Below are 72,089 nucleotides of genomic sequence, written 5' to 3' on the forward strand. Positions count from 1 at the left end.
ACTGTTCCCACAAACTGCCAGGACCTGTCTTAAGGCTATTGTTCCCTCTCGGCATGAGAGGGATGATGGGTTGAAGGTCATCTTTCACCCGAATCCTGTCTTAACAACATTGTAAACGCAGTAGGAAAAATCCCACTGGCCTCTTGTATCTTAACAACATCGTAAACATGACCTAAAGAATCCCCTGGTCTCCCCTGAGTGTTTCTAATATTGTAAACACAGTGGGCATATTTCCTCCAGCCTCTGAGAGGTAAAACTATGACACTAGAGCACCGCCATTGGCAGGAGGGTGTAACTACAGTGTGACATGTTTACATGGGAATGTTACATTACAAATGAAGGTATACGATTGTAAATAATGAAAAGGGCATGTGATAATAGGAAATAGTGCCTTGGAGAATGGAGTTATTCACCAGAGTATGGTATTTCATTTGAAAAAAAATTACAGAAATGTCTGAGCATTTTAATTGCTTGTTTTTTTATATTCATTTATGGGATGTGGGTGGCACTGTTTAGGCCAGAATTATTGCCCATCCCTAATTGCCCTTGAGAATGTGGTAGTGAGCTGCCTTCTTGAACTGTTGCAGTCCATGTGGGGCAGGTACACCCACAGTGCTGTTAGGGAGGGAGTTGCAGGATTTGGACCCAGTGACAGTGAAGGAACGGCCGATATATTTCCAAGTCAGGATGGTGAGTGACTTGGAGGGTAACTTCCAGGTGGTGGTGTTACCATCTATCTTCTGCCCTGTACTTCTAGATGGTACTGGTCGTGTGTTTGAAGGTGCTGCCTAAGGAGTCTTGGTGAGTTCCTGCAGTGCACCTTGTAGATGGTACACACTGCTCCTACTGTTCATCGGTTGTGCAGAGAGTGGATCTAGTGGGGCTGCTTTGTCCTGAGTGGTGTTGCGTTTATTGAATCTTGTTGGAGCTGCACTCATCCAGGCAAGTGGAGAGTCTTCCATCACGCTCCTGACATGTGCCTTGAAGGCGGTGGACAGGCTTTGGGGCGTCTGGAGTGAGTTACTCACTGCATGATTCCCAGCCTCTGACCTGCTCTTGTAGGCACAGTGTTTTTGTGGCTAGTCCAGTTCAGTTTCTGGTCAATGGTAACCCCCAGGATGTTGATAGTGAGGGATTCAGCAATGGTGATGCCATTGAACATCAAGGGGCGATGGTTAGATTCTCTCTTATTGGAGATGGTCATTGCCTGACACTTGTCAGCGCAAGCCTGGATATTGTCCAGGTCTTGCTGCATTTGGACAAGGACTGCTTCAGTATCTGAGGAACTGTGAATGGTGCTGAACATTGTGCAATCATCAGTGAACATCCACACTTCTGTCCTTATGATGGAAGGAAGGTCATTGATGAAGCAGCTGAAGATGGTTGGGCCGAGGACACTACTCTGAGTAACTCCTGCAGTGATGTCCTGGAACTGAGATATTTGACCTCCAACATCCACAACTATCTTGCTTTGTGCTGGGTATGGCTCCAACCAGTGGAGAGTTTTCCCTCTGTTATGATGTGGTAGATGATGTGTGCCAGGGGGACCAAATCCACAAGGGAAACTTGGTCACACTATCACAACGGTTTTGCAATTTGTATTTATTATGAGATGTGTGACCTGAATTCAGGAGTAATGTGTCAACCAAGACATTTAGAGATCTTAAAAATTAAATTTCAATATTTATTAACAAAATACAAGATTTCAAGCACACACATAAGGCTACGGTTACTATTATAACAAATCCTAAACTTCCTAATTAACCTTGAAGATGGTGGACAGGCGTTGGGGAGTCGGGAGGTGAGCAGTACAACCCCGTTTAAGGCAACAGTCCAAAATAGATTTCAGATTTAAAAACATAACCAGCAAGTTAACACAGTACACACTTGAGAGTGGAATTCCAAATGGCTTTCTCGATCTATAGTCACTGAACATAACAGACCTATGGACAAATGCCTGGAGGCTTCTTCAAGGCTGATTCACACACTTTTGTTAGATTTTACATGGTCCCCAAAATAGCCTTTCATTCTCCTTTGTTTATGTTTCTCTCTCTTTGATATGTAAATTTCATTGTTCCATATGTCTTTGGAATTATACATTTCCCATAATATAAAAATTTTAATGCTGCCAATGTTGTCAATAACCTTTGGGGAAAAATAAAAACACTGCTTAACCTTACTTATCGGCCTCGTTGTAAACAGACCAACAGCCCTTTGAAATTCAAACAATCCCGTCACTTATCTAAAAATGCAAATTCCCTTCACACATTACAGCCTCCATGTTCACTCATTAGCATTTCATGTACATTTCTACACCTAGCTTCTTTTGATAATCTCAAACTTGCAGTCTACCTGACTCCAGATATAATTAAGCCACACAGACAGACCCATCTACACTCACACCCATAAACCTAGTTTACAACACACCAGGAAAATATTATGTAAATTATTATACTTTCGTCGCACCCCTGATTCCCATTGACTCCAGTTTTGCTCGGGATCCTAGATGCCACACTCGGTCAAATGCAGCCTTGATGTCAAAGGCAGTCACTCTCACCTCACCCTGTATTAACAGATGTAACATTACACATAATTCATAAGCTTCTCACAATCTTTGACAGCATGGAAAAATGTGCAGCATTCAGAAAGCTCACTCAGAACAGATAAAAAAAAAGTTCAGCAACATCATATTTCTGTTCATTACTATTTGGCCATGTTGGCTGCACACACCCCACAGCCTCGGTCCCTGTTTCACACTCAGTTTTTCTGGAACCTGATCTGTGCGTATTCCGTGTCCTCGCTCCTGTGCACAGTCCTGTCACCGCTGGGCAGCTTTGAAAAGTTGATGTTGGCGTAGAGAAGCTCGTCTGGTTTGTCGGAGTTCCCATGTCCAGCATCGCCTCCGACTGGACCTTCAGAGAGATCCCGGGGAGCTGGGGTCTCCCCCTCACTAGTTGTGTCTCTGGTTGTGTCCTGGGGCTCAGTAATCAGCACGTTCTGTTTACGCTACAGAGAAATGGAAACAGAAGATATCCTCACATCATTTACAGGCACTGATAGGGTTAAATTATTGTGCAGACTCGTTTAATTCTCTCTCTCATATCGTATAAAAGAAACCACCTAGGGCAGTGCAGCACTCCCTCAGTACTGACCCTCCAGCAGTGCAGCACTCCCTCAGTACTGACCCTCCGACAGTGGAGCACTCCCTCAGTACTGACCCTCCGACAGTGCAGCACTCCCTCAGTACTGACCCTCCAACAGTGCAGCGCTCCCTCAGTACTGACCCTCCAACAGTGCAGCACTCCCTCAGTACTGACCCTCTGTCAGCGCAGCACTCCCTCAGTCCTGATCCTCCGACAGTGCAGCACTCCCTCAGTACTGACCCTCTGTCAGTCTCACACTCAATCGGTAATGGCTCTGGCGAGTTACGGCTTGGATTCTGCACTCAGGTGCCTGGTGTGAGGCTCAATAACATGAACCTTATAATCAGAGAGAGGATGAGAGAGAGGGATAGAGGAGGGATAGAGACAGAGTGTTATTAATCTATTAATGTTTGTATTGTAATTGCAAACTGTCTTTTTAAACAGAGATTTAGTCTGTGTGTTTGTCTGTGTGTATTTTAATTGGATTAAAGCCAGCCAGTCTGTGTGCTTTGATGTATAGTAGTTTTGAGATGTAAACAAAGAGGTAAAGTGGTAATTTGCATTTTTAAATAAAGCATTCAAAGCCTGAGAGTGAAATCTTAAACCAATCAACGTTTATATTACTAATAAAATTGATACGATGAAAGGGGATTTATTGTTATATGGAGTTCAAAGGTCCTGATGATACATTGCGAATTTACCTTCAAAGAGAAGCCATAAGACTAAGACATAGGAGGAGAAATTAGACCATTCGGTCCATCGAGTCTGCTCCACCATTCATACATGGCTGATATGTTTCAAAAACCCCATTCTTCCACCTTCTCTCCTAACCTTTGATCCCCTTACCAATCAAGAGCCTATCAATCTCCATCTTCTTTACACTCAAGCGCTGGGTATAACTTGAGCAGTTTTGTGTGTGCAGAGCAGAGGCTTGTAACATCAAAGCAGCTGTAAGACTACACCTGTCTGCAAAGGAACCAAAGTGAAAGGAACCTCATTTGGAATTTGTGAGGGGAAAATGCTTTGCCTGGAATCTGCTTAAAGTCTTTGGGTTGTCTTAGAGGAGATTAGTTTGGGAATTTGTTAAAAAGTTATGATAGTACTAGCTTGTAGACATGTGCATATGTTTAACTTGTGTAAATTAATAAATGTCTCATGTAGTTTGATATAAACCCATCTCGAGAACTGGTAGTCTTATTCCTGAATTTAGAGCTGCATCTCAAACATTCCACTGGGAAATATAGGTTATGACAGTTGTTTAAAGTTTCCCTCTGGGATTTTAAACAACAGCCTTTACCAGTTGCTGTGTCATAATAGAGAGACAGCACGATACTGAACCATTGCTGACTCCACAGGTACAAATCAGTGGGTAACTGGGCAGGGAATCTGGGACACGTGTTGTCTACACACTGAGATTGAAGCTTTGGAGTGAGTGTAAACAGCTCCTGTACCTGGTGCTTCACAGAGAGTGAACTGGGGGTCAATGCAATGTCACTGGTCCCTGAAACTCTCTCCTCCATCGCTGTCTTTCTCCTGAAATAACACAATATCACACTGTGGTTATCATATAGCAGAGAGTCAGTGCAGCACAGACACAGAGCCCACTGTAACCTTACACCAACGACTGGACTGTCTCTTTGAATCAGTTCTGCACAAAGCACAGAATCAAGAAGCTTGACACCATCCAGGACAAAGCAGCCCAATTGATCGACACCCCATCCACCACATTAAACATTCACTCCCTCCACCCATGAACACACAGTGGCAGCAGTGTGTGTACCATCTACAAGATGCACTGCAGCAACTCAGCAAGGCTCCTTCAACAGCACCTTCCAAACCCGCGACCTCTACCATCTAGAAGGACAAGGGCAGCAGACACATGGGAACACCACCACCTGGAAGTTCCCCTCCAAGTCACTCACCATCCTGACTTGGAAATATATCACTGTTCCTTCACTGTCGCTGGGTCAAAATCCTGTAACTCCCTCCCTAACAGCACTGTGGGTGTACCTACACCACATGGACTGCAGCGGATCAATAAGGCAGCTCACCACACCTTCTCAAGGGCAATTAGGGATGGGATTAATGCTGACATCACCAGTGACAGACACATTCGATGAAAGAATTAAAAATCACACAGCTCAATGTATTTATTGTGAGACTGCTGCACACACGCCGTGTTGAAGGAGCCTTTGTGGTTCCATTCTTAATCGAAGCAGATCAGAGTTACTACAACAACTTGCATTTATATAGCACCTTCAATGTAGCAAAATGTCCCAAGGCTCATCCGGGGATTGTTAGTCACATCTTTACCTGACTCTGAGGCACATGAGGAGATATTAGTGCCAGGAGACCAACAGCTGAGTCAACAAAGTCAGTTATTAATGGGCATCTTAAAGGAGGAGCTGGAGATAGAGAATGAGAGACAGACACAGAAAAAAGGACAGAGACAGGGAGGGAGAGAGAGAGAGAGAGACAGAGAGAGAGACAGTGAATCTCTGTCCCCAATGCCTCAGCATCCAGTCCTCTCTGGAGAAGCATTTCATTCCAAACCACACCAACCGCAGCCCAATTCCATCCCTTCCTCCCTCTCCACCCTCTCCCCCAGTGGGTTGTTTCCTGTTCCCAGGAATCTCAATCCCTACCCCCACCCCCACACCTCCTCACTCACTCTCCCCATTTCTCATTCAGTTATGCTCGAACCTGATCTGTGCGTATTCTGTCTCCTCTTCCCTGTGGACAGACCCATCACCACTGGACATCCTCAAGACTTGGGGATTGGCGTATAGAAACTCTTCAGTTTTGTTGGGGTTCCCATGTACAACATCGCCTCCCACTGCACCTTCAGAGATACCCCGGGGAGCTGGGGTCTGCCCCTCGCCAGTTGTGTCTCTGTTTGTGTTCTGGGGCTCAGTAATCAGCACGTTCTGTTTACCCTACAGAGAAATGGAAACAGAAGATACCGTCACATCATTTACTGGCACAGATAGGGTTAAATTATTGTGCAGCCTCGTTAGTGTCAGTCATGTCTCAGTGGGTCTAAGCCTCTCTCTCATGTCACATGAAAGATATCACCTATGGCAGTGCAGCACTCCCTCTGTACTGACCCTCCGACAGTGCAGCACTCCCTCAGTACGGACCCTCCGACAGTGCAGCTCTCCCTCAATACTGACCCTCCGACAGTGCAGCGCTCCCTCAGTACTGACCCTCCGACAGTGCAGCTCTCCCTCAGTACTGACCCTCCGACAGTGTAGCACTCCCTCAGTACTGACCCTCTGTTAGTCTCGCACTCCCTCGGTAATGGCTCTGGTGAGTGACGGCTTGGATTCTGCACTTAAGTGTCTGGTGTGAAGCTCATTAACATGAACCTTGTAATCAGAGAGAGGATGAGAGTGAGAGAAAGAGAGAGAGGGAGAGAAAGGGACGTAGGGATAGAGAGAGAGACTGTCAAAATGCGATTAATGGGTATCATGTTATTGGAAATTATTTTATTCACATAGGGGTTTAGTCTGTGGGTGTGTCTGTGTGTATTTTAACTGGATTAAAGCCAGCCAGTCAGGGTATTTTGATGTATAGTAGTTTTGAGATGTAAACTGAGGGATAAAAATTTGTATTTCTAAACAGAGCATTCAAAGCCTGAGAGTGAAATCTTAAACCAATCAACATTTATTTTATTGATAAAATTGATACTATGACAGAGGATTTATTGTTAGAAGAGATGGAGTTCGAAGGTCCTGATGATACAATGAGAATTTACATCCAAAGAGAAGCGCTGGATATAACTTGAGCAGTTTTGTTTGTGCAGAGCAGAGGCTTCTAACATCAAAGCATCTGTAAGCCTACACCTGTCTGCAAAGGAACCAAAGTGAAAGGAACCTCATTTGGAATTTGTGAGGTGAAAATGCTTTGCCTGGAATCTGCTTAAATTCTATGGGTTATCTTAGAGGAGATTAGTTTGGGAATTTGTTAAAAAGTTATGATAGTACTAGTTTGTAGCGATGTGCATATGTTTAACTTGTGTAAATTAATAAATGTCTCATGTAGTTTGATATAAAACCATCTCGAGAACTGGTAGTCTTATTCCTGAATTTAGAGCTGCATCTCAAACAATCCACTGGGAAATATAGGTTATGACATTTGTTTATAGTTTCCCTCTGGGATTTTAAACAACAGCCTTTACCAGTTGCTGTGTCATAACAGAGAGACAGCACGATACTGAACCATTGCTGACTCCATAGGTACAAATCAGTGGGTAACTGGGCTGGGAATCTGGGACACGTGTTGCCCACACACTGAGATTGAAGCTTTGGAGTGAGTGTAAACAGTTCCTGTACCTGGTGCTTCACAGAGAGTGGACTGGGGGTCAATGCAATGTCACTGGTCCCTGAAACCCTCTCCTCCATCGCTGTCTTTCTCCTGCAATAACACAATATCACACTGTGGTTATCATATAGCAGAGAGTCAGTGCAGCACAGACACAGAGCCCACTGTAACCTTACACTAATGACTGGACTCTCTCTTTAAATCACATCTGCACAAAGCACAGAATCAAGAATCTCGACACCATCCAGGACAAAGCAGCCCAATTGATCGACACCCCATCCACCACTTTAAACATTCACTCCCTCCACCCATGAACACACAGTGGCAGCAGTGTGTGTACCATCTACAAGATGCACTGCAGCAACTCAGCAAGGCTCCTTCAACAGCACCTTCCAAACCCACGACCTCTACCATCTAGAAGGACAAGGGCAGCAGACACATGGGAACACCACCACCTGGAAGTTCCCCTCCAAGTCACTCACCATCCTGACTTGGAAATATATCAGCGTTCCTTCACTGTCGCTGGGTCAAACTCCTGGAACTCCCTCCCTAACAGCACTGTGGGTGTACCTACACCACATGGACTGCAGTGGGTCAAGAAGGCAGCTCACCACCCCCTTCTCAAGGGGCAATTAGAGATGGGTAATTAATGGCGGCCTCACCAGTGACAGCCACATTCAATGAAAGAATTTAAAATCTCACAGCTCAGGAGGACGCCACTCAGCCCATCTTGCCTGTGCTGGCCCTTTGTAAAAACTGTTCAATTAGTCCTAAGCAAATGTTTATATTAAAATCAAGTTAAATCTTCAGACGTACTTTCTCACACAGATGAAGATGAAGATTTCAGCCAGTAAAACACTCAACATGATCCCAGCCGTGAGCAATCCTACTTTCCATTTACTGGAGTCTCTACCTGTAAAAACAGCCATTAATTACTGCACTACAGGTTTAGAATGATGCTCCGATGTATCTCGAGAAGCGATACACTCACTCAATGTTTAAATACTCATTCTCGGGCAATGCTGACATTTATTGTCCATCCCTCGTTTCCTCTTGAGAAGGTGGTGGGGAGTCTTCCTCCTGAACCAGTGGTTTGACCCAAACTGGGAGAGCAGTTCAGAGGGCAGGTAAGAGTTAACCATGTTGGTGTTTGAGTCTGGAGTTACATACACACCCAGACCTGTTCAAATGGACAGGTTTCCCTCTCTAAATGTGTAATTATATCTTTAATTTCTATATATATGTATCAAATAACCTCAGTAAAATAATCAATTATCACCTCATTTTCACGCTATTGTTTGTGGGATCTTGCTCTGCACAAATCAGCTGTTGCGTTTCTCGACGTAATCTATGTAACATTTATATATAATTTTTCTCGATGTAATCTATGTAATATTTATATATAATATTTAGTCGTTTGGGAGGAGAACCTGAGTATTGCTGATAAAGGACATTTTGTCAAAGCTTTGTGTGTTGCACCCAATGAAGCAGCTTATCTGGGGGAGAGAGTTCCAGATTTCCACTCCCCTTTGTGTGAAGAAGTGCTTCCTGACATCACCCCCTGAACGGCCTGGCTCCAATTTGACCAAGTGTTGCCATTGTCACATGAGGTCAGGTGATTCAAAGCTTGGTCAAAGGGGTAAGTAGTAAAGAGCATCTTAGAGGAGGTAGAGAGAGAGGTGGAGAGGTTGAGGGAGGGAATTCTCGAGTTTAGGGATCAATCCAGCTGAGTGGAGATCGATCCTGAGCGAGTCTCTCACCTTTGACCCACAGATACATCTTGAACTTGGTTTCCCCATGTGGGTTTTGAACCGAGCAGGATGCCATCACACCTCCCTCATCCTGGGGTCTCATCAGGGTGAGGGAACCAGTCACCAGATGCCCATCTCTGACCTGCCACGACACAAAACCTCCGTGTGTTTGGTTACCACTGATGTTGGCACTGGGCAGTTGCCAGGTGAGGTCTCCGGGTGGGTTGGAGTCGGCCACACAGACGCAGGTGACCCTCTCTGACCTCCGAGTGCACTCCGACTGCTGGGAAATCTCCGGCTTATCTGAGGAGGGAAGGACAACAATGAGACAACGTCAGAGCAAAGTTAGAGCGTAAGATAGAATCTTCACACTGAAACACTCATTCCTGCCTTTGATACCTCTGCACTTGACTATCCCAACACTCTCCTGCCCGACCTCCCATCTTCCACTCTCCTTAAACATCAGCTCATCCCAAACTCTGCTGTCCTCATGTCCTAACTCACACCGAGTCCCGTTCACACATCACTCCCTGTTGGTCACTGAGCTACACTGGCTCCCGGTCCGGCAATGCCACAATTTTAAAATTCACATTGTTTCAAATTCCTCCTTACCCCCTCCCTCTCTCTGTTACCTCCTCCAACCCCTATAACCCTCCCTATTTCTGTTACCTCCTTCAACACCTATAACCCTCCTTATCTGTGTAACCTCCACCAGCATCTATAACCCTCCATATCTCTGTAACCTCCTCCAACCCCCACAACCATCCCTATCCCTGTAACCTCCTACAGCCCCTATAAAACTCGCTAACTCCGCAACCACCTTCCATCCCTACGCCCCTCCCTACCTATGTAACCGCCTCCAGCCCCCACCACCCTCCCTATCTCTGTAACCTCCTCCAGCCCCCACAACCCTCCCTATCTCTGTAACTGCCTCCAGCCCCCACAACCCTCCCTATCTCTGTAATCTCCTCCAGCATCTACAACTCTCCGAGATCTCTGCGCTCCTCCAATTCTGGCCTCTTGACCATCCCCCGATTCCTATCGCTCCACCATTGGCGGCCGTGCCTTCATCTGTCTGGGCCCCGAGCTCTGGAATTCCCTCCGTAAAACTCTCCATTTCTATCTCTCTCCTCATTTCAGACACTCTTTGAAATCCGGCCTCTTTCTCTGAGCTTTCAGTCCCTGTTCTAATATCTCCTTATGTATCTCGGAGAGGCACAGGGTGAAAAAAGCAGGGAGGTGATGCTAGTTATGCTAAACCACAGCAAGGAAGCTGCCCTCGGACAGAAAGTGTTTGAGTTTTAAGCAGAGACAGGGGGAGTAAAATGCTTACATTGTACGTTCAGGTGGGTGATGTTGGAGGTGCTGTTACCCACTGGGTTCCTCGCTGTGCAGTAGAAACCTGCATCATTCTCCCGTGTTACAGGGGTGAAGGAGAGAGAGCGGCTACTTGTGTTTAACTGGGTGCTGGTGTTCCCCTCGATCCTGAACCAGGTGTAATGAGATATCGGTGGGACACTTTCACTGGAGCAGGTTAATGTGATATTGCTTCCCTCTCTTATCCCACCTGAGGATCTGCTGATGGACACCATGGTCTCCTGTGGGGGATCTGGAACAAGGGCAGAGAACAATCAGCAGGTAATCCCCACACCCAACAGCTCTCCAAAATCTCTGCGCTCCTCCAATTCCAGCCTCTTGCACATTCTCCCATTCCCATCTCTCCACCATTGGCGGCCATGCCTTCAGCTGCCTGGACCCTAACCTCTGGAATTCCCTCCATCATTTCTCACCTCCTTCGGACAAAATCTGACCCCGAGTCAATTTTGCTTCCAATTTTCCCCCCTCTATCATTCTCACAGGGTCCATCACTGATACTTCCCTTCCCTTCCTTGATCTCCCTGTCTCAACTTCTGGTGATACACTGTCCACCAATATCCATTACAAGCCCACTGACCCCCACACAGACCTCGAATTGAGTTCCTCACACCCCTCTTCCTGTAAGGACTCCATCCCATTCTCTCAGTTCCTTCGCCTCCAGCGTATCAGATCCGATGATGCCACTTTCCAAAACAGCCCTTCTGACATGTCTTCCATCTTCATTAATCGAGGTTTCACATCCACGGTGGGTGACAGGGCCCTCAACCGTGACCGGCCCATCTCCTGCGCATCTGCCCTCACACCTTCCTCTCCCTCCCAGAACCATGATAGGTTCCCCCTTGTCCTCACTTTTCACCCCACCAGCCTCCGCATTCAAAGGATCGTCCTCCGCTATTTCCCCCAACTCCAGCATGATGCCACCACCAAACACATCTTCCCTTCACTCGCCTGTCGACATTCCATAGGGAACATTCCTTCCAGGACACCCTGGTCCACGCGTCCATCATCCCCAACAACTCATCCCCCTCTCACGGCACCTTCCCATGCAATTGCAGAAGTTGCAACACCTGCCCCTTCTCTTCCTCTCTCCTCTCCATCTGTAAAGTGCCTAGTCACAAGATGAGGTGATGTTTGTGTGAGTGTGACAGTGTGTGTGTGTGTGTTGCTGTGTGTTAGTGTGTGTGTTGCTGTGTGTGAGCATGTATGTGTGTGTTAGTGTGTGTGTGAGCATGTATGTGTGTGTTTGTGTGTGTGTGTGTGTGTGTGTGTTGCTGTGTGTGTGTGTGTGTTGCTGTGTGTGACTGTGTGTGTTGCTGTGTGTGAGCATGTGTGTGTGTGTTTGTGTGTGTGTGGGTGTTTGTGTGTGTGTGTTGCTGTGTGTGTGTGTTGCTGTGTGTGTGTGTGTGTGTGTGTGTGTTTGTGTATGTGTGTGTGTTGCTGTGTGTGTGTGTGTCTGTGTGTGTGTGTGTGTGTGTGTGTGTGTGTGTGAGTGTGTGTGTGTGTGTGTGTGCGCTTGTGTGTGTGTGTGTGTGTGTGTGTGTGTGTGTGTGTGTGTGTGAGTGATGTTGAAGTTTGCATTAACTCACATTCCACAGTGATGGTTATGAACCCCTCCACTGCTCCATGTTCATTCTCTGCCACACACTGATAATCTCCAGTGTCCCTGGATGTAACGTGAGGAATCACCAACCACAGCTCATTGTTGGAACTTGTTCTGTTCATTGGGACATTAAGATGTCGCCACGTCAGGTTAGAAGCTGGGAAGCTCTCGACAGAGCAGATTATCACTGCAGAATTCCCCTCAATTATATTGATTGATGAAGCATTAATCACATCAAGAGAAGCAATTGAGAGATTCTGTGGTGCGTCTGAAAACAAATAAAGATCAGTTGCTTACATTGACTCTGAAGCACTTTGCGAGACTCTGAGAATGTGAAAGGTGTGACATCAATGAAGGTTCCTTCACCACAAAGCACATAATCCAGGCAGACACTTCAGTTCAGCACTGAGGGAGTGCTGCACTGTCGGACGGTCAGTGCTGAGGGAGAGCTGCACTGTAGCAGGTGCAGTGCTGATGGAGTGCTGCACAGTCAGACTGTCAGTTCTGATTGAGAACTGCAATGTGGGAGGGACAGTACTGAGGGAGCATTGCACTGTTAGAGAGTCAGTAATGAGGGAGTGCTGCACTGTAGGTGGGTCAGTACTGAGGCAAACACACTGTTGGCTGTATACTTCAGGCCCTCTATGGTCAAGTGGAGCACCATGTACCCTTAAGAGAATGCAAGCGGACTAACCATGTGACAGTACTGAGCAATCATTGGACAGGTTGGGCTACTGGTTAACTGTATTTCTCGAGCTGGAGGTGGTTGTGGGGGTGCGCAAGGATTCAGTGTTCAGTCCTCTGCTGCAATAAATAATCACAGTTTGTTCTTATGTCTGTCTTTGTCCGTTATTGATAGTAAGAATCAACTAGCGAGTGTATATGGAGGTGTGCAATTCGAGTTTACTCGACTGGTGAATTCAGAGACTCAAGACATAAAACTGGAGGTGAGGATGAACACAGCTAAAAACATAGCCCCTGAGTGAGGACCCACAATGCCAGCGAGCAGAACATTAGAAAGAGAATCTGTACGGAGGGTATAAAATAGGCTGCAGTCAGAGCAGGGAGCAGTGCTGCACTTAGAATTTGGGGAAAAAACCCTGCAGAATCGCGATCACAGGGATCCCACCAAAACTCAAAGAGAGCACGAAACCCAGCACAGAAAAGACAAGAGCAACAGAGAGGGAGTTAACAAAGAGGTGACAGCTCTTAAAGCAACAATACATTTAAAGAGGTACATGCAAGAACAATGGCTGTGGACACAATGTTATAAGAGACCCCAGAGAGCGAGTAACTCTGCGGAAGGTAAAAGATGAATCGATCGACGGCAGTGAAGGAAGCTGCAGTAAGACAAACACCTGAATTGGTCATTAACTGGAAAGACATCGGAAGCGCTGCCCCCTTGCAGTCGTTGACGATGCTGCAGTTCCGACGTGTCGATCCGTTCAACCCCATTTCAGGTGACTGGTCTCAGTGTGTCGAACGCCTAGTGTTCTTTTTTACCGCTAATGACATCACGGGAGAGGAGAAGAAGACGGGGATTCTTGTATCCACATGTGGGAGCAAAACGACCGGGCTGATTCTCAGCCTCACGTCACTGACCATCTCCGACTCGAAGACTTTCGACGAGTGAATAAAAATTGTTCTAAACCAGCTGAGACCACAGCCCTCAGTTACTATTCAGCACTTCATTACCCATATCAAACCCTCACCCTACCGCCCAGCATCGAACGGCAGGGCTGAGCAGGGCATCCAAACCTTTAAATCCAGGGTGAGAAAGATGGAAGGGGATTCCATCGGCACGAGATTGTCCCGGTTCCTCTTCACAAACTGGGCCAGGCCACAAACAATGACCAGCATTGGCCCTGCAGAACTACATCTCCCCACCCACCTGACCCTTATCCAGCCGAATTTAAAGGGGAGGCTGGAGAAAAGCCAAGAGACGCACGATGGTCATGGTGGGAAAGAACTTTCACTGTGGGTGTTGCAGTCCTCGCGATGAACTATGGAGATGGGTCCAACTGGCTGTTAGGCGAGGTGAGTGCAGTAACTGGGTCCCTCTCCTATCATGTATCAGTAAACGACACATGGATCATTTCCCCAAAATAACGCTGGTCCCACAAGAAGAAATGAAGTCTTCATCTACACTTGAGTCTGTGCCACATGTTGAGGACAGGTCCCAAAATTTGGAAGGAGAAACATGCGAGAAAGCCTCCTGAGAGACTTGATTTGTAAATAGTTATTAGTGTAATTAGTTCACTTGTTATTAAGTTTGTCAACTGCACTTTTTAAGTAAAGGGGGAAGGATGTGGTAAAGTGGAGTTCCATGTACAGTTAAGAGAATGCAAGTGGATAAACCATGTGACAGTGGTGTCCAATCATTGTACAGTGCGGGCTACTGGTTAACTGTAAGTCTAGAGCTGGAGGTGGTTATGGGAGCATGCAAGAATTTAGTGCTCTGCCCTCTTGCAATAAATAATCAGCTTGTTCTAATGTCGGTCTCTCCTGGTTATTGATAGCGATCATCAACTAACAAGTGTATATGAAGGAGTGCAATTCGAGTTTACTCAACCAGTGAACTCATAGACTCAAGATATAAAACCAACAAACAGTCAGGGAGAGATGGACAATCCAACATGTGATCATATCTCAGAGATGTGTAAGAAAAATAAAGCAGTAATACTCGGAGATTTTAACTACCCAAATATTAACTGGGACAGCTTTAGTGTGCAAGGTAAGGAGGGAGAAAAATTCTGATGTTGCATCCAGGAGAACCTTTTTAGCCTGTGCATAGAAAGCTCAACAAGGGAGGGGGCAGTTCTGGACCTAATATATGGAAAAGCGCCGGGGAAGTTGGAAAGCGTATCAGTAGGGGAGATACTGACTGGAACTCAATTGGATTTAGGACAGTTATGGAGAAGGATAAGTTTGTGCTGGGAATAAAAATTCTAAACTGGGGAAAGGCTAATTTAACTATGATGAGATATGATTTGGCCCAAGTGGACTGGGAGAAGCTATTTGCAGATAAAACTGTGTCAGAGCAGTGGGAGGCATTCAAGGAGGGAATAGCGAGAGTACAGAGCAGATATATTCCTGTAAAGACAAAGAGAGAGAGCAAGTCTGGAGAACCCTGGAAGACAAGGAACATAAAGGTTAGGATTGAGAAAAAAGAGAAGCTTATGGCATATACTGAGGGCTCAATACAGCAGAGTCCCTAGAGGAGTATAAATAGTGCAGAGGGGAACTGAAAAAGGACATTAGGAAAGATAAGAGAGTGCATGAGAAAGCACTGGTGGGTAGAATAAAGGAAAACCCAGAGGGGCTTTTTAAATATGTAAAGAGCAAGAGAATAACTCGGTAAAGAGTGGGGCCGATTAGGGACCATCGAGGTAATGTGTGTGTGGACCTGGAAGACGTGGGTACACTCCTCAATGAATACTTTGCATCAGTCTTCACAATAGAAAAGGATGATGCAGGTATAACATCAGGGTGGAGGACAGTGAAATATGAGAGGAAATTAACACAGAGAGAGGAGGTACTAGTGGGTTTAGCGGCCTGAAAAGTGGATAAATCCACAAGCCCGGATGAGATGAATCCAAAGCTGTCGAGGGAGGAAAGGGAAGAGATATCAGGGGCCCTGGCAGTAATTTTCAAATCCTCTCTGGTAACAAATGAGGTGCCAGAGGACTGGAGGACAGCTAATGTTGTCCCATTATTAAAAAAGGGAGGAAGGGATAGATCAGGAAATTACAGGCCAGTCAGTCTAACCTCGGTGGTGGGGAAGTTACTAGAAAGAATTCTGAAGGACAGAATGAATCTGCACTGGGAGAGACAAGGATTAATCTGGGATATTCAGCATTGATTTGTTAAGGGAAGGTCGTGTTTGACAAACCTGATCAAATCTTTTGAGGAGGTAACCAGGAGTGTTGATGAGAGTAATGCCTTTGATGTGGTCTACATGGGCTTAGGAAGGCTTTTGATAAGGTGCCTCATGGCAGAGAGGCCAAGAAAGTAAGAGCCCATGAGATCCAAGGCAAAGTGGCACGTTGGATCCAATATTGGCTGAGGCAGGAAGCAGAGGGTGATGGTGGAGGGATGTTTCTGTGACTGGATGTCTGTTTCCAGTGGGGTTCCACAGGGGTCAGTGCTCGGGCCCTTGCTGTTTGTGGTGTATCATAAATGAAATGGACTTAAGTAAAGGGGGAATGATCATGACACAAATGGAATTCAACCTGGAAAAGTGTGAGGTGATGCACTTGTGGAGGGATTTGCTGACCAGCATGGACATGATGGGCTAAATGGCCTCCTTCTGTCTTGTAAGTGTCTATGAGTCTATGAGTCCATGATGCACTGTCGGAGAGTCAGTAGTAAGGATGTACTGCCTGTCAGGGGTCACTTTTTACCAGTTAAAGACCAATGGTCTGTTGGTCAACAAAATGCAGTATGTGGGAGCTTGCTGTGCACATTTTATACTATTCCAGCTAATGTAGAATGAAGAGTGTCCGTACTTACATAGCACAGTTAGTACGAGGGTCCGCTCCGATGAAACAGATGGATATCTCACTCTGCAGCTGAGAGTGTGTCCGTGGTGTTTGACTGATGGGATCAGAGTCAGAACAGAAGTATAGGTCAGAGTGACACCATGCTGAGTTACAGTGTTTGAGACTGATCCAGGTACGTCAGTGGGAGTGTCCCAGGTTAAGACAGGTGCTGCTGTTCCATTGCACGTTGTGTTGAAGGTGCAGCTTACATCCACACGCTTTCCTGCAATAATTTCAGTAGGGAATATCGTGGGTTTTTCTGTGAAATCTAACACACAGAGAATGGATCCTTTTAGAGAAATATAACATGAAGCATCAGTTCAAATAGAAACCACAGTCCCACAAGAGAAAGCACTTTTACAAGGATGATATCAGAACTGAGAGGTTACAATGATCATTTTAGAATTGTCTATTTTTACACTTGTTGAATCTCTGTCACTCAGCTTAATAAATTTTCACTCAGTGACCCTTGATTTGACCAGACTGGGTGAGGGTGGAGGAACAGCTCACAGCTCGGGGAGAACAGACTCAGCATTTGGAACAGGATATAGAGACACTGGAGAGAGTGGTAAAAAGCTTCACAAGGATGATCTCAGCAAAGTCGGGGTTTACCTGTCAGGAGAGGATGTACAGGCTGGGTCTCTGTTCTCTTGAATAGAGAAGGTTGAGCGGTGACCTCATTTGATCTTTGAAGTAATGAAAGGTTTTGATCGAGTAGACATGGAGAGAGTGTTTCCACTCCTCACAATGAACAAAACCAGAGGCTGACAATATAAGATCGTCACTAATAAATCCAATGGGGAATTCAGGAGAAACTTCTTTACCCAGAGAGTGGGGAGAATGTGTGCTTCAAGAATCACTTCATTGGCTGTGAATCGATTTAGGATCGTCCTGAGGTGGTGAAAGGCGCTATAGAAATGCGAGACTTGCTTTTGTATTTTGAAAGCAGGTTTCCAAGGATGAGATGGGAACTGAGAGGTTACAACAATCAGCAGCAACTTTCCTATTTTCAAACTTGGTGGGGAATTTGTCACTGAGCTGAATACACTTTCACTCCCAGACCCTTGAATTGCCAACACTGGGGTGTGGGTGATGGAGCAGCCCACAGCTCAAGGAACCCTGGCTCATCATTCTCTCAGAGATCTGGGTCACTGATCCCATTGCTCACTGTGGGAGCTTCCTGTGCACAAACTCACTGCCACGTTAGACAGTGACTACACTTCAAGAATTTCTTCATTGTCTGTGAAGTGATTTGAAGTTTGTTGAGGTGCTGAAAGGCGCTGTAGGAATGCAATTCCTTCTTTTGTCAAATTGTTAGACTTTTAAACAGGATTAGGGAGATCGATGGGAGTGGATAACCTGATAACATTGATGGACACAGTGAACACATTTAATCATTGATATTAAAGTGAGTATTAGAGGTTGTTTTAGGACTGAACTGGAAGCGATGACCAGGTTATTGAGAATCAGATAGTGTGTTATAATAAGCTGTGTTTTGTGTTAATATGTAAATGTCACAGTTTGTGTTATTTCCCATTGAGTGTTGGATGTGAATTGTTGAGTAATTATAACACAGCATGTACCAGAAACGTGAAGCTGGGTTACAGGATAGTAGTTGTATCTATTCCTGCTGTCAAATTCTATTCTGAAAAAATAATGTCCTGCATCTTCCCGTCTGATGTTGTTTATAATCAGGGAACAGTCGCCATCTTTCAGGTCTCCAGACAGCCGGGTCCGATGGTGGAACCGTGGTAACTCGTGACTGTGATCCTTGGAGTGAAAGGCTATGGAAGCCGGCAATTTGTATTTCTCCTTATTTAACCAGATTCCGACTCGTCGTTTGTTTTCAAAATGTGCTGGATAACTGTAATGACACGGAATCTGTACACACGAACCTTCCTGCGCTGTCACCTCTCGTGGAGTGTCACCTTTCCACTCTTGTGACAGTCCAACTGGAGAGAGAAATACCAATATTTAACCCTGGATCCTCATTGTCTAAGGAATCTCTTTGGATCCTCATTGTCTGAGGAGTCTCTTTGGATCCTCATTGTCTAAAGGATTATTTCTGATCCAAACCCCATATTGTTGTATTGTTGATTCCGATGCAGCATTGTAGACTGACTTGTCCCCAAGCTCACTCTGACCCTACTCCAGCAGACACTGTGAAACACACTAACAAAGCGCCTCCAGCCTGAGCTCTGCATGTGTCGAGAGCAAAGACAAATATGCAAACTGAATACTGACACCTTTACACACGGACAGCTTTGTCTTCCTTCTCTCTTCCAGTTATCTTGTTCCCTTATTGAAGTTGCTATCATGGTGAGAATGGACAGGAAGTGTGATGCTGAACAGCCTGTCTATTCTAGGAGCTGCTGTGTTGTCTTCATGGGAAATTCGACTAAATTCAGCAAAAGAAACTAATTTCAGGCCATTGCTGTCAGAGTCCTAGCCACAAGATAGATTTCATCCCCTGAATTTTGTGTCCGATTTTCTACTCAAACTTTCACCTCCCCACAGCCCCACCCCCACCCCACAAGTCACTCGCTGACCTACACTGGCTCCCAGTCCAACAACACCTCAATTTGATTATTTTCACACTTGATTTCCAATCCCTCCATCACTCTGCTCCACTCACTATCTCTGCAACCTCCTCCAAATCTACAACCCTCTGAGATCGCAGCTCTCCTCCAATTTTGCTGTCAGACAGGGAGTCAGTGTATATCAGTGAGCACAGGGGTGATGGGTGAATGGGACTTGGTGTGAGTTTGTGCACTGGCTCACTGCTGAATCAGTTACCAATTATAGCTCAATAAGAATGATCTTTTACAAAGACTATTAACCATAAATCAGTCCAAGCTGATGGTGATATTACCTTGGAGAAGTGACAGGAGGAAGTAACATTTCCCGATCATTGTCCACTCCCAGTTATGCCATTCACTTCTCACTCTCAAAATCTGAAAGAGAAAGGAGTTAATGAGACCTCACCTCTTGTCCGACAGCTCTCGAGAATCACAACAGCTTTTAGACAATGTCTTCAAAGACTAATTTGATTCTCTGTGGGATGATAGGTGCTCTGCAGAGAGTTACAAGGCTTTCAGAAAGAAAAACAATGAGGGACTTGCATTTCTATAGCACCATTCACCCTCTCAGAATATCCCTAAGCTCATGTCTCTGCACTTCCCTCATCCCTTGAGCTAGAAAGATGTTCTGTACAACAGACTTGAGCCTCACACCCAGATCTCAATAATCAGTAGAAATCTTTCAAAAGCATCAATCATTGGAATCTGTCTTTAAAAAGTCACAACTTCAACAAATGACGGTGTTGGTCGTGGAAGTGAATTCCAATCGTTCCGTTACTTACCCAGGACCTGTCCGACTGCTCGCCTGGGGAGGAACTGCCCACACGCTCTGCTTGGGCTGAATGACCTCTTCCTGTGCTGCTCCCTCTGAGTATTTAATTAGAAAGGTCTGATGTGTCTCTGTGAGACAAAATGAGGAAGTAGCAAAGGAGTGAGTAAACAGGCAGTAGGAATGAGTGCGTATTACCACAATGTGTTACAACATACTCAAACGTTTGAGCTATTTATCATGACTCGGTGATGTTTCTCTTCTGTTGTTTGCTGTTTGGTAACGTCAGTTTTCTACCATGGCTCTGAGGGTTAATATTTAAATGTGCTGTTGGAGGGTAAATACTGAGCAAGTGCGGCCCCATCAGAGGGTCAGTACTGAGGGAGTGCTGCACTGTCAGAGGGTCAGTACTGAGGGAGTGCTGCACTGTCAGAGGGTCAGTACTGAGGGAGTGCTGCACTGTCAGAGGTTCAGTACTGAGGTAGTGCTGTACTGTCAGAGGGTCATTAATGAGAGAGTGCTGTACTATTGGAGAGTCAGTACTGAGGGAGTGCTGCACTTTCAGAAGGTCTGTACTGAGAGAGTGCTGCACTGTCAGAAGGTCAGTACTGGGGTAGTGCTGCACTGTCAGAGGGTCAGTACTGAGGTAGTGCTGCACTGTCAGAGGCTCAGTACTGAGGTAGTGCTGCATTCTTGGATGGTCTGTACTGAGGGAGTGCTGCACTGTCAGAGGGTCAGTACTGATGGAATGCTGCACTTTCAGAAGGTCTGTACTGAGAGAGTGCTGTACTGTTGGAGAGTCAGTACTGAGGGAGTGCTACACTGTTGGAGGGTCAGTACTGAGGGAGTGCTGTACTGTTGGAGAGTCAGTACTGAGGGAGTGCTGCACTGTCAGAGGGTCAGAACTGAGGGAGTGCTGCACTGTCAGAGGGTCAGTACCGAGGTAGTGCTGCACTGTCAGAGGGTCAGTACTGAGGGATTGCTGCACTGTCAGAGGGTCAGTACTGAGGGATTGCTGCACTTTCAAAAGGTTTGTACTGAGAAAGTGCTGCACTGTCAGAAGGTCAGTACTGAGGTAGTGCTGAACTGTCGGAGCGTCAGTACTAAGGTAGTGCTGCACTCATGGAGGCTTTGTACTGAGGGAGTGCCGCACTTTCAGAGGGTCAGTACTGAGGTAGTGCTGCACTGTCAGAGGGTCAATACTGAGGGAGTGCTGCACTGTTGGAGGATCAGTACTAAGGTAGTGCTGCACTCTTGGAGGCTCAGTACTGAGGGAGTGCTGCACTTTCAGAGGGTCAGTACTGAGATAGTGCTGCACTCTTGAAGGCTCAGTACTGAGGGAGTGCTGCACTGTCAGAGGATCATTACTGAGGGAGTGCTGCACTTTCAGAGGGTTAGTACTGAGATAGTGCTGCACTCTTGGAGGCTCAGTACTGAGGGAGTGCTGCACTGTTAGAGGATCAGTACTGAGGTAGTGCTGCACTGTCAAAGGGTCAATACTGAGCGTGTACTGCACTGTCAGAGGGTCAGTACTGAGGGAGTGCTGCACTGTCAGAGGGTCAATACTGAGGGAGTGCTGCACTCCCAGATGGTCAGACTGAGGGAATGCTGTACTGTCAGAGTGTCAGTACTGAGGCAGTGCTGCACTATCTAAAGATCATTGTACAAGATTCACAAAATTGCATCTACTGCCTTTTCTCACTAACTTCATGTGTACAACAGGAATATTTCTCACTGTTTCTGAGCATCAAGGCAGCTTTGATATCACTCCACCCAATGGCAGGAGTGACTAACTACAATGTGACATGTTTACATGGGAAGTTTTCATTATAAAGATGGGCAAAATGATTCATATGATTGGAAAATCGTCACAACATGAAGTAATGTCGTTGAGCCCAGATTTTGCAGCAAAATGAGAATTTTAATCTATAAATATCTACAGAACAGGCTGAGCATTTTAATCACTTGTGTTATTCAATGTAAAATTATTCACAACCCAAATGCTTCTTACAATCTATCGCAGCATGAAAAAGGTGCAGCATTCAGAAAGCACATTCCAATCAGAGAACAGAGTTTAGCAACGTCACATTTCTGTTGATTCCTATTCGACCATGTTGGCTGCACACAGCCAGACAATGCCGTGGTTATGATGGGTCCACACAGCAGCACTGGGGAGCACCAGGTATAAGGAAAAGTTTCAGCTTGCTGAGGAGAAGAAGGAGAATCTCTCGCTCCAGGTTTCTCTCCGTACATTAAGAAGCAGCCATGCCAATGTTTCATTGCACTCTGTCTGCTGATGGGAGTCCACTTGGAAATTGCTGTTTGTGCTGATGGAAAGAATACGCTTTTCATAAATCGAGGGATTGAGTACAAACACAGGGAGGTTATGCTGAACATTTATAAAGCTCTGGTGAGGTCACAACTAGATTATTGTGTCCAGTTCTGGTCTCCTCACTTTGGGAAGGAAGTGAGGGTCCTTGAGAGGGTGGGGAGGAGATTGGGCAGAATGGGTCCAGGGATGAGGGATTTTAGCTACAAGGTTGGGTTGGAGAAGCTGGGGTTGTTCTCCTTGGAGCAAAGGAGATTGAGGGGGGATCTGATCGAGGTGTACAAGATGATGATGGGTTTAGATAAGGTAGACAAAGAGAAGCTGTTGCCATTAGCTGATGGTACAAGGACTGGGGGACACAGATTGAAGGTTTTGGACGGGGGGAGATGTGAGGAGGAACTTTTTTACACAGCGAGTGGTAATGAGCTGGAACTCGCTGCTTACGAGGATGGTGGAAGCGGAGATGATGAATGATTTCAAAAGGAAATTGGATGGACACGTGGAAATAAATTTGCAGGGATACAGGGATTGAGTGGGGGAATAGGACTGAGTGGATTGCTCTACAGAGAGACAGCATGGACTCAATGGGCTGAATGGTCTCCTACTGTACTGGAATGGCTCTCTGATAGGAAGGTGATTCTAACCAGGACACTGACCAGTTTCATTACAACTTAACCCAACATTGCACATTATTTGTCCGCACTGACTGACCAGATTGTTGCTGTACAAAAGCTTTAAACAGTCTGTCGACTTCCTTTCACTGTTTGTCCCTCCCAGACACAGACTCCAGCGATACTGATAACCACAGCCACAAGGAATATCACAGCTCGTATTCCCAGGATCTGGATCACGTGCAGAATCTCTCCTCCACTGTCTAGAGAACACACAGAAAGAAATCATCACTGACTCTCCGCTTTCAATCTCTCACTCTGGCTGAACAATCAAGCTTCATATCACTGCAACATTTGCTGTAATATTGACCCATCCACTGGGATTCAATGTGGAATGAACGTTTTCATTGAAAACACTCTAAGAGTGGACAATCTGAACTTTCCCCTTAGCGTGGAACATTGGTGAGAATGGATCATTGTGCTGTTTGACTCCCTGTCCAATGTTTCTTTCCATCGCTGTGTACAGGATTGTGCTGTAGAAAATTCTGGAAACGTTTAGTGCAGGATAGAAATCCATCTCGGACGCGTGTCCGAATCGGGCAGGATCGAGATGGACTCCCCCACGGACTTACACGCCCCGCTTAATAAACAGTTCCAATCTTTACCCAGAGGTAGGGGAGAATGTGGAACTCACTCCCACTGGGAGTGGTTGAGGTGAACAGTATCGATGTATTTAAGGGGCAGGAGGGTCGGTAACCAGAGGGACACAGATTGATGAACCGGAGGGGGAGAAGAGGAGAATTTGTTTTGACAGAGCGAGTTGTTGTGATCTGGAAGGTGCTGCCTGAAAGGGCGGTGGAAGCAGATTCAATAGGAACTTTCAAAAGGGGAATTGGATAAACACTTGAAGGAGGAAGATGGGGGCAAAGTGGAGTGGTGGTTAATGGATCTGATTGGATAGATCATTGAAAGACCTGGCACAGGCACAATGGGCTGAATGGCCTACTCCTGTGCTGTATCATTCTCTGCTTCCACGATCTCTCCCCCAGTCTGTAATCAATCCAGATCCCTCTTGAAGGCGACAGAGAATCAGCAACCACCACACCCACTGACAGCACATTCCTGAGGATCCCTACTCTCTTGGAAAAGATGAACTCCCCAACATCCAGCCTATTCCTGCTTCCCGGAGAGTGTAAACCCTTCAGGGAGGCGCTGAGGAAGTTTTCAGTAAAATGACATCAAATCTACCGTTTGAGAAATAATTTAATTCCGATGAACTCACAGCTTGTGTTGCAAACTGGGAAGTGGAGTTGCTTGAAAAGCTGGGAAACACAAGGATTAAGGGCTACAATGCCACCACTGGTGGGAGGCTGTAACTACAGCATGACGTTTACATAGGCATTCATCATTATAAACAGGGGCATTGGACATACTGGGAATTATGTGCACGGAAATAGTGAGAACAAGATGTAAGCTTTTCACCAGCAGGAATTCTCTTTCTAAACCTCTCCACCTCTCTCTTACTCTCAGATACACAAAGAAAATCACACAGAATCAGATAAGGAGGAGTTGGGACTGGTTATTCGTCAAAGGCTCAAGTTTCAGGTAGCTCCTTAAATGGAGAGAGAGAGTTGGAGAAGCAGAGAGTGTCTATGAGTTGCTCCATGCATCTGAGTGTTTGTAATAGTAATTTCCATATTCTTCCATAAATATGAATGGAAACACAAATCCCAGAATTCAGGCCAACTCTCCAGTGCAGTACTGAGGGAGGTCACGTAACCCATGAGGGAGTCTTGTGCTAGTGTGTTTGTTTGTGAGTGTGTCTTTGTGTGTGGTCATATACGTGTATCTGCACGTGTCTATTGAGGTCTGCATGTTTGAGGGTGTTTGTTTAGTCTTTGGATCTGAGAGAGTTGTTGAAGTCTGTGTCCACTCACGTTCCACAGTGATGGTTATTAATCCCTTCACTGCTCCATGTTCATTCTCTGCCACACACTGATAGTCTCCAGTTTCCCTGGATGGAACGTGAGGAATCACCAACCACAGCTCATTGTTGGAACTTGTTCTGTTCACTGAGACATTAAGATGTCAGGGCAGGAATCAAGAACCCCGTTCACAGGATTACCAACAGAAAGTGAACAACAATTTATACTCTGTCGAAGGGTCATGAGGACTCGAAACGTCAACTCTTTTCTTCTCCGCCGATGCTGCCAGACCTGCTGAGTTTTTCCAGGTAATTCTGTTTTTGTTTAACAATTTATACTTAATGGGAAGAGATTGCTGATTGGTTGGTTAGTGGTTTCCGATCGGTGGAGGTGTTGCCATGGAGAATGTTGTGTGCGAGATGTAAAGTTTAGACAGCTTGTCTTTTCATTCAGCAATAATCAAATAAATATCAATTAACTTCCATTGACTGTGAAGCACTTAGAGAGGCCTGAGAATGTGGATACTGAGAATGGGCTGCACTGTCAGAGGGTCAGCGCTGAGGGAATGCTGATGTAGAATGAAGGGTGTCCGTACTAACCTTGCACAGTAAGTACGAGGGTCCGCTCCGATGAAACAGATGGATATCTCCATCTGCAGCTGAGAGTGTGTCCGTGGTGTTTGGGTGATGGGATCAGGGTCAGAACAGAAGTATAGGTCAGAGTGACACCATGCTGAGTTACAGTGTATGAGACTGATCCAGGTACGTCAGTGGGAGTGTCCCAGGTTAAGACAGGTGTTGCTGTTCCATTGCACATTGTGTTGAAGGTGCAGCTTACATCCACACGCTTTCCTGCAATAATTTCAGCAGGGAATATCGTGGGTTTATCTGTGAAATCTAACAGACAGAGAATGGATCCTTTTAGAGAAATATAACATGAAGCATCAGTTCAAATAGAAATCACAGTCCCACAAGAGAAAGCACTTTTACAAGGATGATATCAGATCTGAGAGCTTACAATGATCAGGAGATAATTTCCTGCTTTGAGACTTTAGTGTTTCTGTCACTCAGCTTAATACACGTTCACCCCGAGACATGTGAATTGAAAACACTGGATGAGAGAAGAGGCTCAGACCAGAGATTGGAGTTAAAAGCAGAATACTGCGGATGCTGGATATCTGAAACAAAAACAAAAATTGCTGGAAAAACTCAGCAGGTCTGACAGTATCAGTGGAGAGGAAGACAGAGTTAATGTTTCGAGGCCGTATGACTCTTCATCAGACCAGAGGTTTGAGTTCACTGGCTTCTCATTGCCTCAGTGATCTGGGTGATTTATCACCTTCTGGTTTGTTGGATCTTGCTATGCACAAACTGCCTGCTGTATTTTACATCTATGACTACAATTCAGGAATCATTTTATTGGCTGTGAAGGGATTTGGATCTTCCTGAGGTGGTAAATTGCGCTGCAGAAATGAGCATCTTTCTTTTATCGATACGACAGACTTTTAAACAGGACAGGAGAGATTGATGGGAGTGGATAACCTGATAATACAGTTAATGCTTTTCATCATTGATATTAACGTGAGTATTAGAGGTTGCTTTAGGACTGAACTGGAAGCTATCACCAGGTTATTGAGAATCAGACAGTGTGTTATAATAAGCTGTGTTTTGTGTTAATATGTAAATGTCACAGTTTGTGTTATTTCCCATTGAGTGTTGAATGTGAATTGTTGAGTAATTATAACACAGCACTTACCAGAAACGTGAAGCTGGGTTACAGGGTAATAGTTATGGCTCGGACCATTGTCAAATTCTGTTCTGAAAAAATAAGGTCCTGCATCTTCCCGTCTGATGTTGTTTATAATCAGGGAACAGTCGCCATCTTTCAGGTCTCCAGACAGCCGGGTCCGATGGTGGAATCTTTGATCCCTGTCACTGTGACCCTCGGAGTGAAAGGCTATAGACCATTTAGACTGTGGGTTCCCATCTATTCCTTTCAAACAGATTCCAACACGCGATATCCCTACGAAATTTGATAAGTAACTGTAATGACATGGAATCTGTACACAGAAACCTTCTTGCGCTGTCACCTCTCGTGGAGAGTCACCTTTCCACTCTTGTGACAGTCCAACTGGGGAGAGAAATCTCAATATTTAACTCTGGATGGTTTGTAGATCCACTAGACTCGATATCCACCCCCTCCATCACTGGGGCACAGTGGCTGCAGTGTGGACCATCTACAGGACACACAAGGAACTCCCCAAGGTTTCACAACGGATGGAAGAGAATCCTGGACACAGGAGTGGACAAGTTCATTCTACATTGGCTCACGGCCGTCAGGACCCTGTTTAGTGAAGCCCGTCTTCCACCCAACACAGTGTCTACAAGATACACAGGGAAACTGTGTAAACATCTCATCTCTCAACACTGACTGGTTTGGCTTCGGTTTAACTTTCAGTTATTTTACTTCCATATTGTTGTTGCTATGGTGAAACTGTACAGGAAGTGTGAAGCTGGACTCTCTGTCTATTCTCACTGCAGCTGTGATGTGGTCGTGGTGATTCTCAGTAAAATGAAACCCTCTGATCTCCTCCATCCCCGAGGTTTAGGGAGTGAATTCCAGAGCTCAGGCCCCAGGCAGCTGAAGGCCCGGCCGCCAGTATTGGAGTGATGGGAATCGGGGGATTGTCAAGAGGCCGGAATTGGAGTAACACAGAGATCTGGGACGTTGGTTGGGAGAGCAGCAGGAGGTTACAGAGATAAGGACGCAGTGTGAGGCAATGGAGGCATTTGAACAAAGAGATCTGAATTTTAAGTTTGAGATGTTGTAGGACAGAGAGTCAGAGAGCTTAGGGATGATGGGTGAATGGGACTTGGTGTGAGTTCATACACTGGGTCACTGCTGAATCGGTTCCCAATCACAGCTCAATAAGAATGATCTTTTACAATGATTATTAACCATAAATCTGTCCGAGCTGACGATGGTATTACCTTGGAGAAGTGACAGGAGGAAGTAAGATTTCCCGAACATTGTCCACTCCCAGATATTTCCTCAGCTTCTAACTCTCAAACTCTGAAAGAGAAAAGAGTTAATGAGACCTCACCTCTTGTCCGACAGCTCTCAAGAGATCAGAACTGCTTTTAGACAATGTCTTCACAGACTAATTTGATACTCTGTGGGATGATAGGTGCTCTGCAGAGAGTTACAAGGCTTTAAGAAAGACAAACAACAAAGGACTTGCATTTCTATATCGCCTTTCACAACCTCAGGACACACCAAAGCTCATGTCTCTGCACTTCCCTCATCCCTTGAGCTAGAAAGATGTTCTGTACAACAGACTTGAGCCTCACACCCAGATCTCAATAATCAGTAGAAATCTTTCAAAGGCATCAATCATTGGAATCTGTCTTTATAAAGTCACAACATCAACAAAGGACGGTGTTGGTCGTGGAAGTGAATTCCAATCGTTCCGTTACTTACCCAGGACCTGTCCGACTGCTCGCCTGGGGAGGAACTGCCCACACGCTCTACTTGGGCTGAATGACCTCTTCCTGTGCTGCTCCCTCTGTGTATTTAAGTAAAAAGGGTTGATGTGTCTCTGTGAGACAAAATGAGGAAGTTGGATCAAAGTGACAGAGCAGCTCATGTTTTGAGATGTTGGTGAACTGTTAACCCTTTGTGTCCTGACCCTGTGGTGATATATCTGCTCACAGGTGGACAGTTATTGACCAGGAGTTTCTCCTGTGGGTCAGTGGGTTTCACAGCCGAACTCAGGGAGCCAGAATGTTGTAGAATTTTGTGGGGTTCAAGATCCCATTCAGGAGATTCCTGCCCCACAGAGTAGACTGGAACTCCCCAGTGCCAGGACTGAATGAGTGCTGCACTGTCAGAGGGTCAGTACTGAGGGAGTGCTGCACTGTCAGAGGGTCAGTACTGAGGGAGTGCTGCACTATCAGAGGTTCAGTACTGAGGGAGTGCTGCACTGTCAGAGGGTCAGTACTGAGGGAGTGCTGCACTCGTGGATGGTCTCTACTGAGGGAGTGCTGCACTGTTGGAGGGTCTGTACTGAGGGAGTGCTGCACTGTTGAATTGCCTGTACTAACAAAGAACAAAGAACAAAGAAAAGTACAGCACAGGAACAGGCCCTTCGGCCCTCCAAGCCTGCGCTGATCATTTTGCCTGTAAACTAAAACATTTTGCACTTCCGGGGTCCGTATTCCTCTATTCCCATCCTATTCGCATATTTGTCAAGCTGCCTCTTAAACACCACTATTGTACCTGCTTCCACTACCTCCTCTGGCAGCAAATTCCAGACACTCACTACCCTCTGCGTAAAAAACTTGCCCCGCACATCTCCTCTATAGTATTCTCCTCTCACCTTAAATCTATGTCCCCTAGTAATTGACTCTTCCATCCTGGGAAAAAGCTTCTGACTATCTACTCTGTCCATGCCACTCATAATTTTGTAAACTTCTATCAAGTCGCCCCTCAATCTCCGTCGATCTAGTGAGAACAAATTCGAGTTTCTCCAACCTCTCCTCAGAGCTAATAACCTCCAGACCAGGCAGCATCCTGGTAAACCTCCTCTGCACCCTCTCCAACGCCTCCATATCCTTCTGGTAATGTGGTGACCAGAATTGCACGCAATATTCCAAGTGTGGCCTTACCAAGGTTCTATACAGCTGCAGCATGACTTCCCAGCTTTTATACTCAATACCTCTGCTAATGAAGACAAGCATGCCATGTGCCTTCCTGACTACCTTATCCACCTGCGTTGCCACTTTCAGTGACCTGTGGACCTGTACACCCAGATCCCTCTGCCCGTCGATGCACTTAAAGGTTTTGCCATTTACTGTATAATTCCTGCCTGTATTAGACCTTCCAAAATGCATTACCTCGCATTTGTCCGGATTAAACTCCGTCTGCCATTTCTCTGCCCAAGTCTCCAGCCGATCTATATCCCGTTGTATCCTTTGACAATCCATTTCACTATCTGCAACTCCACCAACCTTAGTGTCGTCTGCAAATTAACTAATTAGCCAGGTTACATTTTCCTCCAAATCATTTATGTATACTACAAACAGCAAAGGTCCCAGCACTGATCCCTGCGGAACTCCACTAGTCACAGCTTTCCATTCAGAAAAGCACCCTTCCACTGCTACCCTCTGTCTTCTGTCAACAAGCCAATTCTGTACCCATCTTGCCAGCTCACCTCTGATCCCGTGCGATTTACCTTCTGTACCAGTCTGCCATGAGGGACCTTGTCAAAGGCCTTACTGAAATCCATGTAGATAACATCCACTGCCCTTCCATCGTCAATCATCTTTGTCACTTCCTTGAAAAACTCGATCAAGTTTGTGAGACACGACATCCCCTTCACTGAAGGAATGCTGCACTGTCAGAGGGCCAGTACTGAGGGAGTGCTGCACTGTCAGAGGGTCAGTACTGAGGGAGTGCTGCACTGTCGGAGGGTCAGTACTGAGGGAGTGCTGCACTGTCAGACGCTCAGTACTGAGGGAGCGCTGCACTGTCAGAGGCTAAGTACTGAGGCAGTGCTGCACTGCCAGAGGGTCAGTACTGAGGGAGTGCTGTACTGTCAGAGGCTAAGTACTGAGGCAGTGCTGCACTGTCAGAGGGTCAGTACTGAGGGAGTACTGCACTGTCGGAGGGTCAGTACTGAGGGAGTGCTGCACTGTCAGAGGCTCAGTACTGAGAGAGCGCTGCACTGTCAGAGGCTCAGTACCGAGGGAGTGCTGCACTGTCAGAGGGTCAGTACTGAGGGAGTGCTGCACTGTCAGAGGAACAGGACTGAGGGACTGCTGCACTGTCGGAGGGACAGGACTGAGGGAGTGCTGCACTGTCGGAGGAACAGGACTGAGGGACTGCGGCACTGTCAGAGGGACAGGACTGAGGGAGCGCTCCACTGTTGCAGGGGCAGTTCTCAGGTAGTGCTGCACTGTTGGAGGGTGAGTTCTGAGCTTGTGCTGCACTTTCGGATTGTCACTAGTGAGGGATTTCTGCACTGTCGGAGGTTCAGTGCTGAGGGAGTGCTACACTGTTGGAGGGTTAGATCTGAGGGAGTGCTGCACTGTCAGAGGGGTTGTACTGAGGGAGTGCTGCACTGTCAGAGGGGTTGTACTGAGGCAGTGCTGCACAGTCGGATGGTCAGTACCGAGGGAGTGATGCAATGTCGGAGTGCCAGTACGGAGAGAGTGGTGCACTGTCGGAAGGTCAGTACTGAGGGAGTGCTGCACTGTTGGAAGGTCAGTACTGAGGGAGAGCTGCAATGTCGGAGGGTTAGTACTGAAGGAATGCTGCACAGTCGGATGGTCAATACCAAGGGAGTGATGCATTGTCGGAGTCCCAGTACTGAGGGAATGCTGCAGTGTCTTTGGACCAGTACTGAGGGAGTGCTGCACTGTCGGAGGCTGAGTACTGAGGGACTGCTGCACTGTTGGAGGGTTAGTACTGAGGGAATGCTGCACAGTCGGATGGTCAGTACTGAGGGAGTGCTGCACTGTCGGAGGGTTAGCACTGAGGGAGTGCTGCACTGTCAAAGGGTCAGTACTGAGGGAGTGCCGCACTGTCAGAGGGTCAGTACTGAGGGAGTGCTGCACTGTCAAAGGGTCATTACTGAGGGACTGCTGCACTCTCTTTGGACCAGCATTGAGGGCTGCCTGGACTCTCCTAAGAACATTGCCGTCGCTACCCAAGATTCTGCCTGATGCCTGTGCCCCAACAACATCATGAACACAAGAATATTTCTTGCTGAGTCTGAGCAGCAGGGCACCACCACTGGCAGGAGTGTGTAACTACAATGTGACATGTTTACATGGGAAATATGTGTGATAAAGATAGGCACAGAAATGCATATTAATGGGAAAACCCTGACAACATGAAGTAATGACTTTGAGCCAAGAACATAGCATTAAAGTAAAATGTAAATATCTACAGAACAGCCTGAATATTTTAATCATTTGTGATATTAAATGTAATTTTATTCATTATCCAAATGCTTCTTACAATCTATCGCAGCATGAAAATGGTGCAGCATTCAGAAACCACATTCCAATCAGAGAACAGAGTTTAGCTACGTCACATTTCTGTTCATTCCTATTCGACCATGTTGGCTGCACACAGCCAGACAATGCCGTGGTTATGATGTGTCCACACAGCAGGACTGGGGAGAACCAGGTATAAGGAAAAGTTTCAGCTTGCTGAGGAGAAGAAGGAGAATCTCTCGTTCCAGGTTTCTCTCCGTACATTAAGAAGCAGGCATGCCGATGTTTCATTGCACTCTGTCTGCTGATGGGAGTCCGCTTGGAAATTGCTGTTTGTGCTGATGGAAAGAATCAGTTTTTCATAAATCGAGGGATTGAGAACAGACACAGGGAGGTTATGCTGAATATTTATAAAGCTCTGGTGAGGTCACAACTAGAGTATTGTGTCCCGTTCTGTTCTCCTCACTTTGGGAAGGAAGTGAGGGTCCTTGAGAGGGTGGGGAGGAGATTGAGCAGAATGGGTCCAGGGATGAGGGATTTTAGCTACAAAGTTGGTTTGGAGAAGCTGGGGTTGTTCTCCTTGGAGCAAAGGAGATTGAGGGGGGATCTGATCAAAGTGTACAAGATGCTTATGGGTTTAGATAAGATAGACAAAGAGAAGCTGTTGCCATTAGTTGATGGTACAAGGACTGGGGGACGCAGATTGAAGGTTTTGAGCAGAGGGGGTAATGTGAGGAGGAACTTTTTTACAAAGCGAGTAGTAATGAGCTGGAACTTGCTGCCTACGAGGATGGTGGAAGTGGAGATGATGAACAATTTCAAAAGGAAATTGGATGGACACTTGAAGGAAATAAACTTGCAGGGATACGGGGATAGAGCGGGCGATGGGACTGAGTGCATTGCTCTACAGAGAGACAGCATGGACTCTATGGGCTGAATAGGCTCCCACTGTGCTAGAATTCCTCTCTGATACGAAGGTGATTCTAACCAGGACACTGACCAGTTTCATTACAACTTAACCCAACATCACACGTTATTTGTGCGCACTGACTGATCAGATTGTTGCTGTACAAAAGCTTTAAACAGTCTGTCGACTTCCTTTCACTGTTTGTCCCTCCCAGACACAGACTCCAGCGATAGTGATAACCACAGCCACAAGGAATATCACAGCTCGTATTCCCAGGATCTGGATCACGTGCAGAATCTCTCCTCCACTGTCTAGAGAACACACAGAAAGAAATCATCACTGACTCTCCGCTTTCAATCTCTCACTCTGGCTGAACAATCAAGCTTCATATCACTGCAACATTTGCTGTAATATTGACCCAACCACTGGGATTCAATGTGGAATGAATGTTTTCATTGTAAACACTCTAAGAGTGGACAATCTGAACTTTCCCCTTAGCGTGGAACATTGGTGAGAATGGATCATTGTGCTGTTTGACTCCCTGTCCAATGTTTCTCCCCATCGCTGTGTACAGGATTTTGCTGTAGAAAATTCTGGAAACGTTTAGTGCAGGGTGGAAATCCATCTCGGACGCGTGTGCGAATCGGGCAGGATCGAGATGGACTCCCCCACGGACTTACACCCCTCGCTTCATAAACAGTTCCAATCTTTACCCAGAGAGAGGGGAGAATGTGGAACTCACTCCCACAGGGAGTGGTTGAGGTGAACAGTATCGATGTATTTAAGGGGCAGGAGGGTCGGTAACCAGAGGGACACAGATTGACGAACCGGAGGGGGAGATGAGGAGAATTTGTTTTGACAGAGCGAGTTGTTGTGATCTGGAAGGTGCTGCCTGAAAGGGCGGTGGAAGCAGATTCAATAGGAACTTTCAAAAGGGAATTGGATAAACACTTGAAGGAGGATGATGGGGGCAAAGTGAAGTGGTGGTTAATGGATCTGATTGGATAGATCATTGAAAGACCTGGCACAGGCACAATGGGCTGAATGGCCTCTTCCTGTGCTGTATCATTCTCCATTTCCACGATCTCTCCCCCAGTCAGTAACCACTCCAGATCCCTCTTGAAGGCAACAGAGAAACAGCAACCACCACACCCGCTGACAGCACATTCCCGAGGATCACTGCTCTCTGGGAAAAGATGAACTCCCCAACATCCAGCCTATTCCTGCTTCCCGAAGAGTGTAAACCCTTCAGGGAGGCGCTGAGGAAGTTTTCAATAAAATGACATCAAATCTACCGTTTGAGAAATAATTGAATTCCGATGAACTCACAGCTTGTGTAACAAACTGGGAAGTGGAGTTGCTTGAAAAGCTGGGAAACACAAGGATTAAGTGCTACAATGCCACCACTGGTGGGAGAGTGTTACTACAGTGTGACGTTTACATAGGCAATCCCCATTATGAACAAGGACATTGGACATCATGTGAAATATGGGCACTGGAAAGGTGAGGACATGATGTAAGCTTTTCACCAGCAGGAATTCTCTTCCTAAACCTCTCCACCTCTCTCTTACTCTCAGATACACAAACAAAATCACACAGAATCAGATAAGGAGGAGTTGGGACCGGTGATTGTTCGAAGGGTTAGCTATCAGGAAGCTTCTTAAAGGGAGAGAGAGAGTTGGAGAGGCAGAGAGTATCTGTGAGTGCCTCTATGCATCTGAGTGTCTGTAATGGACTTTGTAATTTCCATATTCTTGCATAAATATGAATGGGAACACAAATCCCAGAATTCAGGCCAACTCTCCAGTGCAGTACTGAGGGAGGTCAGGTAGCCCAAAGGGGAGTGTGCGTTAGTGTGTTTGTGTGTGAGTGTGTCTTTCTGTGTGGTCAGATATGTGTCTGCATGTGTCTATTTAGATGTGTATGTTTGAGTGTGTTGGTGTAGTGTTCGAATCTGAGAGAGATGTTGAAGTCTGTGTACACTCACGTTCCACAGTGATGGTTATGAATCCCTCCATTGTTCCATGTTCATTCTCTGCCACACACTGATAGTCTCCAGTGTCCCTGTAACGTGAGGAATCACCAACCACAGCTCATTGTTGGAAGTTGTTCTGTTCATTGGGACATTAAGATGTCAGGGCAGGAATCAAGAACACCGTTCGCAGGATTACCAACAGAAAATGAACAACAATTTATACTTAATGGGACGAGAGTGCTGAGTGGTTGGCAAGTGGTCTCTGATAGGTGGAGGTGTTGCCATGGAGAATGTTGTGTGCGAGATGGTCCACACTGCAGCCACTGTGCCCCAGTGATGGAGGGGGTGGATATCGAGTCTAGTGGATCTACAAACTGCCCACACGCTCTGCTTGGGCTGAATGACCTCTCCCTGTGCTGCTCCCTCTGTGTGTTTAATTAGAAAGGGTGGAAGTGTCACTGTGAGTCAAAATGAGGAAGTGGTTAGTACCAAGTGAGAAAGCAGCTCTATGCCTCGCACAGTTAGAAAACTGTTAACCCTTTGCTTGCCAAGAATGTGGTTGAAGGGTCATCGACTGTTCACATGCAAGAGGTTCAAGGGGTTGACTGGGCCTCCTCCTGTTCCTGTGTAACAGGCTTGAGGGACTGTATGCGCCTCCTCGTGTTCATGTGTAACAGGCTCGAGGGGCTGAATGGACCTTCTCTTCTTCTTGTGTAACAGCTTCGAGGGACTGAATGAACCTCCTCCTCCTTTTCTTGTGTAACAGGCTTGAGGGGCTGTTTGGGCCCCCTCATGATCTTATATAAGAGACTTGATTGGCTGAATGAGACTTCTCCTGTTCCTATGACGCTGACTTGAGGGGCTGAATGGACCTCCTCCTGTTCCTGTTCATCAAGCTCATGGGGCTGAAATGACCTCCTTCCATTCTGGTGTCAAAGGCTTGAAGATCTGAATGGGCCTCCTCCTGTTCCTGTGTAACAGGCTCGAGGGGGCTGAATGGGCCTCAAGTTCCTGTGTAACAGGCTCAAGGGGACTGAATGGCCTCTTCCTGTTCCCGTGTAACAGGCTCGAGGGGGCTTAATGGCCTCTTCCTGTTCCTGTGTAGCATGGTAATGGGGCTGAATGGACCTCCTACTGTTACCGTGTAACAGGCTTGAGAGGACTAAATAGGCCCCTTCCTGTTCTTGTGTAAGATGACTTAGGGGCTGAATGGGCCTCCTCCTGTTCCTGTGTAACAGGCTCGAGGGGGCTGAATGGGCCTCCTCCTGTTCCTGTGTAACAGGCTCAAGGGGCATGAATGGGCCTCCTCCTGTCCCTGTGTAACAGGCTCAAGGGGCATGAATGGGCCTCCTCCTGTCCCTGTGTAATAAGCTCGAGGGGCTGAATGACTTCCTCCTTTTCCTGTGCAACAGGCTCAGGGGGGCTGAATGGCCTCCTTCTCTCACTGTGTACCAGGCTCATGGGGCTGAGTGGGCCTCCTCCTGTTCCTGTGTAAAAGGCTAAAGGGGCTGAATTGGCCTTCCCCAGTTCCTGTATAACAGGCTCGAGTACATTGGGAGCATCATTGGGAGCAGCATTTCACTTGCACTTCCCTCAATTTAGTCTACTGCATTCGCTGCTCCCAATGTGGTCTCCTCTACATGGGAGAGACCAAACACAGACTGGGTGATCGCTCTGATGAACACCTTCGATCTGTCCACAAGCATGACCCAGACCTCCCTGTCGCTTGCCATTTTAACACCCCACCCTGCTCTCATGCCCACATGTCCGTCCTTGGCCTGCTGCATTGTTCCAGTGAAGCTCAACACAAACTGGAGGAGCACCTTATCTTCCGACCAGGCACTTTACAGCCTTCCGGTCTGAATATTGAGTTCAACAATTTCAGACCATGAACTCTCTTTCATCCCCAACCCCTTTCCAATCTCCCTTTTCCAATAATTTATAAGTTTTAATATATTTTTTTTATTTATATATTTTTCTTTTCCCACCTATTTCCATTATTTTTAAATGTTTTACATCTGTTGTTTTATCTCTACCTTTGAGCCTATTTCGATCCTTTCCCCCCACCCCACCCCCACTAGGACTATCTGTCACTTGCTCGTCCTGCTTTCTACCCTTAATGTCCCCATTAGCACATTCCTCAGATAATATCACCACCGTCAACACCCCTTTGTCCTTTTGTCTATCACATCTTTGGCAACCTCTTCTTTGCCTCCACCTATCACTGGTCCACAATCCAGCTCTACCTGCCCCACCCCCTCTACCAGCTAAAACGTCACCTCATTTCTCGATTCCCTTAGTTCTGATGAAGAGTCATACAGACCCAAAACGTCAAGTGTGTTCCTCTTCGCAGATCCTGTCAGACCTGCTGAGTTTTTCCAGCTATTTTTGTTTTTGCTCCTGTTCATGTGGAACAGGCTTGAGTGGCTGAAAGGAGCCCCTAATGTTCCTGTGTAACAAGCTTGTGGAGGCTGAATGGGCCTCCTGTACCTGTGTAACAGGCTCAAGGGGACAGAATGGGCCTCCTCCTGTTCCTGTGTAACAGGCTCAAGGGGACAGAATGGGCCTCGTCCTGTTCCTGTGTAACAGGCTCGAGGGACTGAATGGGTTTCCTATTCCTGTGTAAGAGGGTTGAGAGACTGAATGTGCTCTTCCTGTTCCTGGGTAACAGGCTCAGGTGACTGAATGGCCTCCACTTGTTCCTGTGTTACAGGCTCATGGGGCTGAATGGACCTCCTCCTGTTCCTGTGTAACAGGCTCGAGGGGGCTGAATGGCCATTTGTTCCTGTGTAGCAGGCTCGAGGGGGCTGAATGGCCTCCTCCTGTTCCTATTCAATGGGCAGGCAAAGAATGTGTCGGATTTTGGACCTCAAACCCAACTCTCTCCTCACGACATTGACAGAAGGAGAGACCAGTTACAGGTTAATGAAGGAGGATTATTTATTTTCCCAATCTTTTATCCAAGCATCTCATCAAACACAGAGCGGAACCAGGATCAAGGATGTTGGTCTCTGTGATCTGTAACACATCGCACAGTCCACCCATCCACTCAGCCTTCAGGATGGATGCTAATTGTACTCTCCAAGTGTGAAAGACTATAATGGTGGTTTATTGCAGCTATATCTCATTCTGTTATCAAAGCTGTCTCATCCATCCATGAACTTTTGAAGAAGGTAAACCTGCAACCAATTTTTCACATTATAATTTCCTATGCTCATTGGCAACATCAATGTAAACATGTCACGCTGAAATGATGTCCTCCCACCAGTGGTGGCACTGTAGCACATCTGTTATCCTCCAAACTGCAGAGAATTTCTCAAATCTCCAATCAAATTGTTTCCCTGTTTCTGGGATTGCTGTTAGTTTTGCTGTTTAACGATGAATTGTAAAATCCAAATATATTTCTGAAAATACATTTGACTACAAAATGCTGAGTAAATTTTACCAATCTCCTCTGCTGCAATTATCCACCGATCCTGCATTTCCTGAAGTCTACACTGGCTGATGAATATTCTGTAAACACTGACAGACAGGAAGGTGAATAACAGAATGAAAATTAACTCATCATCACGGACACGGGATTGAATTTGTCCGTCCTGTCCTGGTACATCATCGAACGATATCTAAAGACATTTACAATCAGAATGGAGAGAAGGATGTTTCCAACAGTGAGGGACAATTCTGAAGGAGGATGTTCAAATTGAAACCCACAGACAATCATCCTGGATAGATCATTCCGAAGAAATTCCATCAGATTGTAACAAGAGGTTTAAATCTATTTCCTGGGAGTGAGTTCCTGTGGATATTAGGAAGGTAAATTGGAGTTTTGAATGATTCTCCCGTTCTGTATTCTCCCCACACTGTGTGTGTCTCATTCTTGCTCAGTTTATAAATTCCCATAAACAGAATCCTTGGCAAAATCACAGTTTGCGTAAAGATCATCATCTGTATCAGGATTGACTCCGCGGTTAGATTTCATTTCCAGATACTTCTCATCTTTCTTCTGTAATAGAAACAAAAATGATCAGATTGACAATCAGAGTGATCAGTGTTTAGTATTATTGATCCAAATCAAAAATTCCACCCACAATAGATACATTAATTATTGATACTAAATGGGGTTTGATTATTGATATTGAACTGGGTTTGATTGTTAATATTGAACGGTGTTTGATTATTGATACTGAACGGGGTGTGATTATTGATACTGAACGGGGTTTGATTATTGATACTGAACGGGGTTTGATTATTGATACTGAACGGGGTTTGATTATTGATACTAAACGGGGTTTGATTATTGATTCTGAACAGGGTTTGATTATTGATATTGAACTGGGTTTGATTGTTAATATTGAACGGTGTTTGATTATTGATACTGAACGGGGTTTGATTATTGATACTGAACGGGGTTTGATTATTGATCCTGAACGGGGTGTGATTATTGATACTGAACGGGGTTTGATTATTGATACTGAACAGGGTTTGATTATTGATATTGAACTGGGTTTGATTGTTAATATTGAACGGTGTTTGATTATTGATACTGAACGGGGTTTGATTATTGATATTGAACTGGGTTTGATTATTGATACTGAACAGGGTTTGATTATTGATACCGAACGGGGTTTGATTATTGATACTGAACGGGGTTTGATTATTGATTCTGAACGGGGTTTGATTATTGATACTGAACGGGGTTTGATTATTGATACTGAACGGGGTTTGATTATTGATACTGAACGGGGTTTGATTATTGATACTGAACGGGGTGTGATTATTGATACTGAACGGGGTTTGATTATTGATACTGAACGGGGTTTGATTATTGATACTGAACGGGGTGTGATTATTGATACTGAACGGGGTGTGATTATTGATACTGAACGGGGTGTGATTATTGATACTGAACGGGGTTTGATTATTGATACTGAACGGGGTTTGATTATTGATACTGAACGGGGTTTGATTATTGATACTGAACGGGGTGTGATTATTGATACTGAACGGGGTTTGATTATTGATACTGAACAGGGTTTGATTATTGATACTGAACGGGGTGTGATTATTGATACTGAACGGGGTTTGATTATTGATACTGAACGGGGTTTGATTATTGATTCTGAACGGGGTTTGATTATTGATACTGAACGGGGTGTGATTATTGATTCTGAACGGGGTTTGATTATTGATACTGAACGGGGTTTGATTATTGATACTGAACGGGGTTTGATTATTGATTCTGAACGGGGTTTGATTATTGATACTGAACGGGGTGTGATTATTGATTCTGAACGGGGTTTGATTATTGATACTGAACAGGGTTTGATTATTGATTCTGAACGGGGTTTGATTATTGATACTGAACGGGGTGTGATTATTGATTCTGAACGGGGTTTGATTATTGATACTGAACGGGGTTTGATTATTGATACTGAACGGAGTTTGATTATTGATTCTGAACGGGGTTTGATTATTGATCCTGAACGGGGTGTGATTATTGATACTGAACGGGATTTGATTATTGATACTGAACGGGGTGTGATTATTGATACTGAACGGGGTGTGATTATTGATACTGAACGGGGTTTGATTATTGATCCTGAACGGGGTGTGATTATTGATACTGAACGGGGTTTGATTATTGATACTGAACGGTGTTTGATTATTGATACTGAACGGGGTTTGATTATTGATTCTGAACGGGGTTTGATTATTGATACTGAACGGGGTTTGATTATTGATACTGAACGGGGTGTGATTATTGATACTGAACGGGGTTTGATTATTGATACTGAACGGGGTTTGATTATTGATTCTGAACGGGGTGTGATTATTGATACTGAACGGGGTTTGATTATTGATACTGAACGGGGTTTGATTATTGATTCTGAACGGGGTGTGATTATTGATACTGAACGGGGTTTGATTATTGATACTGAACGGGGTTTGATTATTGATCCTGAACGGGGTGTGATTATTGATTCTGAACGGGGTGTGATTATTGATACTGAACGGGGTTTGATTATTGATCCTGAACGGGGTGTGATTATTGATACTGAACGGGGTGTGATTATTGATACTGAACGGGGTTTGATTATTGATTCTGAACGGGGTTTGATTATTGATACTGAACGGGGTTTGATTATTGATACTGAACGGGGTTTGATTATTGATACTGAACGGGGTGTGATTATTGATACTGAACGGGGTTTGATTATTGATACTGAACAGGGTTTGATTATTGATTCTGAACGGGGTTTGATTATTGATACTGAACGGGGTGTGATTATTGATACTGAACGGGGTTTGATTATTGATACTGAACGGGGTTTGATTATTGATACTGAACGGGGTGTGATTATTGATACTGAACGGGGTTTGATTATTGATACTGAACAGGGTTTGATTATTGATTCTGAACGGGGTTTGATTATTGATTCTGAACGGGGTGTGATTATTGATACTGAACGGGGTGTGATTATTGATACTGAACGGGGTTTGATTATTGATACTGAACGGGGTTTGATTATTGATACTGAACAGGGTTTGATTATTGATTCTGAACGGGGTTTGATTATTGATTCTGAACGGGGTGTGATTATTGATACTGAACGGGGTGTGATTATTGATACTGAACGGGGTGTGATTATTGATACTGAACGGGGTTTGATTGTTGATTCTGAACGGGGTTTGATTATTGATTCTGAACGGGGTTTGATTATTGATACTGAACGGGGTTTGATTATTGATACTGAACGGGGTGTGATTATTGATACTGAACGGGGTTTGATTATTGATACTGAACGGGGTTTGATTATTGATACTGAACGGGGTTTGATTATTGATACTGAACGGGGTGTGATTATTGATACTGAACGGGGTGTGATTATTGATTCTGAACGGGGTGTGATTATTGATACTGAACGGGGTGTGATTATTGATACTGAACGGGGTGTGATTATTGATACTGAACGGGGTTTGATTATTGATTCTGAACGGGGTGTGATTATTGATACTGAACGGGGTGTGATTATTGATACTGAACGGGGTGTGATTATTGATACTGAACGGGGTGTGATTATTGATACTGAACGGGGTTTGATTATTGATACTGAACGGGGTGTGATTATTGATACTGAACGGGGTTTGATTATTGATCCTGAACGGGGTTTGATTATTGATACTGAACGGGGTGTGATTATTGATACTGAACGGGGTTTGATTATTGATCCTGAACGGGGTTTGATTATTGATACTGAACGGGGTGTGATTATTGATACTGAACGGGGTGTGATTATTGACACTGAACGGGGTGTGATTATTGATACTGAACGGTGTTTGATTATTGATACTGAACGGGGTGTGATTATTGATACTGAACGGGGTTTGATTATTGATACTGAACGGGGTTTGATTATTGATACTGAACGGGGTTTGATTATTGATACTGAACGGGGTGTGATTATTGATACTGAACGGGGTGTGATTATTGATACTGAACAGGGTTTGATTATTGATACTGAACGGGGTTTGATTATTGATCCTGAACGGGGTGTGATTATTGATACTGAACGGGGTGTGATTATTGATACTGAACGGGGTGTGATTATTGATACTGAACGGGGTGTGATTATTGATACTGAACGGGGTGTGATTATTGATACTGAACGGGGTGTGATTATTGATACTGAACGGGGTGTGATTATTGATCCTGAACGGGGTGTGATTATTGATCCTGAACGGGGTGTGATTATTGATACTGAACGGTGTTGGGTGTGAGTTTGGTTGGGTTTGAGAGTGACTGTATAAAACATTGCAGATACAGGACTGGAGCAGCCATATCAATAACCAGGCTACTGGAGCAGCTGAGAGGCTGGGGATCCTGTGGTGTGTGACTCACCTGATTCCTCAAAGCCCAACCACGCTCACAGTTTTCATAAACAGGACCTCGATATTCATCAACACGATGGTTCGATTTGATTCCTGCTTTCCCCTCGCCTCTCTTCTGTAATAGAGATGGAAATGGACAGAGGGACAATCAACATGATGTGTATTCGGTGTTGGGTTTGATTATTGGGGAGAGAGTTCCAGATTTCCACTCCCCTTTGTGTGAAGAAGTGCTTACTGACATCACCCCTGAACGGCCTGGCTCCAATCTGAACTTCCAGCCCCCTTGTTCTGGACTCCACCCGACCCCCACCACCCACCCCCACCCGAGAAAGTAGCTTCTCTCTATCGACCCTATCGAGTGTTTAATCATTTTGAACCCCTCAGGTAGATCACTCCTTAATCTCCTAGACCCGAGGGAATATAATCGTAGACTGTGTATAACCTGTCTGCATAATTTAACCAGAAAGATGTTCTGTACAACAGACTTGAGCCTCACACCCAGATCTCAATAATCAGTAGAAATCTTTCAAAGGCATCAATCATTGGAATCTGTCTTTATAAAGTCACAACATCAACAAAGGACGGTGTTGGTCGTGGAAGTGAACTCCAATCGTTCCGTTACTTACCCAGTACCTGTCTGACTGCTCGCCTGGGGAGGAACTGCCCACACGCTCTGCTTGGGCTGAATGACCTCTTCCTGTGCTGCTCCCTCTGTGTATTTAATGAGAAAGGGTGGATGTGTCTCTGTGAGTCAAATCAGGAATTGGGGAACAATTGTGAAAACCCTTTCATTGAAACGTAGGCCTCAGTGTCGTGTTGTAAGCAAACTGTTAACCCTTTGTGTCCTGACTCTGTGATGTGATTCCTGTGTAAAGCTGAGCAGTCGGTGAGCGAGTTTCAATTCACTGCTCACTCCAGGTGTTGAGGTGGATCTTCTGAAGGAGCAGATGTTGCTCAGCACTCCTTAAAAATGTGAGATACTGAACAACGTCTAAGAGGACGAGAGAAAGAATGAGAAGGAGACCATTAGTGGAGACTGGAGAGAGAGTGAATGAGAGAGAGAATGAGAAGGAGAGCATTAGTGTAGATAAGAGAGAGAGTGAATGAGGGAGAGAATGAGAAGGAGAGCATTAGTGGAGACTGGAGAGAGAGTGAATGAGGGAGAGAATGAGAAGGAGAGCATTAGTGTAGATAAGAGAGAGAGTGAATGAGGGAGAGAATGAGAAGGAGAGCATTATTGGAGATAAGAGAGAGTGAATGAGAGAGAGAATGAGAAGGAGAGCATTAGTGGATATAAGAGAGAGAGTGAATGAGAGAGAGACAATGAGAAGGAGAGAATTAGTGGAGATAGGAGAGAGAGTGAATGAGTGAGAAAATGAGAAGGAGAGAATTAGTGGAGATTGGAGATAGAGTGAATAAGAGAGAGAATGAGAAGGAGAGCATTAGTGGAGTTAAGAGAGTTAAGCACCTTTCACAACCACAGGAGGTCACAAGGTATTTTAAGGTCCGGGTCAACACTGCCAGTTACAGGACTGAGTTGTGAAACAGTGAGTATTGGATGAGATGTTAAACAGTGGTTAAAGAAGGCAGCTCACCACCACCTGCTCAAGGGACAGTTACAGATGGGCAATAATTTCTGGCCTTGTCAACAATGCCCACATCCCATGAGCTAATAACAAGAGAATGTTGAAGTCTGTGTAACTCACGTTCCACAGTGATGGTTATGAACCCCTCCACTGCTCCATGTTCATTCTCTGCCACACACTGATAGTCTCCAGTGTCCCTGGATGTAACGTGAGGAATCACCAACCACAGCTCATTGTTGGAACATGTTCTGTTCATTGGGACATTAAGATGTCGCCACATCAGGTTAGAAGCTGGGAAGCTCTCGACAGAGCAGATTATCACTGCAGAATTCCCCTCAATTATGTTGATCGATGAAGCGTTAATCATATCAAGCGAAGTAATTGAGAGGTTCTGTGGGGCATCTAAAAACATATAAAGATTTTAATGTGAGCAAGCACAGTGCACAGCAAGACTCCATGTATCATCTCTTTGTACCTGATGTCTGAATACAATTCCAGGCACCTTTCCTCAGCATGAGTTCCTCTGTCACATTTATAATTGACACTGCCTATGTAAACTGTCACACTGCAGTTGCATTCCCCCACCAGTTGAGGTGCTGTCAATCTAGAATGAAAGAAACTTCCATTCTCATCCTCAGGATTTCGCCAAGGGCATGACAGGCAATGAATTGTATTTGATCGATGGAGCACAGAGGGGTAAATCTACAATTCTCTGTTCAGGAGGTTGTTCATCCAATTCAGGTTCTTGTTGATCTGGAGTTTACCTTCCTTCAACACAGAATCAGAGCTGATACCGAGACTCCAGTGCAGTGAGTGTTTGTGTGTGCGTGTGGGAGTGCATTTGTGTATACGTGTTCTAATCTGAGAGAGAAGTTGAAGTCTGTGTACACTCACATTCCACAGTGATGGTTATGAACCTCTCCACTGCTCCATGTTCATTCTCTGCCACACACTGATAGTCTCCAGTGTCCCTGGATGTAACGTGAGGAATCACCAACCACAGCTCATTGTTGGAACTTGTTCTGTTCATTGGGACATTAAGATGTCGCCACGTCACGTTAGAAGCTGGGAAGCTCTCGACAGAGCAGATTATCACTGCAGAATTCCCCTCAATTATATTGATCCATGAAGCATTAATCATATCAAGAGAAGTAATTGAGAGATTCTGTGGTGTGTCTGAAAACAAATAATGATCAGTTACTTACATTGTCTGTGAAGCACTTTGAGAGACCCTGAGAATGTGAAAGGTGTGATATCAATGTAGGTTCCTGCACCACAAAGCACTTAATTCAGGCAGACACTACAGCTCAGTACTGAGGGAGTGCTGTACTGTCGGAGGGTCAGTACTGAGGGAGTGCTGCACTGTTGGAGGGTGGGTATTGTGAAAGCTGCACTGCCGCATAGTCAGTACTGAGTGAGTATTTCACTGTCGGAGAATCAGTACTGAGGGAGTGCTGCACAGTTGGATGGTCAGTACCGAGGGAGTGCCACACTGTCGGAGGGTCAGTACTGAGGGAGTGCTGCACTGTTGGATGGTCAGTACTGAGGGAGTGCTGCACTGTCGGAGGATCAGTACTGAGAGAGTGCTGCATTGTCAGAGGGTCAGTACTGAGGGCGTGCTGCACTGTCGGAGGGTCAGTACTGAGAGAGTGCTGCACTGTCAGAGGGTCAGTACTGAGGGAGTGCAGCACTGTTGGATGGTCAGTACTGAGGGAGTGCTGCACTGTCAGAGGGTCAGTACTGAAGGAGTGCTGCACTGTTGGATGGTCAGTACTGAGGGAGTGATGCACTGTCGGAGGGTCAGTACTGAGGGCTTGCTGCACTGTCGGAGGGTCAGTACTGGAAGAATGCTGCACTGTCGGAGGGTCAGTACTGGAAGAGTGCTGCACTGTCAGATGTTCAGTACTGAGGGAGTGCTGCTCTGTCGGATGGTCAGTACTGAGGGAGTGCTGCATTGTCGGAGGGTCAGTACTGGAACAGTGCTGCACTGTCGGATGGTCAGTACTGAGGGAGTGCTGCTCTGTCGGAGGGTCAGTACTGAGGGAGTGCTGCACTGTCGGATGGTCAGTACTGAGGGAGTGCTGCACTATCGGAGGGTCAGTACTGAGGGAGTGCTGCACTGTCGGAGGGTCAGTACTGAGAGAGTGCTGCACTGTCAGAGGGTCAGTACTGAGGGAGTGCAGCACTGTTGGATGGTCAGTACTGAGGGAGTGCTGCACTGTCAGAGGGTCAGTACTGAAGGAGTGCTGCACTGTTGGATGGTCAGTACTGAGGGAGTGATGCACTGTCGGAGGGTCAGTACTGAGGGCTTGCTGCACTGTCGGAGGGTCAGTACTGGAAGAATGCTGCACTGTCGGAGGGTCAGTACTGGAAGAGTGCTGCACTGTCAGATGTTCAGTACTGAGGGAGTGCTGCTCTGTCGGATGGTCAGTACTGAGGGAGTGCTGCATTGTCGGAGGGTCAGTACTGGAACAGTGCTGCACTGTCGGATGGTCAGTACTGAGGGAGTGCTGCTCTGTCGGAGGGTCAGTACTGAGGGAGTGCTGCACTGTCGGATGGTCAGTACTGAGGGAGTGCTGCACTATCGGAGGGTCAGTACTGAGGGAGTGCTGCACTGTCGGAGGGTCAGTACTGAGGGAGTGCTACACTGTCGGAGGATCAGTAATTAGGGAGATCTGCACTGTTGGAAGGTGATAAGACCATAAGACCACAAGACGTCAGTTCAGAAGGAGGCCATTCAGCCAATCAACTCTGCTCCGTCATTCAATGAGACCATGTCTGATGTGACAATCCTCAACTCCACTTTCCTGCCTCTTCCCCATAGCCTTTGATTCCCTGACTGATTAAAAAACTGTGTATGTCAGCCTTGAATATAATTAATGACCCAGCCTCTGCAGCTCTCTGCAGTAAAGAATTCCACACATTCACTACCCTCTGAGAGAAGAAACTCCTCCTCATCTCTGTCTTAAATGGGTGACCCCTTACTCTGAGATTATGCCCTCTGATCCTAGACTCTCCCACAAGGGGAAACAACCTCTCAGCATCTACCCTGTCAAGCGCCATAAGAATATTATATGTTTCAATAAGGTCAGCTCTCATTCTCCTAAACTCCAATGAGTACAGGCTCAACTTACTCAACCTCTCCTCATATGAAAATCCCTCCATTACTCGGATCAACCTAGTGAATCTTCTCTGGACTGCCTCTAATGCCAGTACATCTTTCCTTAGATAAGGGGACCAAAACTGCTCACAGTATTCTAGGTGTGGTCTAACTAGTGCCTTGTATAGTTTTAGCAAGGATTCCCTATTTTTATACTCCTTTCCCTTTGAAATAAAGGCCAACATTCCACCTGCCTTCCCTATTAACTGTTGAACTTGTATGTTAGCTTTTTGAGGACCCCCAAATTCCTCTACGCTTCAGCTTTCCAATGTCTTTCTCCATTGAAATAATATTCAGCTCCTCTATACATCCTGCCAAAGTGCAGAAGCTCACATTTTCCCACATTATATTCCATCTGCCAAGTTGACGCCCACTCACTGAACCTGTCTATGTCCCTCTGTACACTCTTCGTGTCACCCTCACCTCTTGCCATCCCACCTATTTTTGTGTCATCCGCAAACTTGGCGAAAGTACATTAATTTACCTCATCCAAGTCATTAATATATATTGTAAATAATTGTGGCCCCGGCACTGATCCCTGTGGCACTCCACAGGTTGCCATCCTGAAAATGCCCCCCTTGTCCCAACTCTCTGACTTCTATTAGTTAGCCGATCCTCTATCCATGCTAATATACTACCCCCAACACCATGGGCTGTTATCTTATTAAGTAGCCTTATATGTGGTAATTTACTGAATGCCTTTTGGAAATCCAAATATATTACATCTACTGGTTCCCCTTTATCTATCCTGTTTGTTACCTCCTCAAAAATTCTAATAAATTTGTCAAGCATGATTTCCCCTTCATGAAGCCTGTGTGTGATTAAATTATGCATTTCTAAATAGTCTGCTATTACATCCTTTATAATGGACTCTAACAAGTTCCCAATGACAGATGTTAAGCTAACTGGCCTATAGTTACCTGTTTGTTGTCTCCCTCCCTTTTTGAATATGGGTGTTACTTTGGCAGTTTTCCAATCCTCTGGGACTTTCCCAGAATCTAAGGATTCTTGGAAGATTAAAAACCAGTACATCCACTATCTCTGCAGCTACTTCCTTAAATATCCTAAGATCCAACCTATCAGGTCCAGGGGACCTTTCAGCCTTGAGACCCATGAGTTTCCCTAGTATTATTCTCTAGTACTGGTTTTGTATTTATTTCCTCCCCCCGCCCGCCTTTTGCCCCTTGATTATTTAGTATTTTTGGAATGCTATTAGTGTGTTCTACCGTGAAGACTGATGCAAAGTATTTATTCAACTCCTCTGTCATTTCCTGGTTCCTCATTATTATTTCCCCATCCTAGTTCTCTAAGGGGCCTATGTTCACTTTGGTCTCTCTCTTCCTTTTTATATATTTAAAGAAGCTTTTACTGTCCTTTTTTTTATAATTTGCTAGTTTACTTAGTTTTCTCCCTCTTTATTTATTTTTTGGTCATCTTCTGTTGGTTTTTAAAACGTTCCCAATCCTCTGGCTTACCACTAATCTTTGTCATATTGCATGGTTTTTCTTTCAATTTGATACACACCTTAACTTCTTTGGTTAACCGTGGTTGGTTTATTCTCTTCCTACAGTCCTTCTTCCTCACTGGGATATATCTTTGTTGTGAGTCATGAGCTATTTTCTTAATGATCTGCCATTGTTCATCCACCATCTTTTCTGCTAAACCCCTTTCCCAGTCCACTCCAGCCAACCCTGCCCTTATTCCTTTGTAGTTACACTTATTTAAGTCCAGCACAGTTGTTTCCGACCCAAGTTTCTCAGTCTCAAATGGAATGCTGAATTCTACCATGTTATGGTCACTGTTTTCCAGGGGATCATTTATTCTGAGATCATGTATTAAACCTAAAACAAAAACAGAATTACCTGGAAAAACTCAGCCGGTCTGGCAGCATCGGCGGAGAAGAAAAGAGTTGATGTTTCGAGTCCTCATGACCCTTCAACAGAACTAGGTGAGTCCAAGGAAGGGGTGAAATATAAGCTTGTTTAAGGTGTGTGTGTGTGTGTGTTGAGGGGGTGGGGGGGTGGTGGGGGGAGGGTGGCGGTGTTGGGTGAGGGGAGAGAAGTGGAGGGGGTGGTGTTGTTGTAGGGCCAAACAAGCAGTGATAGAAGCAGATCATCAAAAGATGTCACAGACAACAGAACAAAAGAACACAGAGGTGTTGAAGTTGGTGATATATATCTAAACAAATGTGCTAATTAAGAATGGATGGTTGGGGAATTAAGGTATAGCTCTTGTGGGTGTGGGGGGAGCATGGCAAAACCTCCTCCAATCAGAGACCACTTGCCAACCAACCAGCACTCTCTTCCCATTAAGTATAAATTGTTGTTCACTTTCTGTTGGTAATCCTGTGAACGGGCTTCTTGATTCCTGTCCTGACATCTTAATGTCCCAATGAACAGAACAAGTTCCAACAATGAGCTGTGGTTGGTGATTCCTCACGTTACATCCAGGGACACTGGAGACTATCAGTGTGTGGCAGAGAATGAACATGGAGCAGTGGAGGGGTTCATAACCATCTCTGAGGAACGTGAGTGTACACAGACTTCAACAACTCCCTCAGATTCGAACATTGCACAAACATCCTCAAACATACAGACCTAAATAGACACGTGCAGACACACATATATATGACCACACAGAAAGACACACTCACACACAAACACACTAACACACACTCCCCTGTGGGTTACCTGACCTCCCTCAGTACTGCACTGGAGAGTTGGCCTGAAATCTGGGATTTGTGTTCCCATTCATATTTATGGAAGAATATGGAAATTACTATTACAGACAATTTGATGTATACAGGCAGTCACAGATACTCTCTGCTTCTCCAACTCTCTCTCGCCCTTTAAGGAGCTACCTGAAACCTAACCCTTCAACCAATCACCGGTCTCAACTCCTCCTTATCTGATTCTGTGTGATTTATTTTGTGTATCTTAGAGTAAGAGAGAGGTGGAGAGGTTTAGTAAGAGAATTCCTGCTGGTGAAAAGCTTACATCTTGTTCTCACTATTTACGTGCACATATTTTCCATTATGTCCAATGCCCCTGTTTATAATGATGACTGCCTATGTAAACGTCACGCTGCAGTTATAGCCTCCCACCAGTGGTGGCATTGTAGCACTTAATCCTTGTGTTTCCCAGCTTTTCAAGCAACTCCACTTCCCAGTTTGCTACACAAGCTGTGAGTTCGTCGGAATTAAGTTATTTCTCAAACGGTAGATTTGATGTCATCTTATTGAAAACTTCCTCAGCGCCTCCCTGAAGGGTTTACACTCTCCGGGAAGCAGGAATAGGCTGGATGTTGGGGAGTTCATCTTTTCCCAGAGAGTAGGGATCCTCGGGAATGTGCTGTCAGGGGGTCTGGTGGTTACTGTTTCTCTGTCGCCTTCAAGAGGGATATGGAGTGGTTACTGACTGGGGGAGAGATCAAGGATGTGGAGAATGATATAGCACAGGAGGAGGCCATTTAGCCCTTTGTGCCTGTGCCAGGTCTTTCAATGATCTATCCAATCAGATCCATTAACCACCACTTCACTTTGCCCCCATCATCCTCCTTCAAGTGTTTATCCAATTCCCTTTTGAAAGTTCCTATTGAATCTGCTTCCACCGCCCTTTCAGGCAGCGCCTTCCAGATCACAACAACTCGCTCTGTCAAAACAAATTCTCCTCATCTCCCCCTCCGGTTCGTCAATCTGTGTCCCTCTGGTTACCGACCCTCCTGCCCCTTAAATACATTGATACTGTTCACCTCAACCACTCCCTGTGGGAGCGATTTCCACATTCTCCCATCTCTCTGGGTAAAGATTGGAACTGTTTATTAAGCGGGGCGTGTAAGTCCGTGGGGGAGTCCATCTCGATCCTGCCTGATTCGCACACGCGTCCGAGATGGATTTCCACCCTGCACTAAACGTTTCCAGAATTTTCTACAGCACAATCCTGTACACAGCGATGGAGAGAAACATTGGACAGGGAGTCAAACAGCACAGTGATCCATTCTCACCAATGTTCCACACTAAGGGGAAAGTTCAGATTGTCCACTCTTAGAGTGTTTACAATGAAAACATTCATTCCACATTGAATCCCAGTGGATGGGTCAATATTACAGCAAATGTTGCAGTGATATGAAGCTTGATTGTTCAGCCAGAGTGAGAGATTGAAAGCGGAGAGTCAGTGATGATTTCTTTCTGTGTGTTCTCTAGACAGTGGAGGAGAGATTCTGCACGTGATCCAGATCCTGGGAATACGAGCTGTGATATTCCTTGTGGCTGTGGTTATCACTATCGCTGGAGTCTGTGTCTGGGAGGGACAAACAGTGAAAGGAAATTGACAGACTGTTCGAAGCTTTGTACAGCAACAATCTGGTCAGTCAGTGCGGACAAATAACGTGCGATGTTGGGTTAAGTTGTAATGAAACTGGTCAGTGTCCTGGTTAGAATCACCTTCCTATCAGAGAGCCATTCCAGTACAGTAGGAGACCATTCAGCCCATTGAGTCCATGCTGTCTCTCTGTAGAGCAATCCACTCAGTCCTATTCCCAAGCTCTATGCCTGTATCCCTGGAAATTTATTTCCACGTGTCCATCCAATTTCCTTTTGAAATCGTTCATCATCTCCGCTTCCACCATCCTCGTAAGCAGCGAGTTCCAGCTCATTACCACTCGCTGTGTAAAAAAGTTCCTCCTCACAACTCCCCCCTGTCCAAAACCTTCAATCTGTGTCCCCCAGTCCTTGTACCATCAGATAATGGCAACAGCTTCTCTTTGTCTACCTTATCTAAACCCATCATCATCTTGTACACCTCGATCAGATCCCCCTCAATCTCCTTTGCTCCACGGAGAACAACCCCAGCTTCTCCAACCCAACCTTGTAGCTAAAATCCCTCATCCCTGGACCAATTCTGCCCAATCTCCTCTCCACCCTCTCAAGGACCCTCACTTCCTTCCCAAAGTGAGGAGACCAGAACTGGACACAATAATCTAGTTGTGACCTCACCAGAGCTTTATAAATGTTCAGCATAACCTCCCTGTGTTTGTACTCAATCCCTTGATTTATGAAAAGCGTATTCTTTCCATCAGCACAAACAGCAATTTCCAAGTGGACTCCCATCAGCAGACAGAGTGCAATGAAACATTGGCATGCCTGCTTCTTAATGTACGGAAAGAAACCTGGAACGAGAGATTCTCCTTCTTCTCCTCAGCAAGCTGAAACTTTTCCTTATATCTGGTGCTCCCCAGTGCTGCTGTGTGGACCCATCATAACCACGGCATTGTCTGGCTGTGTGCAGCCAACATGGTCGAATAGGAATCAACAGAAATGTGATGCTGCTAAACTCTGTTCTCTGATTGGAATGTGCTTTCTGAATGCTGTACCTTTTTCATGCTGCGACAGATTGTAAGAAGCATTTGGGTTGTGAATAATTTTACCTTGAATAACACAAGTGATTAAAATGCTCAGCCTGTTCTGTAGATATTTATAGATTAAAATTCTCATTTTGCTGCAAAATCTGGGCTCAACGACATTACTTCATGTTGTGACGATTTTCCAATCATATGAATCATTTTGCCCATCTTTATAATGAAAACTTCCCATGTAAACATGTCACATTGTAGTTAGTCACTCCTGCCATTGGGTGGAGTGATATCAAAGCTGCCTTGATGCTCAGAAACAGTGAGAAATATTCCTGTTGTACACATGAAGTTAGTGAGAAAAGGCAGTAGATGCAATTTTGTGAATCTTGTACAATGATCTTTAGATAGTGCAGCACTCCCTCAGTACTGACACTCTGACAGTACAGCATTCCATCAGTACTGACCCTCTGAGAGTGCAGCACTCCCTCAGTATTGACCCTCTGACAGTGCAGCACTCCCTCAGTACTGACCCTCTGACAGTGCAGCACTCCCTCAGTACTGAGCCTCCAAGAGTGCAGCACTATCTCAGTACTGACCCTCTGAAAGTGCAGCACTCCCTCAGTACTGAGCCTCCAAGAGTGCAGCACTACCTTAGTACTGATCCTCCGGCAGTGCAGCACTCCCTCAGTATTGACCCTCTGACAGTGCAGCACTACCTCAGTACTGACCCTCTGACAGTGCGGCACTCCCTCAGTACTGAGCCTCCAAGAGTGCAGCACTACCTTAGTACTGACGCTCCGACAGTGCAGCACTACCTCAGTACTGACCTTCTGACAGTGCAGCACTTTCTCAGTACAAACCTTTTGAAAGTGCAGCAATCCCTCAGCACTGACCCTCTGACAGTGCAGCAATCCCTCAGTACTGACCCTCTGCCAGTGCAGCACTACCTCGGTACTGACCCTCTGACAGTGCAGCACTCCCTCAGTTCTGACCCTCTGACAGTGCAGCACTCCCTCAGTACTGACTCTCCAACAGTACAGCACTCCCTCAGTACTGACCCTCCAACAGTGTAGCACTCCCTCAGTACTGACTCTCCAACAGTACAGCACTCTCTCAGTACAGACCTTCTGAAAGTGCAGCATTCCATCAGTATTGACCCTCTGACAGTGCAGCACTACCTCAGTACAGACCATCCAAGAGTGCAGCACTACCTCAGTACTGAGCCTCTGACAGTGCAGCACTACCTCAGTACTGACCCTCTGACAGTGCAGCACTACCCCAGTACTGAACTTCTGACAGTGCAGCACTCCCTCAGTACTGACTCTTCAATAATACAGCACTCTCTCATTACTGACCCTCTGACAGTGCAGCACTACCTCAGTACTGAACCTCTGACAGTGCAGCACTCCCTCAGTACTGACCCTCTGACAGTGCAGCACTCCCTCAGTACTGACCCTCTGACAGTGCAGCACTCCCTCAGTACTGACCCTCTGATGGGGCCGCACTTGCTCAGTATTTACCCTCCAACAGCACATTTAAATATTAACCCTCAGAGCCATGGTAGAAAACTGACGTTACCAAACAGCAAACAACAGAAGAGAAACATCACCGAGTCATGATAAATAGCTCAAACGTTTGAGTATGTTGTAACACATTGTGGTATTACGCACTCATTCCTACTGCCTGTTTACTCACTCCTTTGCTACTTCCTCATTTTGTCTCACAGAGACACATCAGCCCTTTCTAATTAAATACACAGAGGGAGCAGCACAGGAAAAGGTCATTCAGCCCAAGTAGAGCGTGTGGGCAGTTCCTCCCCAGGCGAGCAGTCGGACAGGTCCTGGGTAAGTAACGGAACGATTGGAATTCACTTGCACGACCAACACCGTCATTTGTTGAAGTTGTGACTTTTTAAAGACAGATTCCAATGATTGATGCCTTTGAAAGATTTCTACTGATTATTGAGATCTGGGTGTGAGGCTCAAGTCTGTTGTACAGAACATCTTTCTAGCTCAAGGGATGAGGGAAGTGCAGAGACATGAGCTTAGGGATATTCTGAGAGGGTGAATGGTGCTATAGAAATGCAAGTCCCTCATTGTTTTTCTTTCTGAAAGCCTTGTAACTCTCTGCAGAGCACCTATCATCCCACAGAGAATCAAATTAGTCTTTGAAGACATTGTCTAAAAGCTGTTGTGATTCTCGAGAGCTGTCGGACAAGAGGTGAGGTCTCATTAACTCCTTTCTCTTTCAGATTTTGAGAGTGAGAAGTGAATGGCATAACTGGGAGTGGACAATGATCGGGAAATCTTACTTCCTCCTGTCACTTCTCCAAGGTAATATCACCATCAGCTTGGACTGATTTATGGTTAATAGTCTTTGTAAAAGATCATTCTTATTGAGCTATAATTGGTAACTGATTCAGCAGTGAGCCAGTGTACAAACTCACACCAAGTCCCATTCACCCATCACCCCTGTGCTCACTGATATACACTGACTCCCTGTCTGACAGCAAAATTGGAGGAGAGCTGCGATCTCAGAGGGTTGTCGATTTGGAGGAGGTTGCAGAGATAGTGAGTGGAGCAGAGTGATGGAGGGATTGGATATCAAGTGTGAAAATAATCAAATTGAGGTGTTGTTGGACTGGGAGCCAGTGTAGGTCAGCGAGTGACTTGTGGGGTCAGGGTGGGGGTGTGGGGAGGTGAAAGCTTGATTAGAAAATCGGACACAAAATTCAGGGGATGAAATCTATCTTGTGGCTAGGACTCTGACAGCAATGGCCTGAAATTAGTGTCTTTTGCTGATTTTAGTCGAATTTCCCATGAAGACAACACAGCAGCTCCTAGAATAGACAGGCTGTTCAGCATCACACTTCCAGTCCATTCTCACCATGATAGCAACTTCAATAAGGGAACAAGATAACTGGAAGAGAGAAGGAAGACAAAGCTGTCCGTGTGTAAAGGTGTCAGTATTCAGTTTGCATATTTGTCTTTGCTCTTGACACATGCAGAGCTCAGGCTGGAGGCGCTTTGTTAGTGTGTTTTACAGTGTCTGCTGGAGTAGGGTCAGTGCTGAGCTTGGGGACAAGTCAGTCTACAATGCTGCATCGGAATCAACAATACAACAATATGGGTTTTGGATCAGAAATAATCCTTTAGACAATGAGGATCCAAAGAGACTCCTCAGACAATGAGGATCCAAAGAGATTCCTTAGACAATGAGGATCCAGGGTTAAATATTGGTATTTCTCTCTCCAGTTGGACTGTCACAAGAGTGGAAAGGTGACACTCCACGAGAGGTGACAGCGCAGGAAGGTTCGTGTGTACAGATTCCGTGTCATTACAGTTATCCAGCACATTTTGAAAACAAACGACGAGTCGGAATCTGGTTAAATAAGGAGAAATACAAATTGCGGGCTTCCATAGCCTTTCACTCCAAGGATCACAGTCACGAGTTACCACGGTTCCACCATCGGACCCAGCTGTCTGGAGACCTGAAAGATGGCGACTGTTCCCTGATTATAAACAACATCAGACGGGAAGATGCAGGACATTATTTTTTCAGAATAGAATTTGACAGCAGGAATAGATACAACTACTATCCTGTAACCCAGCTTCACGTTTCTGGTAAGTGCTGTATTATAATTACTCAACAATTCACATCCAACACTCAATGGGAAATAACACAAACTGTGATATTTACATATTAACACAAAACACAGCTTATTATAACACACTGTCTGATTCTCAATAACCTGGTGATCGCTTCCAGTTCAGTCCTAAAACAACCTCTAATACTCACTTTAATATCAATGATTAAATGTGTTCACTGTGTCCATCAATGTTATCAGGTTATCCACTCCCATCGATCTCCCTAATTCTGTTTAAAAGTCTAACAATTTGACAAAAGAAGGAATTGCATTCCTATAGCGCCTTTCAGCACCTCAACAAACTTCAAATCACTTCACAGACAATGAAGAAATTCTTGAAGTATAGTCACTGTCTAACGTGGCAGTGAGTTTGTGCACAGGAAGCTCCCACAGTGAGCAATGGGATCAGTGACCCAGATCTCTGAGAGAATGATGAGCCAGGGTTCCATGAGCTGTGGGCTGCTCCATCACCCACACCCCAGTGTTGGCAATTCAAGGGTCTGGGAGTGAAAGTGTATTCAGCTCAGTGACAAATTCCCCACCAAGTTTGAAAATAGGAAAGTTGCTGCTGATTGTTGTAACCTCTCAGTTCCCATCTCATCCTTGGAAACCTGCTTTCAAAATACAAAAGCAAGTCTCGCATTTCTATAGCGCCTTTCACCACCTCAGGACGATCCTAAATCGATTCACAGCCAATGAAGTGATTCTTGAAGCACACATTCTCCCCACCCTCTGGGTAAAGAAGTTTCTCCTGAATTCCCCATTGGATTTATTAGTGACGATCTTATATTGTCAGCCTCTGGTTTTGTTCATTGTGAGGAGTGGAAACACTCTCTCCATGTCTACTCGATCAAAACCTTTCATTACTTCAAAGATCAAATGAGGTCACCGCTCAACCTTCTCTATTCAAGAGAACAGAGACCCAGCCTGTACATCCTCTCCTGACAGGTAAACCCCGACATTGCTGAGATCATCCTTGTGAAGCTTTTTACCACTCTCTCCAGTGTCTCTATATCCTTTTCCAAATGCTGAGTCTGTTGTCCCCGAGCTGTGAGCTGTTCCTCCACCCTCACCCAGTCTGGTCAAATCAAGGGTCACTGAGTGAAAATGTATTAAGCTGAGTGACAGAGATTCAACAAGTGTAAAAATAGACAATTCTAAAATGATCATTGTAACCTCTCAGTTCTGATATCATCCTTGTAAAAGTGCTTTCTCTTGTGGGACTGTGGTTTCTATTTGAACTGATGCTTCATGTTATGTTTCTCTAAAAGGATCCATTCTCTGTGTGTTAGCTTTCACAGATAAACCCACGATATTCCCTGCTGAAATTATTGCAGGAAAGCGTGTGGATGTAAGCTGCACCTTCAACACAACGTGCAATGGAACAGCAGTACCTGTCTTAACCTGGGACTCTCCCACTGACGTACCTGGATCAGTCTCAAACACTGTAACTCAGCATGGTGTCACTCTGACCTATACTTCTGTTCTGACCCTGATCCCATCACTCAAACACCACGGACACACTCTCAGCTGCAGAGTGAGTTATCCATCTGTTTCATCGGAGCGGACCCTCGTACTAACTGTGCTATGTAAGTATGGACACTCTTCATTCTACATTAGCTGGAATAGTATAAAATGTGCACAGCAAGCTCCCACATACTGCATTTTGTTGACCAACAGACCATTGGTCTTTAACTGGTAAAAAGTGACCCCTGACAGGCAGTACATCCTTACTACTGACTCTTCGACAGTGCATCATGGACTCATAGACTCATAGACACTTACAGGACAGAAGGAGGCCATTTAGCCCATCATGTCCATGCTGGTCAGCAAATCCCTCCCCAAGTGCATCACCTCACACTTTTCCAGGTTGAATTCCATTTGTGTCATGATCATTCCCCCTTTACTTAAGTCCATTTCATTTATGATACACCACAAACAGCAAGGGCCCCAGCACTGACCCCTGTGGAACCCCACTGGAAACAGACATCCAGTCACAGAAACATCCCTCCACCATCACCCTCTGCTTCCTGCCTCAGCCAATATTGGATCCAACGTGCCACTTTGCCTTGGATCCCATGGGCTCTTACTTTCTTGGCCTCTCTGCCATGAGGCACCTTATCAAAAGCCTTCCTAAGCCCATGTAGACCACATCAAAGGCATTACTCTCATCAACACTCCTGGTTACCTCCTCAAAAGATTTGATCAGGTTTGTCAAACACGACCTTCCCTTAACAAATCAATGCTGAATATCCCAGATTAATCCTTGTCTCTCCCAGTGCAGATTCATTCTGTCCTTCAGAATTCTTTCTAGTAACTTCCCCACCACCGAGGTTAGACTGACTGGCCTGTAATTTCCTGATCTATCCCTTCCTCCCTTTTTTAATAATGGGACATTAGCTGTCCTCCGGTCCTCTGGCACCTCACTTGTTACCGGAGATGATTTGAAAATTACTGCCAGGGCCCCTGATATCTCTTCCCTTTCCTCCATCGACAGCTTTGGATTCATCTCATCCGGGCTTGTGGATTTATCCACTTTTCAGGCCGCTAAACCCACTAGTACCTCCTCTCTCTGTGTTAATTTCCTCTCATATTTCACTGTCCTCCACCCTGATGTTATACCTGCATCATCCTTTTCCATTGTGAAGACTGATGCAAAGTATTCATTGAGGAGTGTACCCACGTCTTCCAGGTCCACACACACATTACCTCGATGGTCCCTAATCGGCCCCACTCTTTACCGAGTTATTCTCTTGCTCTTTACATATTTAAGAAAGCCCTCTGGGTTTTCCTTTATTCTACCCACCAGTGCTTTCTCATGCACTCTCTTATCTTTCCTAATGTCCTTTTTCAGTTCCCCTCTGCACTATTTATACTCCTCTAGGTACTCTGCGGTATTGAGCCCTCAGTATCTGCCATAAGCTTCTCTTTTTTCTCAATCCTAACCTTTATGTTCCATGTCTTCCAGGGTTCTCCAGAATTGCTCTCTCTCTTTGTCTTTACAGGAATATATCTGCTCTGTACTCTCGCTATTCCCTCCTTGAATGCCTCCCACTGCTCTGACAGTTTTATCTGCAAATAGCTTCTCCCAGTCCACTTGGGCCAAATCATATCTCATCATAGTAAAATTAGCCTTTCCCCAGTTTAGAATTTTTATTCCCAGCACAAACTTATCCTTCTCCATAACTGTCCTAAATCCAATTGAGTTCCAGTCACTATCTCCCCTACTGATACGCTTTCCAACTTCCCCGGCGCTTTTCCATATATTAGGTCCAGAACTGCCCCCTCCCTTGTTGAGCTTTCTATGCACAGGCTAAAAAGGTTCTCCTGGATGCAACTTCAGAATTTTTCTCCCTCCCTACCTTGCACACTAAAGCTGTCCCAGTTAATATTTGGGTAGTTAAAATCTCCGAGTATTACTGCTTTATTTTTCTTACACATCTCTGAGATATGATCACATGTTGGATTGTCCATCTCTCTCTGACTGTTTGTTGGTTTTATATCTTGAGTCTATGAGTTCACTGGTTGAGTAAACTCGAATTGCACTCCTTCATATACACTTGTTAGTTGATGATCGCTATCAATAACCAAGAGAGACCGACATTAGAACAAGCTGATTATTTATTGCAAGAGGGCAGAGCACTAAATTCTTGCATGCTCCCATAACCACCTCCAGCTCTAGACTTACAGTTAACCAGTAGCCCGCACTGTACAATGATTGGACAGCACTGTCACATGGTTTATCCGCTTGCATTCTCTTAACTGTACATGGAACTCCACTTTACCACATCCTTCCCCCTTTACTTAAAAAGTGCAGTTGACAAACTTAATAACAAGTGAACTAATTACACTAATAACTATTTACAATTCAAGTCTCTCAGGAGGCTTTCTCGAATGTTTCTCCTTCCAAATTTTGGGACCTGTCCTCAACATGTGGCACAGACTCAAGTGTAGATGAAGAATTCATTTCTTCTTGTGGGACCAGCGTTATTTTGGGGAAATGATCCATGTGTCATTTACTGATACATGATAGGAGAGGGACCCAGTTACTGCACTCACCTCGCCTAACAGCCAATTGGACCCATCTCCATAGTTCATCGTGAGGACTGCAACACCCACAGTGAAAGTTCTTTCCCACCATGACCATCGTGCGTCTCTTGGCTTTTCTCCAGCCTCCCCTTTAAATTCTGCTGGATAAGGGTCAGGTGGGTGCGGAGATGTCTCTTCATTAGTAGTTCTGCAGGGCCAATGCTGGTCGTTGTTTGTGGCCTGGCCCAGTTTGTGAAGAGGAACCGGGACAATCTCGTGCCGATGGAATCCCTTTACATCTTTCTCACCCTGGATTTAAAGGTTTGGATGCCCTGCTCAGCCCTGCCGTTCGATGCTGGGCGGTAGGGTGAGGGTTTGATATGGGTAATGAAGTGCTGAATAGTAACTGAGGGCTGTGGTCTCAGCTGGTTTAGAACAATTTTTATTCACTCGTTGAAAGTCTTCGAGTCGGAGATGGTCAGTGACGTGAGGCTGAGAATCAGCACGGATGTTTTGCTCCCACATGTGGATACAAGAATCCCCGTCTTCTTCTCCTCTCCCGTGATGTCATTAGCGGTAAAAAAGAACACTAGGCGTTCGACACACTGAGACCAGTCACCTGAAATGGGGTTGAATGGATCGACACGTTGGAACTGCAGCATCGTCAACGACTGCAAGGGGGCAGCGCTTCCGATGTCTTCCCAGTTAATGACCAATTCAGGCGTTTGTCTTACTGCAGCTTCCTTCACTGCCGTCGATCGATTCATCTTTTACCTTCCGCAGAGTTACCCGCTCTCTGGGGTCTCTTATAACATTGTGTCCACAGCCATTGTTCTTGCATGTACCTCTTTAAATGTATTGTTGCTTTAAGAGCTGTCACCTCTTTGTTAACTCCCTCTCTGTCGCTCTTGTCTTTTCTGTGCTGGGTTTCGTGCTCTCTTTGAGTTTTGGTGGGATCCCTGTGATCGCGATTCTGCAGGGTTTTTTCCCCAAATTCTAAGTGCAGCACTGCTCCCTGCTCTGACTGCAGCCTATTTTATACCTTCCGTACAGATTCTCTTTCTAATGTTCTGCTCGCTGGCATTGTGGGTCCTCACTCAGGGGCTATGTTTTTAGCTGTGTTCATCCTCACCTCCAGTTTTATGTCTTGAGTCTCTGAATTCACCAGTCGAGTAAACTCGAATTGCACACCTCCATATACACTCGCTAGTTGATTCTTACTATCAATAACGGACAAAGACAGACATAAGAACAAACTGTGATTATTTATTGCAGCAGAGGACTGAACGCTGAATCCTTGCGCACCCCCACAACCACCTCCAGCTCGTGAAATACAGTTAACCAGTAGCCCAACCTGTCCAATGATTGCTCAGTACTGTCACATGGTTAGTCCGCTTGCATTCTCTTAAAGGTACATGGTGCTCCACTTGACCATAGAGGGCCTGAAGTATACAGCCAACAGTGTGTTTGCCTCAGTACTGACCCACCTACAGTGCAGCACTCCCTCATTACTGACTCTCTAACAGTGCAATGCTCCCTCAGTACTGTCCCTCCCACATTGCAGTTCTAAATCAGAACTGACGGTCTGACTGTGCAGCACTCCATCAGCACTGCACCTGCTACAGTGCAGCTCTCCCTCAGCACTGACCCTCCGACAGTGCAGCACTCCCTCAGTGCTGAACTGAAGTGTCTGCCTGGATTATGTGCTTTGTGGTGAAGGAACCTTCATTGATGTCACACCTTTCACATTCTCAGAGTCTCGCAAAGTGCTTCAGAGTCAATGTAAGCAACTGATCTTTATTTGTTTTCAGACGCACCACAGAATCTCTCAATTGCTTCTCTTGATGTGATTAATGCTTCATCAATCAATATAATTGAGGGGAATTCTGCAGTGATAATCTGCTCTGTCGAGAGCATCCGCAGTATTCTGCTTTTAACTCCAATCTCTGGTCTGTGCCTCTTCTCTCATCCAGTGTTCTCAATTCACATGTCTCGGAGTGAACGTGTATTAAGCTGAGAGACAGAAACACCAAAGTCTCAAAGCAGGAAATTCTCTCCTGATCATTGTAATCTCTCAGTTCTGATATCATCCTTGTAAAAGTGCTTTCTCTTGTGGGACTGTGATTTCTATTTGAACTGATGCTTCACGTTATATTTCTCTAAAAGGATCCATTCTCTGTCTGTTAGATTTCACAGATAAACCCATGATATTCCCTGTTGAAATTATTGCAGGAAAGCGTGTGGATGTAAGCTGCACCTCCAAAACAACGTGCAATGGAACAGCAGCACCTGTCTTAACCTGGGACACTCCCACTGACGTACCTGGATCTGTCTCAAACATTGTAACTCAGCATGGTGTCACTCTGACCTATACTTCTGTTCTGACCCTGATCCCATCACTCAAACACCATGGACACACTCTCAGCTGCAGAGTGAGATATCCATCCGTTTCATCAGACCGGACCCTCATACTAACTGCGCAAGATAAGTACCGACACCCTTCATTCTACATCAGCACTCCCTCAGCGCTGACCCTCTGACAGTGCAACCCGTTCTCAGTATCTACATTCTCAGGCCTCTCAAAGTGCTTCACAGTCGATAGAAGTTAACTGATCATTAATTGATTATTGCTGAATGAAGAGACACGCTGTCTAAACTTTACAGCTCGCACACATTATTTTCCATGGCAACACCTCCTCCAATCAGAGACCACTTGCCAATCAATCAGCACTCTCTTCCCATTAAATATAAATTGTTGTTCACTTCCTGTTGGTAAACCTGTGATCTGTCATGTTGAGTCCTGCCCTCACATCTGAATATCACAATGAACAGAACAAGTTCCAACAATGAGCTGTGGTTGGTGATTCCTCACGTTACATCCAGGGACACTGGAGACTATCAGTGTGTGGCAGAGAATGAACATGGAGCAGTGGAGGGTTTCATAACCATCACTGTGGAACGTGAGTGTACACAGACTTCAACAGCTCTCTCAGATTCAAACACTACACAAACACACACAATTATACAAACCTAAATAGACACCCGCAGACACACAATCCCACATGTATGAGCACAGAAAAGGACACACTCACAAACAAACACACTCGCACATTCTCCCTCGGGGGTTACCTGACCTCCCTCAGTGCTACACCGGAGAGTTGACATGGATTCTGGGAATTGTGTTCCCTTTCAAGTTTATGGAAGAACATGGAAATTGCAAAGTCTATTACAGACACTCAGATGCACAGAGATTCTCACAGATACTCTCTGCCTCTCTAACTCTCTATCCTCCTTTAAGAAGCTTCCTGAAACCTGAACCTTTGACCAGTCACCTGTCCCAACTCCTTTTAGGTGATTTTGTGTGAAATTTTGTTTGAGTATCTGAGAGTAAGAGAGAGGTGGAGAGGTTTAGGAAGGGAATTCCTGTTGTTGAGAAGCTTACATCATGTTCTCACCTTTCCAGTGCCCGTATTTCACATGATGTCCAACGTCCTTGTTCATAATAGGGATTGCCTATGTAAACATCACGCTGTAGTTACACTCTCCCACCAGTGGTGGCACGTTGCACTTAACCCTTGCATCTCCCTGCTTTTCAAGCAATTTCACTTCCAATTTTCTTTAGACGGCGCAGCACTCCCTCAGTTCAAACGCTCCGACAGTGCAGCACTCCCTCAGTTCAGACCCTCTGACAGTGCAGCACTCCCTCAGTTCAGACCCTCCTACAGTACAGCACTCCCTCAGTTCAGACCCTCCGACAGTGCAGCACTCCCTCGGATCAGACCCTCCGACAGTGCAGCACTCCCTCAGTTCAGATCCTCCGACAGTGCAGCACTCCCTCAGTAATGACCCTCCAAAAGTGCAGCACACCCTCAGTACTGACCCTCCGACAGTGCAGCACTCCCTCAGTACTGATCCTCCGACAGTGCAGCACTCCCTCAGTACTGACCAAAAGACAGTGCAGCACTCCCGCAGTACTGACCCTCCAACAGTGCAGCACTCCCTCAGTACTGACCCTCCGACAGTGCAGCACTCCCTCAGTACTGACCCTCCAACAGTGCAGCACTCCCTCAGTACTGACCCTCTGACAGTGCAGCACTCCCTCAGTACTGACCTTCTGACAGTGCAGCACTCCCTCGGATCAGACCCTCCGACAGTGCAGCACTCCCTCAGTTCAGATCCTCCGACAGTGCAGCACTCCCTCAGTACTGACCCTCCAAAAGTGCAGCACTCCCTCAATACTGACCCTCCGACAGTGCAGCACTCCCTCAGTACTGATCCTCCGACAGTGCAGCACTCCCTCAGTACTGACCCTCCGACAGTGCAGCACTCCCTCAGTACTGACCCTCCGACAGTGCAGCATTCCCTCAGTACTGACCCTCCAAAAGTGCAGCACTCCCTCAATACTGACCCTCCGACAGTGCAGCACTCCCTCAGTACTGACCCTCCAACAGTGCAGCACTCCCTCTGTTCAGACCCTCTGACAGTGCAGCACTCCTTCAGTACTGACCCTCCGACAGTGCAGCACTCCCTCAGTACTGACCCTCCGACAGTGCAGCACTCCCTCAGTACTGACACTCCGACAGTGCAGCACTCCCTCAGTACTGATCCTCCGACAGTGCAGCACTGCCTCAGTACTGACCCGCTGACAGTGCAGCACTCCCTCAGTACTGACCCGCTGACAGTGCAGCACTCCCTCAGTACTGACCCTCCGACAGTGCAGCACTCCCTCAGTACTGACCCTCCGACAGTGCAGCACTCCCTCATTTCAGACCCTCTGACAGTGCAGCACTCCCTCAGTTCAGACCCTCTGACAGTGCAGCACTCCCTCAGTTCAAACCCTCCGACAGTGCAGCACTCCCTCAGTTCTTCTCCACCGATGCTGCCAGACCTGCTGAGTTTTTCCAGGTATTATTCTCCTCCAGCACGATGGGAGGGATTGTGACGGTTACCGGGGTGGGGGAGGTGAAGTGGGAGGGGATAGAAGCTTACCTGGTGGTATTGCCTCAGCCCCACCCTTTTTCAAGCTGATCCAATGTCGCAGTTGAAGAATAAGCTACAAAACAAATTGGCAGGGGAGGTCTCCCAGGGCGTGTGGGAGAAGTCACCCACTGCACTCGTAGGCCTGGTTGAAGGGGCACCCGAACAATTCCGGCTTTTCCAAATGATAAGGAAGACACAGCTGCACCCCGAGTCCCCTACTGGGGATCCAGAAGGTTGCAATAGCGCTGCGAGGGACTCATGGGCTCCACAGTGACTCCCTAATTAGCGACTGGAAGGTTTATGTTCATTTATCTTTATTATCCGTTCATATTGAGCCATGGAGCTCCTGATTTGACACCTTTCTGTATCTCGTCCAATGCTTCTTTTATCAGGACTTCCACAACGATGTGAAAGAGCCATGATAATAGCAGACAGTCGCACAATCGGAATGGCACTAGGCCAGTGATCCAGAGGCCCAGGTGAATGCTTTGGAGGTGCGGGTTCAAATCCTACCACGGCAGCTGGTGGAATTTCGATTCGGGTAATCAATAAATTTAATTGATTGATACATTTTTTTCTTATTTATTTCAGGGATGTTGGTGTCGCTGACTAGGCCAGTATTTGTTTCCCATCTCCAATTGCCTTTGAGAACATATGGATAACTGAGTTAGGATCAGGAGTAGGTCACTCAGCCCCTCGAACCTGCTCCGCCATTCAGTAAGATCATGGCTGATCTGATTGTCACCTCAACCTCACATTCCTGCCTACCCCCAATGACCTTTCACCCTCTTGTTAATCAAGAATCTATCCAGCTCTGTGGAAGGGGAGCCAATCAATTGGGCTGCTTTTTCCTGGATGGTGTCAAGCTTCTTGAGTGTTGCTGGAGCTGTGCTCATCCAGGCACGTGGAGAGTATTCCTCACACTCCTGACTTGTGCGTTGTAGATGGTGGACAGCTTTGGGGAGTCAGGTGAGTTACTTTCTGCAGGATTCCCAGCCTCTGACCTGCTCTTGCAGCCACAGTGTTTATATGGCTGGTCCAGTTCAGTTTCTGCTCAATGATAACCCCCAGGATGTTGATATTGGGGGATTCAGTGATGATAATGCCATTGAATGCCAAGGGGCGATGGTTATGAAAGGTCTGTGGAATACTCTGGTACAAAGTTTCAACACTCAGACTCCAGATGCAATATTCAAGTGGTTCCTTTATTATGCATGTGGGCAGTCCAGGCGCTTCTCCACCGAGGTTCAATTGAGCACAGTTTATATTATTTTTACTCTCAGTTACAACGTATTAGACAAAGGCCACAGCACAATGACCCTCCGGTGGGCTGATAATTGTGTTCTTGTACAGTAATTACAGGGCAGAGACTGGCTATTTTCCTTTTGAGACAGCAAAGAATCTATGTTTGTTCGATACAAAAGGTTTCCGGGGGCTGACTGGATATGGTTCAAGGCCATCGGACGGTGTGAAATAACCTTCCCCATTTCTTGATTGAGTCACCCTGTGTCCTTGTGTGTGTGTCTCCCATTTCCTCATTGCAAATTTACAGCTGAGCCCTTTGTACAGGATGTGGTTGTCTGTGAACGCTTTGGCGCCCTAGCTGCTGGTCCTGGCTGGCTCTTTAAAATAAATCCAAATTTTCTGCACCTTCAATGAGATTCTCTCTTGTTGGAGCTGGTCATTGCCTGGCACTTGTGTGGCATGAATGTTACTTGTCACCTGTCATCCCAAGCCTGGATGTTGTCCAGATCTTGCTTCATTTGGACATAACTTGCTTCAGTATCTGAGGAGCCGTGAATGGTGCTAAACATTGTGCAAACATCAGCAAACATCCCCACTTCTGACCTTATGATGGAAGGAAGGTCATTGATGAAGCAGCTGAAGATGGTTGAGCCTAGGACACTACCCTGAGTAACTCCTGCAGTGATGTCCTGGAATTGAGATGATTGACCCCCAACAATCACAACCATTTTCCTTTGTGCTGGGTATGACTCCAAGCAGTGGAGAGTTTTCCCCCGATTCCCATTGACTCCAGTTTTGCTCGGGCTCCTTGATTTGCCACACTCAGTCAAATGCTGCCTTGATGTCAAGGACAGTCACTCTCACCTCACCTCTGGAGTTCAGCTCATTTGTGCATGTTTGAACCAAGGCTGTAATGAGGCCAGGAGCTGAATGATTCTGGTGGAACACAAACTGAGCATCAGTGAGCAGGTTCTTGCTAAGCAGGTGCTGCTTGAAAGCGCTGTTGATGACCCCTTCCATCACTTTAGTAATGATCAAGAATAGACTGCTGGGTAATTGGCTGGGTTGGATTTGTCCTGCTTTTTGTGTACAGGACGTACCCCATAGCCGGGTAGTTGCCAGTGTTGCAGCTATACTAGAAAATTCCAGAAAAGCTTGGCTAGGGGGTGCAGCAAGTTCTGGAGCACAAGTCTTCAGTACTATTGCCGGAATATTGTCAGGGTCTGGAGCCTTTGCAATATCCAGTGCCTTCAGCCCTTTCTTGATATCACGTGGAATTAATCGAATTGGCTAAAGATTGGCATCTCTGATGCTGGGGACCTCCGGAGGAGGCCGAGATGGATCACCCACTCAGCACTTCTGGCTGAAGGTTGTTGCGCATGCTTCAGTCTTGTCTTTTGCACTGGCGTGCTGGGCTCCTCCATCATTGAGGATGGGGATATTTGTGGAGCCTCCTCCTCCAGTGAGTTGTTTAATTGGCCGCGACTGGATGAGACATCTGGAATGCGAAGCTAGTCTCAGTAATGGTGACCATGAAACTAACGCCAATTGTTGCAAAAACCAATCTGGGTCACTAATGCCCTTTGGGGAAGGAAACCTGCCATCCTTACCCATTCTGGCCTACATGTGACTCCTGACCCACAGCAATGTGGTTAACTCTTAACTGGCCCCTGAAATGGCCGAGCAAGCCACTGAGTTATATCAAAACCTGCCACAGACCAGTCAAACCAGGTGAACTGCAGCACTTCGAAAAGGCAGCTCAACACCCCCTTCTCAAGGGGTCAATCAGGAACAGGTAACAAACGCTGTCCACTTCCCGTGAAAGAATTTTGGTAAAAATGTAGCCGTGTATCACCACCCACGCCCAGCGCCAACCCCCCCACCCCTACCTGATTGCACCAGTTTCAGATTATACCAGGTCAATGAACGTATAGAAACCCAAACCAATGAGATGAGCGCAGAGAAGGATCAAGCAAGAGAGAGTTGGTGGGGAGAATTGGGAAAGCAACAAAAAAAGGCAGAGTGGACACTAACACTATGACAAAGTAAAGACCAGAGGAGGAAGGAAGCAAGTGCTAAGAGGAATTGAGAGCAGAGCTGGTAGGCTGCTTATCGAAGCCAAGGAACCTCCAGAGGGCACACCCACAGAACTGTTGGGAAGGGAATTACATGATTTTGACCCAGGATCATCAAGTGTTGCGCTGGCAGAGCCTTTTAGGAAAAGGGACCTTCACTACCTCCAACCCCCCACCCCCACCACCACCCTACAAAGCTGGGGTCTTGTAATAAACGAGGATGAGGGGAGACAGTTTAAAAACAACGGGTCTCCCATTTAGGACAGAGGTGAGGAGAAATTTCTTCTCTAGGAGGGTCGCTCGAGTTTGGAATTCTCTTCCCCAGAGAGCAGTGGAGGCCGGGTCATTGACTATACTCAAGGCTGAGTTAGACAGATTTTTGATCGACAAGGGACTCAAGGGTTATGGGGGACAGGCAGGAGAGTGAAATTAAATCCACAGTCAGATGAACCAGGATCAAATTGAATGGACAAGCAGGCTTGGGGGGCCAAAAGGCCTACTCCTGCTTCTGTTTATTTATGTTTGTGTTGTTATGTAGTGGAACTAGAGAGGTTATAGCAGTTATGAGAGCATTAAGCAAACAGCAGCAAGAATTGAACACCTACTTTGTGGCTTATGAAAAGGTTTTCAACCTGGTCAACTGGTAAAATCTGTTGAAAGTGGGCTATCATGGTGTGTACCCTTTGTGTGATATTTGTAACAACGTTCTCGATATCAGAACATTTTGCACTGAACAAAGCTGATCTTTACCCAGAACTTCAGAGGAAGGGGGGACAATTGTTCCCTGGTGTGGGGGACATGGTGGGTGGGGGGAAGGGTGAGGGGGAGACAAGTAGCCTGAAATACCAAGCCAGACACTTTGTGAAGACAAAAGTTGTTTATTCATTTTTTTTTACAAAGCACAATATTTGCAATTAAAGTCCCGACAAGATGATGGTGAAGCATGAACACATTGTCGGGGTGAATCTGTGCATAAAACAGCAAAATCAGGGGCCCGCTTTACATCTTTCTGAATTTTAACTATCATTAACCCCAGTAACATCCATTCAAATGATTTAGTCATAAGCTTACTCACACATTCACTTGCACACACACACCCACACCCTCACAGACACACTGACACACTCACTCATTCACATTGACACACACTGACACAGTCACACATACACACACACGCTGACACACTCACTCATTCACATTGACACACACATATTGACACAGTCACACATACACACACACACACTCATAAAGACAGACACAAACACAGCCATGCACACACTAACACATACTCACACACACTCTCTCACGCACACACACACTGACACACTCAAACACTCACAGACACACTCTCATACACTCATATAAACAAAGAAGTTTACATTATAAACAGTATAAACACAGGTTACATGAAAAGTGCAGTATATTGGTACAAAAGATAGGTCATAATGAAAAGTTCAATATAAGATTGTCACTAATAAATCCAATAGGGAATTCAAGAGAAAGACAGCTCCTTCAATAGTGCAGCACCCCCTCAGTACTGACTCTGACAATGCAGCACACCCTCAGTACTGACCCTCCGACAGTGCAGCACTCCCTCAAGACTGACCCTCTGACAATGCAGCACACCCTCAGTACTGACCCTCCGACAGCTCGGTAATTCCTCAATTACGCCTGGTGGTCCTTTTAACTCGGAGCTGAGAGTTGCAGAGAATCGAGCACACACCCTGAACTGACACTTGCAGTGCAAGTACTGGGAGCGCGCTGGTCATTATCATGCTGCTGTCTGTGGGATCTTACTGTGCGCCAATGGCTGATGCATTTCTCACATTACATCAGTGACCTCACATGAAAGAAAAAAGCACTTGATTGTCTGCGAAACACTTTGGGACGTCCTGATGTGTTGCAAGGCGCTAGAGAAATGCAAGTCCTCTTTGTCTTTCACTCGATCCTCTAAGGTGCCTGTTGATTAACCAGCCTCTCGGTGTATGATGTAGGCCTGGTTATAAACAGGTAGAAGGATCAAATATCAAAAATGCTTTGGCTGACAGTCAAATCGATTGTGCATTCGGAGAGATTAGATATGGTCTGCACACAATGACTCCAGTCTCTGGCACTGACTGCCGCCTGGGGTCTCCCTTCCACATAACACTCACAACTTGCATTTACACAGCGCCTCTGACATTGCAAAATGTCCCAGCCCACATTACCGGAGCGTAAATCAGAGAAAAATCTAACACTGAGTCAAATATGGAGATATTAGGGATAGGTGACCAAAAGCTTGGTCAAAGATGTCAGTTTTTAAGGAACGTCTTAAAGGAGAGAGAGAGAGAGGAAAGAGAGGCAGAGAGGTTAAGGGAGGATATTCCGGAGCTCAGGGCCCCAGGCAGCTGAAGGCACGGCCGCCAATGGTGGAGCGATGGGAATCAGGGGAACCCGGGAGATGCAGTAATTTCAGAGATTTTGGAAGAACTTCGGGACCGGAGGAGGTGTTCTCCTGCTCCGTATCTCTCTCTCTTCCACTCTTCCACTCTTCCTCTCCCTGTCTCTCTCTCCTACTCTTCCTCTCAATTGCCCTCTCTCCCAATCTTTCTCTCCTCTCTCCCTTTTCCTGTCTCTCCCCCTCTCTCTCCCCTGTCTCATTCTCCCACTCTGTATCTCTCCCTCTCTCTCACACTATTTTTGTACCTTTGGCTCACTCTGTAACTCTCCCTTCCCTGTTAATTTCTCTCTCTTGTACAATCTCTCTTCCCTTTTCACTTTCCCTCACTCTGCATCTCTTCTTTAATTTCTCCCTCTGTCACTCTCTCCCACCTATGTTCTTTCCCTTTCACCCCCTCCCCGTCCCACTCTCTGTCTCTCTCTTCCAATCCCTCCCTCCCCCATTCCATCCCTCTCTCCTACTCTTGACTCCCAGCCTCTCTTTAACCCACTCCCAGACTGGATCAGTCTCCCTCTCACTATTCCCGGCGTGGGTTACATTTAAAATTCCTGTGGGGATATGTTCACTTCCTTGGAATTGCCTCTTCCCCGCTTTGCAAAAAAGTGGGGGTTCGATTTCAAACATGTCACCTGAGTATAACCGAGACAGACTGCCACTGAAATCAGTTTGAAATCAGAAAACTTTCTGTGGAAGAAACGAGCAGGGAGGAACCTTAAAATAAGGAATTAATTTCCACCTACCATGTCCGGGGAATCCACAGATTTCTCAATCGTCGAAGAACCTAACGCAGTGTCAACCTGCAAAAAGAAAGAATTTATCAGTGGGAAAGTGAGAGGAGGATTGAGGGAGAGGGAGAGA

At 45.9% G+C, this 72,089-nt stretch overlaps 2 protein-coding genes across 2 annotated transcripts; one reads left to right on the forward strand and one right to left on the reverse strand.

Moving 5' to 3' along the window:
- Positions 1-1,794: 1,794 nt before the first annotated feature.
- Positions 1,795-28,477, reverse strand: LOC121274077 (myelin-associated glycoprotein-like). Its single transcript, XM_041181221.1, has 13 exons — positions 28,429-28,477; positions 27,939-28,020; positions 26,704-26,970; positions 18,319-18,687; positions 16,707-17,003; positions 12,181-12,462; positions 10,551-10,826; positions 9,227-9,520; positions 8,283-8,379; positions 7,478-7,559; positions 5,847-6,079; positions 4,595-4,676; positions 1,795-3,006 (listed from the first exon to the last, which is right to left on the reverse strand). The coding sequence occupies exons 2-13, from the start codon at positions 27,976-27,978 to the stop codon at positions 2,758-2,760; spliced, it is 2,568 nt and encodes an 855-aa protein (XP_041037155.1). The 5' UTR covers positions 27,979-28,020; positions 28,429-28,477; the 3' UTR covers positions 1,795-2,757.
- Positions 28,478-54,604: 26,127 nt separating this feature from the next.
- Positions 54,605-56,595, forward strand: LOC121274078 (sialic acid-binding Ig-like lectin 13). Its single transcript, XM_041181222.1, has 4 exons — positions 54,605-54,660; positions 55,068-55,149; positions 56,071-56,439; positions 56,585-56,595. Exons 2-4 carry the CDS (start codon positions 55,110-55,112, stop codon positions 56,593-56,595), a joined length of 420 nt encoding a protein of 139 aa, XP_041037156.1. The 5' UTR covers positions 54,605-54,660; positions 55,068-55,109.
- The last annotated feature ends 15,494 nt before the right edge of the window (positions 56,596-72,089 follow it).

Source organism: Carcharodon carcharias (assembly GCF_017639515.1).
Source record: "Carcharodon carcharias isolate sCarCar2 chromosome 29 unlocalized genomic scaffold, sCarCar2.pri SUPER_29_unloc_27, whole genome shotgun sequence".
Taxonomy (NCBI): Eukaryota; Metazoa; Chordata; class Chondrichthyes; order Lamniformes; family Lamnidae; genus Carcharodon; species Carcharodon carcharias.

What these genes read in the sequence shown, in the direction of transcription:
- LOC121274077 (XM_041181221.1), bottom strand. Translation starts at nt 27,978, where the DNA reads ATGTTCGGGAAATCTTACTTCCTCCTGTCACTTCTCCAAG. An exon ending in CACTCTCTGTGAAGCACCAG is followed by an intron (nt 6,080 to 7,477) that starts GTACAGGAACTG and finishes ATTTCTCTGTAG; the next exon opens with GGTAAACAGAACGTGCTGAT. An exon ending in ACAGAATACGCACAGATCAG is followed by an intron (nt 4,677 to 5,846) that starts GTTCGAGCATAA and finishes GTGTTATTTCAG; the next exon opens with GAGAAAGACAGCGATGGAGG.
- LOC121274078 (XM_041181222.1), top strand. Translation starts at nt 55,110, where the DNA reads ATGATCGGGAAATCTTACTTCCTCCTGTCACTTCTCCAAG. An exon ending in CCTCCTGTCACTTCTCCAAG is followed by an intron (nt 55,150 to 56,070) that starts GTAATATCACCA and finishes TTCTCTCTCCAG; the next exon opens with TTGGACTGTCACAAGAGTGG.